Raw genomic sequence first — 61,265 nt, 5'->3', positions numbered from 1 at the left:
GAATCCGTAATCTCCCGGTCGCATGGCAGCAACTTTACCGGTTGTTGTATGTATGAAGCTTATATTCCATCATGCTTGAGTCATGTTGCATTTTCCCTCTTGTTAAATTATTGAGATTTTGATGCCTTTAGTACTAAGGTTTTGCTCTTTCATTAAAATTTTACTTCAACTTTTTGACTTGAACTTTCTATCTTTTTTTCTTATTTGAAGATTTCCATGTGACATCATGTGAATAAGTTGATAAGAGAATAATTGCAGTTGGTACTTGGCTGGTGGGATTTGATTCAAAAGAAATATTGGTTGCTTTGGTTGAAGCTTTCAAGGATTTGTTTTTTTTAAGTTTTCCACCCAATGTCTGGTATCCGCATCGAAGCTCCAACTAATTCATATCTCGCACCACAGAGTCAATTCTGAGGTGATGCTCCTAACATGATTTTTCCATACCCAAGACTCAAACTCGAAATTTATGGTTAGGGGTGGAGCCAAAGGCGGAGCCACATTATGGCTAGGGGGTTCATCTGAACCTCTTTCAGCGAAATTTTTTACTAATTATACATGATTATCTTTTCGTATGCTTACTTCTTTTGATTTTTAACTTCCTTAGTGAAAATTCTAGCTCCGCCAGTGGGTGGAGCATTCCCACAAAGTTTCAAGAAATTTGTTTCCTTCCATCAAAATAAATTGGTAGAGTGAAATATAGTAAAAGTAGAAGGCCAAGAACTTTCAAAGAAAATGAGGTGATTGGGATCTCACTCTTTCTCAATATATCAATTTTCTTTTAAAAATAAAGTCAATGGGATTGAAACATGCATGTATATATTAGTAGACATTTGATTCTATAATTTTTTGGATTGTTTATGTAGCTGATACTCTCCCTCCGCACTTATTTTAGTTGGGCATATTTTATTTTACACAATGATTAAGAAATCATAAATTGAATGATGGATTCTACTATTAATCCTTTATCCATTTTAATAATATTCATTGGACATAGAAATGAACATTGAAATTGTAATTGTTCGCATTTAATGTATACTATTAATCGTAGCCCGTAGGGGTAAAATAGAAAAAAAAAAATTTATTCTATCCCGATTTAGTAAATGATCAACTAATATGGGACATTTATTTTTAATAAAATGACAACTAAAATGAAATGGAGGGAGGAAACTGTAAGGCTTTGATTGGAAACAAGTTATTCCGGAATTATTGTTATTTCGGGATTGTCATTCCAACTTTAATATAGGATAAAAATCATATTATATTTCTAGGATAACTACTTATGGAATAAAATATCCTATAATTTTATTTCAATCAAACATAAAATAAACTAATTCTAAAATTCATTCAGAAACTAATTATTCCTTATTACTTCTACCAAACAAGCCCTTAGTGTGATACATCACTTAGAAAACTAGATGGGGCAGAATATAGTGTCTTCATAATTTTTGGATATTAACAATAGTGATCAGCCAAAAGACTTGATCACCAACTTATCATTTTACAACAAATAAGAATTTTGGTTTAACCAAGTCTCTTACAATTTATCCCTAATTTTTTTTTAAATTTCAACAGTTTTAACCAAATACATAGTTGCTTCTTCATCAAATCACTTATAACACCTAAAAGTACTTTTCAATTGTTGATGCTTCTTTATGTGTTGGATACTGCTATTTTGTCATGGATTTTAAAGTTAAAGCTTGAAACCTAAAAAATAGAATTTTTGAAGTTGTCTTTGGACACGCATTTTATTAAAAAAAAAAATTAAAGTTCTATAAGTGAAAGTTCCAAAAACTTTGAGAAGTTGAAAATATGTGAAGATCAGATTTTCTAAATCTAATCAAATTTCATGACCAAATAAATATTTAAAGATAATTTTTCAAAATTGATGGCTAACACTAGCTTAAATACTCTTCTTTTTCTTTTACCTTTTCTAGAGTCTTTGTTATGTTGTATTATACAACAACTTTAATTTAAAGGGAAAAGAAAAGCACAAGAAAAGTCTTGAAAGGCATAAAAATTGAAATAAAGCATTTCTTTTCCAAAAGTTTTGTAACAAAAGCTAAATCAATAACCCATCATCTTGTAGTGCAAGTAAAGCATAATGTAAAAGGCCAAATGTCATTTTTTTAAATAGAGAAAATATTTTAAAAAGAGCCAATGAAATGGACATAGACACACCCCTCACGACCATCTAATGATAAAAGTCAAGTGTGCATTATGAGTTGGATCCTCTTTTGGTGTCGGGTATTCACATTAATGGAGCTTTTGGTCAACCCGTATCGCCTATTATAGGGCTTATTCTGGGGATGCGGCTCCCCACATGAGTTTCTTTATATTTAGAGCTCGAACTCGAGATATCTGATCAAGGGTGAAACAATCTCACTAGCCTACTGGACCACAACCAATGTTGATATGAGTTTTTTTATTATTTATCACCCGGTTCAGTATACGCATTGGAGTCCCGACTAATTCGAATCGCGTATTGCAGGGTCCATTCTGGGGTTAGCACTCCCAATAGAATTTTCTCCATACCCAAAACTCGAACCCAAGACCTCTAATAAAGGGTGAAGCAGTCCCACTACTACGTACTCCACAACCCATGTTGATATGAGTTGGATCCCACAAATTAAAACCCAACTCCAATAAAAATCTTGCCTTTGTCAAACATTCTCTTCACATTTAAGAAACAATGAGTATATATTTAGCTTGCTTGCTTCTTTAAATTCCTCGAACCATAAGAGGTGTGGAAGAACAAAAGAAGCATTTCTTGTAGCAACATATTGCATAGAGGGTCACTTAAATTGTTGGTAAGAATCACTATTATATATTGCAAAGTTATCTAAGTCCACAATCACATGTTATTTATTCTTTTTCGTTCAGTTTTACCTGTCACCTTTTGCTTAACGAGAGTCAGAACTTTGACCAGGATTTTAAAATGCATTTATTCATGCAGTTTATAGTATTTTTTGTATAGTTGATTCAGTTTAACTCTGATTATTAGTCAAACTGACTTTCGTGAAATGAAACGTGACAATTAAAAGTGAACGGAGAATTCATTATCACGTCGTTCTTGAAATCCTTCGATTTCTATCTTATCTAATGTTTTGGTTTATGATTTCTTATTTTTAAGGATATATGGGGAGTTTTGACAAGCAAATGATCAAGGATAGAGCACAAGAGTTGAAGATCTTTTTCAAAAAGGGAGTGAAGATTGTGGGAGATTCTTGCAAGAAGGGTTGGTACAAGGTCAAGAACATGAGGAATTAAAAGTTTTAAAAATTGATTTATTGTTTTTTTTATAAAAAAAACATGGTGTAGATTTCTTAGTTCTTTTCATTTTCTTTGAGGGGTTTTGAGCATTGAAGAGAAGCAATTTGATTTTATGTCACTAGGTATAATTTGCAACTTGGTTCTTGAAAAGTTAGAAATGTAAAGAGTATTTGGTATTTTTCCAAGGTACAATTCAACAAATTTTGTTTTGAAGTCACATCAACATGTGTTGTCGTGTGATGAATGAGATCCCATCATTCGTAATCAGAAGTTTGGATTCGAGCCCTTGAAAATAAAAAAAAAAAAAAAACCTTGTAAGGAGCTGATATTCAACAAATTTTGTTTTGAACTCACATCAACATGAGTTGTCGTGTGATGGATGAGATCCCACCATCCGTAGCCAGAAGTTCGGATTCGAGCCGTTGAAAATGAAAAAAAAATAAATCTTATAATGAGCTGATCCATTCTAAAAAATGAGCGTTGCAATATGTAAATTTGAATTTAGTAACCCGATACAAATATCGAACACCAACTAAAAAACCAACAAAAAAAAATCTGATTACCTTGTTTCTCTATTTATTGTGATGGATTCTGGGATGATTTTTCAATTTAAATGTTAAACTGGATTTTAGTTTTTTGACATTTGGTGTTTGGTGAATTATTTGTCCATAAACAAAATAAAAAGAAGATGGGGGTACTTCTTGTTCTCCTCATCGTAATTTGACTCAATATGAAATTTTAAACAAGAAATAACACATTTAACATTTATAATTTTACATACAACATAAAATTTGTATGATTATAAGTCTTCTAAAATTAATGATACTACAGTTGCACTAATTTGATAATTTTTACTTAGATCTTATATATGTAAAATTTATTAAATATCGAATTGTAAATTCAATTATTAAAATAAGCTGTATTTTTGATAAAAATTCAAAATTCATAAATTTAAAAATTTAAATTTACCAATTCCCACAATTTATGTGTTTTGAATTAGCATATAATGTGATGAAAATCGAGAAACTTGTTATAAGTGGTATAGAATTATCTTTTGCAATATTTGTGGTAAAGTATTACTTACTTAATATTGTTGGTAACTTACTTAATATTGTTGGTATCGTGTGTATAATGCAGAAATAGATAAAATATTTGGAACTCATAAATTATTTGTGTGTTCTTAAGAAATTATAATTCCCTCATTGTTACTTGTAAAAGACTTTGAGTTCCTTTCAAAATAAACAGAAAAATGTATTTCTAATAGCCGCAATGTAAACTACACAGGGTGAACTGAAGGATAAAACTAGTAAAGTGTTTTCACTTAAAACTTTGAAGTTTCAAAAATTTTAATAGCAAACTGTTAGTGTAATATAGAACAATTACAATAATTACAGTTGAAATAAAAAAATGAACAAAAAATAAGAAAATAATATAATCTTCTTCTTGGCTGAGGCGTGGATATCTCGCTTTCTTAAGGAGATTTAAGCTCAATACGGCATAATCTACACCTATCCAGCAGTATATATCGTGACTTGTCTCCTCCAGGATACAACAACCCATCAACGGTGTACAACTCAAACAACTCCGGATTAGTTGAAGAGTCCAAAATTTCACCATAAGAACACCTTCATTCAACATATATTTATTCTCTTTTGTATAGTGAATAGAGTTAAAGACTTAGAATATTTTCTCTGTCTCAACTCACTCTTTCACTACTACACACTATAATCTTTTTCACACTTATCATATTTCCTTGTACATGTAATAACATGCAAGACCACCTTTATTTATAGGTGAAATATTCATCCTTGTGTTGAATAGGAAAAATAAAGAGGGGTGGTAAAGAGGAAAGATCAATAGTCTTTAGGTTACAAGAAATTAATGACACTAATAGCTATGAGAGTTACAACAAAATAATGAGAGAAGTTACAAATTACTAAAAGCCACATTCTACCGCCATTAACAATTAGAGTAATGTGGGTAGATAAATAGTCTTGTTGTTACATATTTTACATGCAACTAATAATCATGGAGTTGCAACAACTAATGGACATATGAGTTACAACACATAATGTAGTAGATTATGGACAAATAAAGTGTTAGAAGTTAAAAGAGTTATCAAAATATAATGACACCACTTTCTCCACTTTATGTCCATAAATTATCATGCAAATTAAAATTATAATATTAAAATGCATAATAACACCAACATAAACTTTATGATTTCAACTTCACTTGATATAATAATGAATATTCTGAAATACATTTAAAAAAATAATCTAAAAACTAATAATAATAATAATAATAATAATAAAAAAAGCTATCTAATTTTTGTTGTTTTTCAGCGTTTTCGGGTACAAGAATCTGTAATTTGAAACAATAACTTCAACACTAGTTCAATTTTAAAACAAGAACACTATGAAGTACAACAACACCCTCAACACAAGATCAAGTGATCTTTCTAAGAAGTGTGTTTTATTTTTCAGAAATTAAGATGAAACAAAAATGTAAAGTCAAGTCCCCCGACTTCACGGAGAATCCTTAAGAAATAATTTCTCTCACTGTACCCGAGGTTTTGGAATCTTCCTCCAGAATAAAAAGGCTTTCAATTCAACTATAGTGGTACTTCAAATAATTGAATTCGTCAAACTCACTCAACAATTTAATTGATCACAAGGAATGTTTTGAAGATAAGAAGATTTTATATTTCAGAAAATTTTTCATACATAAACTTATGGATAAATGCAGGTTTATATAGCCATCAAGTGTCCCTTTCGAAATGTGGCAATGGTTTATTCGAAAAGGTGTATCCTTTGGAAGAGTCATGTCTTTTCGTTCGAAACATTGTGGCTTTTTCTGAACAGACACAACTATCTGAACAGTCACTCCTTTTTCAAAACAATATGTCTTTTCATAAAAGGTTGTGTCCCTCCATTTTTCATTCACACCAATTGAACCTAATAATCTTCTACATGAATGGGGAATGACTATTCTTTGTAAAATTTTATGGACAAATATGCGATCATCAAGCAAAGACTAATTGCATCTAGATAAGTGGATTTTCCTTTGAACTTTCTGTAGTGAACATACATCGGATGCACTCAGTCAATTGGTAGATTTGATAACTTTGAACCATCGAGCTTTAATATACACCTAGACAACACATGTCATACAACCAGCCTTTTACCGTTTATGGTTCTCGCGGTTTTATTCTTTTCAGTCATGAACACGTCCCGATTTCATGAGAGCTTAGAGAATAGGCCTTTACTAACATTCTCCTTGAAGCGGCTTCCACTTCGCCCTCACATAGGTGATTCCTAAACGCTTAATCCTATAGATTTAAACTATTTGGTCAAATCTACCAAATTTAGATAATCATTAAAAGACTTTTTACCTTAAGTCTTATCCTTGTTTACTAAACATTGTCTATATCATGAGAATGGGTTGGTATTTTGACAATATTGAACCTGTCAGACATAACTTTGTTTGATCTCCTTGAACCTAGCTCTTGGGATCTCCAGTCTGCTAGGTAGAGTTACCGTTATGCTGACTTGTCCTAGGCCTTAAACCCATTTCCTTGGATGTTCTCTCAACTCCTTATCTAGATAGGCCTTTTATAAGTGGATCCAACACATTATCCTTTGACTTCACATAGTTAACAGTTAATTTCACTAGAGAGAAATTCTCTAACGGTATTATGTCTCTATCTTATGTGACGAGATTTATCATTGTACATCATGCTCTCTGCCCTACCTATCGTTGCTTGGCTATCACAATGTATACATACTGGTGCCACTGGTCTGGGCCAATAAGGAATATCTTCTAAGAAATTCCGAAGCCATTCTGCTTCTTCACTGGCTTTATCTAATGTGATAAATTCAGATTCCATTGTAGAGTGAGCAATACAAGTCTGTTTGGATGGTTTCCAAAAGACAGCTCCTCCACCGATAGTAAATACATATCCACTCATGGATTTTACTTTGTTTGATCCGGTGATCTAATTTGCATCACTATATCCTTCAAGTACCGTGGGATATTTATTATAATGCAAAGCATAGTCTTGAGTGTATTTAAGATACCCCAAAACTCTTTTCATTGTCATCCAATGAGTTTTATTAGGATTACTCGTGTACCGGCTCAACTTACTTATAACGCATGCTATGTCTGGTCGTGTACAGTTCATTATATAAATTAACAATTCCAATACTCTTGCGTACTCCAATTGTAAGTCACTTTCACCTTCATTCTTTCAAAGTGCAAAGCTCGCATCCAATGGAGTCTTGGCAATGCCAAACTCCATATACTTGAATTTTTCAAGTACCTTTTTGATGTAATGAGACTGTGACAATGCCAACCCTTGTGGAGTTCTGTGGATTCTTATCCCTTAGCTCACATCCACAATTCCAAGGTCTTTCATATCGAACTTGCTTTCGAGCATTCATTTCGTTGCATTTATGTTCGAAATGTCTCTACTGATGATCAACATATCATCTACATATAAACACACAATGACGGTGATTTGGAGTGTTTTTAATATAAACACATTTATCACATTTATTAATTTTGAATCCATTTGCCAACATAGTTTGTTCAAACTTTGCATGTGATTGCTTAAGTGCTTGTTTTAGTTCATAAAGTGACTTAACAAGTTTACACACTTTATTTTCTTTTCCTGAAATCACAAAACCCTCAAGTTGTTCTATATAAATTTCTTTCTCCAATTCTCCATTTAGGAATGTGATTTTCACATTTATTTGATGGATTTCAAGACCATATACTATCGCCAAGGAAATTAACATTCGAATCGATGTTATCCTTATTACCGGTGAGTATGTATCAAAGTAATCAAGGTCTTCTTTTTGTTTGAAGCCCTTTACTATAAGTCTTGCCTTGTATTTGTCAGTAGTACCATCCACTTTTATTTTCCTTTTAAAGATCCATTTAGATCCTAAAAGTTTGTTTCCTGGAGAAAGATCAACCAACTCCCATGTATGGTTGCTTAAAATTGAATTAATCTCACTATTGACTGCCTCTTTCCAAAAAAATGAGTCCGAAGACGCCATTACTTTGTAACGCCCCGAATCTGGTACCTGGAACGCTACATGGTGCCCATGACCCTGAAGGACCACAAGCTAACCCATGACTAATATCTGTAAACTGAGCACTGAATAATAGTAATACTACCGTAAATGCGAAAACATGAACTGAAAGGCCATAAGGTTCAATACTAGTACATAACTGAAAAATATGGTATAACAATACCAAAATAACTGAGATAATTGTCTAAATATACTGTAGTCTGAAAGACTCTAAACTGTCTGAATAAGGAGTTGATAGGACTGAATACTGAGTTCTGACTACTAAGTCTACTGATATTGACATCTAAGTCACTGATGAGTGAGAAACTGATACTGTATTGCTGAATACTGAGGGACTGATACTATGTTACTAATACATGGACAACTGTGTCAGAAAATCATAAAGCACCTTTGGGCAGCAGCTACTTCTGATTATGAAAAACTGGTCTGATTGACTGTATCTGACAGTCCTAAAGCTGAATGCTAATAACATAAGTTCTGATAACATGAATGACTGTATCTGACAGTCCTGAACCTTATAGAACTAGTTGAGTTCCGTACTGTATCTGAGTAACTGAATCTGAGATCAATCATATCTAGCGGGTAATCTCTACATCTGATGATACTGATACTGATTGACCATAGTTGAGATCATTCATGTTTGGTGGGTGATCCCGGGGTCTATTTATAATAATAAGGATTGACTGTGTCTTACAGTCCTAAATCTATACTACTGAGCTGAATTGACTGTATCTGAAAGTCTTAATTCTGTAACTAAAACTGTGGGATGTATTTATCTAATCGACATGCCCCATACTAAGCTAACTGGGGTCCAACCTATAACCCCAGTTGGAAGGGTGTCAGTACCGCGCCACTGGTAAAGACAACTGCTGTGGAGTTAGTCATAATCTAGCGGGTGACCCCTAGGATCAGTCCTATACATTTAAATATGCTAACGGGTGATCCCTGAGTATGTTAGTCCTATCTAACGGGTGACATCTCATACCAATGCTGGCTACGTAGTTCTGGAACTTAGGGATTTCTTAAAGGGATCTCATTCCTATCTCGTGGGTGAATCCTCATCCCTAGGCTCGCTCAGTGCTGAATCCTACTCCCATCTAAAAGACACTGAACTAATTAACTGAACTGAGCTGATTCTAATGGTATTGTTTAGCGGAGCGAAACTGAATTTACTGAGATCCGTTGACTGACGGAATGTACTAAGTTCTGATGACTGACTGAGAGTACTGAAGTGTAACACCCCGTATTCAAGTACATATATTGGCGTATTCAAGTACGTGTATTGGTCTTATTTATATGGAGTTAATTTTTTTATTTTATCTATACCGAAATTTGCCCGTCGATGGTTCCATGCGAAGGTTATTGAATAAGCTTTCCAACGATATAAAGATTTTCAAAAACGGATAGATTTCGAATATAATCGAGCACGTTCGAAACTATAAAACGGTGGTCGGGATATTGGGAATAGTAAATGTGCAGGAAAATTTCCTGCACACAAACTACTGAGGCCAGCCAATTTTTTTGGGTCAACTTTGAACGATCATAACTCCCTTAATATAATGAACTGGGAGAGCTGCGACCTATGTAAAGAAAGATATTTGAGTCTTCTTTCCAATGCAATTGGTTTCATCTAAATTCAACGTCTGAGTAAGGAGTTATACTCGTTTTACTTCAGCCTCTCAAAACAGATTTTTAGGGTCAACTTCAAACGACCATAACTCCTTGTACAGGACGAACTGGGTGGCCTACTTTATATAAAATGAAATTCCTTTGAATTATATTTCCAACGATACCAATTTCACCCAAATCCGATATCAGAGCAAGGAGTTATGGTCGATCTACTTTAGCTTATCAAAACAGTCCACCAAAGGACAGATTTGACATTATTTAAATTTTAAAGGCACTTTGGTCATTCCCTATGATATTATGGACGGGAATATGTGTGTATATATATATATATATATATATGAGTTCAAAAACTCATTTTCATTATCAATCATTGAGAAAGAACAAACCCTAGCCAAATTTGACCTTTAAATTACTTTTGATTCAACCGTAGAAATTCCAAAGTAATCCGATAACTGCGTTTGTCATCTCGAGAGCTTCGAATGGCACCTATTATTTGTGCAAACAGGATTGCATAATCAAGAGGTGAATTCTAAGGTATGAATACTGTTTGCCTTTGTTCTCTTCCATATGTATATGTGTGATAGAGGATTATATGTATTGGTTGTTATTGAAAAGTGATGGAAATAGGGTTATGGACTATTTTGCATGGTTAGGTTGTATTGAATTGTGGAAGGTGGATATGGTAATTGAGTTATGGAAGGTGGATATGGTGATATACTATTGAATTGATGATTATTTATGTCTATGGCTCAATTTGGTTTAATGGATTGGTTGGAAGGATATATGAATCCAAACTTGATATTGGAGGATATTGTATGAATATGCATGGCATGTGAATGTAATTGGAGTATAAGAGGGTTAAAGTGACACCCTTTATGGTGTAATTAAGGCTTACTACTTAAGCACTAGTTTGGTGAATTCAAATAATTGAATTGTGACATTTGGTCGTTAATACTAGATTGCTATATATGTTCATTGTAGATAAGTAATCCGAAAAGACGAGAAGTCCATTTGGGACTAGTATTGAAGGTTGCCAGTCAGGTATGTAAAGCATACGCTATACCATATCTTTGGCATGAAAGTGAACAATTGTTCTATTAAGAAAGTTTCCAAAGTTATTCAGTAACATGTGATCCATAATGATTTTGTATGATGTCCTACATTACCAATAAACTTATTTCCACCCTACAAGATGTCAAGACATTCCAATACTTACTTGTTTTCCAAATCTTACATATTTATTGCACTAATGAATGTCAGAAGGTATCCGGTTACTCGAACAAGATCCATGTGCTATTAATGACTCCAAAACGTTTCATTAATATACCAATAAGTTCCTACTTCATTGTTATGGCATTGATGACTCCAAAACACCTTATTGATGTGCCAATGAGTTCTTACTTCATTGTTATTGCATTGATGGTCTATTTATATGTCTCTTATTGATGTATCATTGTTTCAAAGTATCAAAAGTGTGGTGGCGACCGAAATAATAATCTCAAAGATTAATTGAACTAAGTGATGGAAGTTCTCTCTTATCAGGTGGTATTCCAAGGGCATAAGCCTATCATGGGTCGATCCCTATTTATATATTTATGGGAGGTATCCCAGGGGCATAAGCCTAGCATGGGTCGATCCCAGTTGATATGTACTGGAGGCAGCCTAATGGTCACAGTACAGTACAGTAATGATTACAAAGATGATAAGAACGAAGGTAAAGTGATTGAATAAATATAATGTACAGGTTGTCACAAGTTCTAGTAAGTGTGGTCCACTCCTATTATGATTTATTCACTTGTTTCTGGTTTCTATTGAGCTCCTATATCATATGCGATTATCTACAGCTTTACATACTCAGTACATATTTCGTACTGATGTCCCCCACGGGGGACCTGCATTTCATGCTGCAGGCACAGGTACCTCAGCTCATATACCGCACAAGTAGGAGCCAAGATACCCAGCTGCTTTTGGTGAGCTCCAGTTTGCTTCGGGGCTTTCCATGTCATATCCAGTCACTTTTGGTATTGTATAGAAGTTAGTTATATGGTGGGGTGTGTCCCGACCTTAGTTAAACTCTGTGTATTGTCTAGATGCTTTGTAGACCTAATGTACAGTCAAGGTGGTATTTTGTTAATAGACGTGATGGCTCCAACGACCAAGTATTGTATATACATATATATGTGTGGTCGAGCTTATACAGGTGATTATTTTCTTTTATATGCGACATGATGTTGTTCGAATTTCGGGTTGTCATAGAGGTATGCATGGGAAGTATAAAGTTATGAGCTGGTTCTTCCGAGCCTCCTCGGTTACGGGTGCCAGTCCACCACAATAGGATTTGAGGCATGACATAAAGTTACTGAGATTGACTAGGAATACTGAGGTTGCTGAGATTACTGAGTACTGAGATCATTGAGATTACTGAACTACTGAGATTACTAAGATTTATGAGATTTCTGGGTTTTCCTGAGTCACATGACTGACTAAGTTCTATGGATCATAGCTTGACTGAGAGTATCTTGAAAACATGACATGGCTCTAGGCACACAGCTAAATTGTCAATTATAAGTACCCCGGGACTCGATGGAAAGAAACTAACATAGCATGACTTACATGAACACATGACTAACAACACAATTCATAATTCATATGTTGAAACACTCCATCAAACATGTGGTATGCATAAACTTGTATAAACATGGGGATTTCATAATATCATGCTAGTTGAACACTTTTCCTTCGTATAGGTATTTAATCAAACACATGGTAGGCATAATATATGTAGACAACATTATACAACAATCAAACATCATGATTCATATCTAATTTCATCATCCAAGGGTTTTAATCCTAGGTTTACATGAATCTACATCTTTACTAGTCAATTCCATATGAAATTTATCACCAAACATGGACTAAAACTCAATTGGCCATTATCAAAATGAGCAACACACACCCAACATGGAATTCATACAAAAATTCATACACTTGAATTTGAAAAGAGATTCTTGGACTTCATGGACGAAAGAAGTCCATGAATGAACACTATACATACCTGGGATGTGATTTCTTGAGGATTGATGGTGAAACCTTCTTGAATTTGAATCCCCAATAGAAACCGTAGCTTTTTCTTGAGAGAAACTAGTATATTTTGGGTGAAGAATGACTAAATCACATGTTATTGGGTATATGTAGGGGTGGAAAATTGACCCTTTTAACCCTGGACGCGTCTTTAATTTCTAAGAAAATTTCCCAATTTTCATCCTTGGTGCGACGCGCCACTATCACGCCTAGTCACTGGAAAGTGACAAATGAGAAATTGCACGGTGGCACGACGCGGAGCTATTGCGTTGCCACCTTGTCTGCGACCTAAAAGTTTGACGCAATGTGCCACTATCGTGGAACAACACTGAAAATGGACAATTGCCATCTGAGCTATCTCCCGACGCGCTGAAGGCTCAGGTGATACATTGTCTCACTAAAAAGGCTCTAACTCTTCACCTGAGTGCCGGATTTCGGAAAATTTGGTAACTATGGAAAGCTTATTCGATTCCCCACATGATAAAAAGTGAAAATATTGAAAATACCATGTGTAAAAAAGTGTATTCATATTTCAAAAAGAGATTCTAACATTCTTGGGAAACTTTCAAACTAGGAAAAGTACGGGGTAGTACACGCTTCCTTAAATGTTTAAGGCTCATTTTCTAAGAGAAATGTTACAAAATCCGATCCAAACGAAGTTTACGTGTACCCCGTCTTTGATTCTCATCATTATGTACATCCTCACTTAGTTCATCTCGAGGTCATTTAGACCCTCCACTAGACTGTTCATGTCTAGTTTTATATGGGTAAATGCTTTCAAAGAATTCAGTATTATCTGACTCAATTATCGTATTTTCATTAATATCTGGATGTTCGGATTTATAAACTAAAAACCAACATGCTTTACTACTTTTAGCATATCCTATGAAGCAGTCTACGGTCTTAGGTCCTATCTTAACCCTTTCTGGCATTGAAACTTGGACCTTTGCTAGACACCCCCCACACTTTTAAATATTTCAAGTTGGGTTTCCTTCCTTTCTATTTTTCATAAGGAATATATTGTGTCTTACTATGGGGAACTCTATTGAGTATACGGTTGGCTGTAAGGATAGCCTCCCCCACAAGTTTTGCGGTAAACCTGAACTTATAAGTAAGACATTCGTCATTTTCTTCAAAGTACGGTTTTTTCTTTTCGCAATTCCATTAGATTGAGGTAAATACGAGGCCATAGTTTGATGGACAATTCCATTCTCTACACATATTTTGGTGAAGGGAGATTTATATTCTTCGCTCCTATCACTTCTTATAGTTTTGATCTTTTTCTCTAACTAATTTTCAACTTCAGTTTTGTATTTTCTAAACGCATTTATTACTTCATCCTTACTATTTAGCAAGTAGACATAACAATATCTAGTGCAATCATTAATAAAAGTTATGAAATATTTTTTTCCACCACGTGATGGTGTTGACTTCATATCACAAATGTCATTGTGGATTAAGTACAGGGGAATGAAATTTATTTCAATGGACTTATACGGATATTTAGCATACTTTGATTCCACACAAGTTTGACACTTTGATTTATTGCACTCAAAGTTTGGCAAAACTTCTAAGTTAATTAGTTTTTGTAGTGTTTTGTAATTAACATGGCCTAGTCGTTCATGCCACAAATTGGTAGACTCAAGAAAGTAAGAAGAACTTGAACTTTTATTTATTTCAACATTCATTACATTCATTTTGAATAGTCCCTGATTGAGGTAGCATTTTCCTACATACACTTCTCCTTTACTTAGTATAATTTTTTCGGAAACAAATACACATTTGAATACGTTCTTGTCTAAAAGTGAAACAGAAATCAAGTTTTTTCGTAATTTAGGAACATACAAGACATTGTTAAGTGTCAACACTTTGCCAGAAGTCATGTTTAAGCACATTTTTCCTGTTTCTTCCGCTTTTGCAGTAGCAGAGTTTGCCATGTAGATCTTTTCTTCTACTTGAGCCGAAGCGAACGTCAAAAACAACTCCTTGTTAGCACAAACATGACGGGTAGCACCAGAATCCATCCACCATTAGCGAGAATTTCCTACCAAGTTGCATTCGGAAAGCATAACACATAGATCATCCATTTCTTAGACTCAACCAGATTTTCTTGGTCCTTTTTCCTCCCTTTCTTCAGGGCACGACAATCCATATACTTGTGGCCAATCTTGCCATAGTTGAAGCACTTTTCCTTGAATTTCTTCTTAGGTTGATTGCTTTTATTTTCAACTTTCTTTCGCTGTTTAAAGTTGTTTTGGTTATCTTCTACAATGTTTGCTCCACTCATTGCAGAATTGTCTCTTGACCTTCTTTTCACACTCTTATTATCTTCTTCAATGCATAGTTGTACAATCAGATCTTTGACTGACATCTCCTTACGTTTGTCTTTCAAATAGTTTTTGAAGTCTTTCCACATAGGTGGTAGCTTCTCTATTATTGCTGCTACTTGAAACGCTTCATTCACAATTAAACCTAAAATAAAGTTCATGTGAATACTAAGAACATTTTTAAATTTTTCAACAACGATATTTGTCAAAATCATATCTTCCGCTAGGAGTTCATGGATGATCACTTGTAGTTCTTGCACTTGGAAAACAACAGACTTGTTGTCTATCATTTTGTACTCCAGGAATCTTGCAACAAAGAACTTTTTAGTTCCGTCGTCCTTCGTCTCGTACTTCCGTTCTAGCGCTCCCCATAACTCTTTTGCAGTCTTGGTTCTGCTATACACATTGTAAAGGTCATCTTGGAGACCACTCAAGATATAATTCCTGCAAAGGAAATCTGAGTATTTCCAAGCCTCCACAATCATGAAGCGTTCTTTTTCAGAGGTTCCCTCGGGCACCTCCGGAGCTTCCTCAATTGTGAACCTTTGAAGACAGAGAGTTGTAAGGTAGAAGAACATTTTCTGCTATCATTTCTTGAAGTCAATACCTGCAAACTTTTTGGGTTTCTCCATCGGTGTCATAGCTTGCGGAACATTAGTACGACTCATCGTGGCAATACTAGTTGCCGCCATAATAGTTCCAGCATCATGCATTTGACTATCAGCCGTCATTTTCCTATCACAACAAGACAGAACCTTTAGTATGCCAAAATACTACTAATAAAATTGCAGCAACTTTAAACACCTCTTATTTCTAGTTTAACGATGAAGTTTTTATGACTTTCAATCGTTAACCGAGTGATCGTTAACTTGTGATGAAGATTTCATGTCTTCAAATCACTAGTTAAGTTCAAATGGAGTAGAAAGCTAAAAGCTTTAATCTCCAGAAATCAAGCAATACAGATTCCGAAAAAAAAAAAAACTTTAGTGAAAAGAAAATTTCACCAAATTTTTTTTCAAAAAATTATTCCTTAAGATTGTTGTTTTTTAACGTTTTCGGGTACAAGAATCTGTAATTTGACACAATAACTTCAACACTAGTTCAAGTTTAAAACAAGAACACTATGAAGTACAACAACACCCTCAACACAAGATCAAAGTAATTTTTCTAAGAAGTGTGTTTTATTTTTTCTATAAATTAAGATGAAACAGAAATGTAAAGCCAAGTCCCTCGACTTCACGGAGTGTCCTTAAGAAATAATTTTCCTCATTGTACCCGAGGTTTTGGAATCTTCCTCCCAGGATAAAATGACTTTCAATCCAACTATAGTGGTACCTTAAATAATTGGATTTGTCGAATTCACTCAATGATTTGATTGATCACAAGGAATGTTTTGAAGACAAGAAGAGTTTGTATTTCACAAAAATTTTCATTCATAAATCTGTGGATAAATGCAGGTTTATATAGTCATCAAGTGCCCCTTCCGAAAGGTGACAATGGTCCATACGAAAAGGTATATCCTTAGGAAGAGTCATGTCTTTTCATTCGAAACATTGTGGCTTTTTTTGAACAGACACAACTATCTGAACAGTCACTCCCTTTTCAAAACAATATGTCTTTTCATAAAAGGTTATGTTCCTCCATTTTCCATTCACACCAATTGAACCCAACAATTTTTACCAGAAATATTTTAGAACTTAGAATTAAATAACTCAAATTTTATATTAATAAATAAAGTTTTAACAACAATATCAAGTTAATGCATTTCAATCAAATGGCTAACAATCTTATTCACTAAAATTAATTCTTACTTTTATTAATACTCATATTAATATGTGAAGTTATCTAATAAGTAAGAATAATAATTTTGTATGTATGTTTATTTATGTAAGATCTCTTATTAAAATTTGGTTTTACGCCACTAATTTTATTGAGACGCCTTTGAAATTACGTAACTTAATTTGATGAACTCAAATTGTAGAGAAAAAAACACCTACTTTATTTTTGAAAAAACAAAAACAGAAATGAGAAGCTTGTAGATTTCAGCATACTCAATTTCTAAAATTTGAGTCAAGAACATTAAATTTATAGACAATGAACAGGTAAGATAGAACGGTGAAAAATAATTAATTTTTCTTAATTTCACTTTTATACCTTAAATCCCAATAAATATAACTATTCTTCGAGAAATCTTAATTAACTTAGTTCAAGATCGTTTTCAGAAGGAAATTTAGAAGTTTAATTACAGTAACTTTTGTGCATATTTTATATAGACACTAAAAAGATTTATTAATTATTTATAAATATTTAATTGTGAGTTAACTGTAAATCATTTATCCGTCTCTATTTTCAACATAGTCTACTAAGAATAAGTGAATCGAACTTAAAATTTTCCCATTTTGCTATCATATATAAAAGTACTTGAAATTTTACTTCTTCGAGAGCCATAAAAATTTCATTTTTTAGATGCTTGAGCAAATTAAAGTTTGAAGATTTCCTTGAAAACCTGCAACCATGTGTTAAGAAACACATGAAATTTAACTAAAAACATTAGAAACTAATCTAATTCTAAAAATCTCATTAAACACCAAAAATAACAACAAAAAAAATTATGTTAAAGAACTTCACCAAACTCTAAAAAAAAAATGTATGTTAAAGAACTGCACCAAACTCTAACTCTAAAGTTAGACAAAACATAGCAAGAATTATAAAAATTGCAGTTTCAAATATGAACAACAACTAAAGCGATAACATATCCGACGTAATTTTATAAGTTAGGTATAAAGAGAATTATATGTACGTATAGACCTTATCTCTCCCTTTGTGGAATAGACAAGTTAATTTTGATAAACTCTCAAATCAACCAAAATTTAATCAGAATAAAATTAAAGAAATAATAACAACAAGATAGCAAGATACACCGAACAAATGAAAGTAAGTGGAGGACTTGTGCCGCACACCACGAGTGAATGTATGTCTTTTATAATTCCAAAAAAGAAAATAACTTTGTAAAAAATTTATTGTGTATCAATTTTCAGATCTCTAATCTGTAAAATATTGATCTCTTGCAGAAAAAATGAAAATAAAACACAAATTTATAAGAAACTATAAAATTAATTACAAAGATAAAAGGAGTGAAATGTCAATAATTAATTAGGTTCTATGCACCGATCGCAAAAAACTACTTACACAATTAAATTATCTAGAAGATAATTATATATAATCATACTTAATAACAATGATCAATAATCTAAAATAAAAACACAACCTTATAACAAGTTAAATTATACTAATAATATAAATAACTTAGCATGCTATATCGATATATGAATAAAAACAACATGTTTCATTCGCTTTTGTTTGTTACTATTTCACTTTTTGAGGTCAAACAACATGCTTCGTTCATTTTTATTTGTCACTGTCTCATTTTTTAAGGTCAAACAACGTGAGCTTTGACGAACATTTTAAAATATATTTTTTCATCATATTAATATGTGAAGGATTGCAATTTATGACATTTTTAATGTAGTTTTAGACAATCAAATTTTAAATTTAAACTGTTAAATTATACATCTTAACATGCCGGTCAAAGTTCACACAGTTTGATCTTGAAAAGCGAAGCAGTGACATATCAAAACGGACGACGGAAGTAAATATTGACCCCTATCACAAAATTATTGTGGCTAGTCTTCTTCATTAACTAGGAAAATCTCCATAATTCACTTCGGGTCTGTTTTGTACGAAAACATAATATTTTTTATGGATATATAATGTTTTCCTACAAATATTTTTTTGAAAAATAAGTTGATTTTTTATTTATTTTTCTAGTGTATGATAGCAAACAAAAATATATTATGTCAATATCACTTAAATATAATCTAGCAAAACACTATAGATGTGAAAGGGTGCGTGGAGCGGGGCCTCAGAGGTAGCGAGAATCCAATGGTCAAGGGATAGGGGTTGGGTGGGTGGAAAGGATATAATAACATAGAATATCACTTACAGAATTCGATTTATGTACTCCCAATCAAATATAGGAAAGTAAGAAATTTTCCTCCTACCAAACACTCATTTTGACGTTTCAACTAATATGAATTCTCATCGTATAAAATCTATTTAAAGTGTAAGCTATGCTTAGACTTTACATTTATATTAAAATATTGTTTAATTTATATGGATATTTAGTTCGGACCTAATTCGTTAATTCAATTATTGTTAAGATCATTATAAGAATTCTCTGAAATGCATAACAGACTGAAAAAATCTTCACTTATTTGTTTAATTTCTTATCAAATCAAAGTAACTCATGTCAATTGAGACGAATAAAATAAAATTTTTATATTCTTTAAGTTTGAATTAAATCTCTAGTAATTAAAAATATTTGAATATCATATCAATCACATCATAGTTGGTGGTGATCTTTTATTATTGGTAGTAATATCTTAATATTATACTCAAGGAGAAGATTATAAAGCTAATATCAAATTCAGCCAGTTGGCAATTAGCTTACATTTGAAATTATTAGACAAAATACATATTTAAAGATGACAAAAGAAAAAATTAATCATTAAATTATTTCCCATGCTTATCTTAAAAAAATAAAAATGGGTAGATGCGAAGAATCTTCTTTCCAATACCAAAATCAACTGCACATTACATTTTAATTTTATATCAACTACTAACAATCCTGACCGTTCATCATCCCCATCACATATTTTATCATTATCAAACTTAATAAATTCATACGTTATATGATTTATTTGTTAAGATTATTTCAATCATATTATTTCTCTTTCCGAGCTGTTTTGATCTTTTTTTATCGAGTAGATGAGGTAAATTTATATCTATATCTATATTCTATAATCTATATTTATAATTTATATCTATAATATATTAAAAGTGTGAAGATTCTTAGTGATTTGAACTTTTTGCCCTTCATTAAAATACCCACAATAGACAAAATCGTCATTTGCTGTATTATATAAATTTTCCTATTTAAATAATACTAGTTTAGGACACGTGTGTTGCACGTGAGTTTTACATTTATTAAAAAAATGTATAAAAAGGATTATAAGAATTAACTATGTGTAATATCAATTGACGTTGAGGAAAAAATATATCAATTAAATATTTTAACAACACACTAATTTTGCCGCTAAATCAGTATCATAATGTCAATATTTTTGCATAATTTATTTTTGTAAAAGAATTATTATACTGTCAAAATATGTCTAATATTGTTTACACCCGAATTGTGTAATCACAAAACTGGCCTAATCTGGTACTCAGTCGACCATAAACCAACACCAATTTAGTCATACAACTCTCAAAAGGTTTGTCAAGTTGATTGATGAATCCCTAAGATCTCATGTTGAACAAAACTTACATCTTGAACAATTCATCCTTACATATCATGATGAAAAATTGGCTTCTCATATCAACAGGTGAATTAAGTTGGTGGTTAAAACTTAACGTTGAAGCGCTGAAAATAAAAAACTAAATTGATAATACACAAAATCAATTAGAACCGACCGATGATGAGCACCTCCTCTACTTGCCCGGCATTATCTTTAGACCCGGCCTCTCCCTCGTCCTCAAGATCATGCTCATTCCTAACTTGATGATTAGTATCGTCATGTCCATCTCTAGCATGATGTTATCCTCCTCCTACATCAACTGCAAGGACTCGAGTTATTGACATTTGTATTTTAATGTCTTCTTTATCTTCTTCATCATTGATTAGTATCTTCATCAAAATCTGAATGTTTTTCAAGTTCTCCCTTGGTCGACTTTGAAGCTTAGCTTGATCCTTTCTCGTAAAAGCACAAATTACAATTAGTAATCCTGATGTTCTGCCAAATAAATAACAACGTGAATGATTATTTCAAGAGTCACAACACATAATGTCAACTGCAATCCATAGCCTAAGGAACATGGAATTCATGTTTGCCTAGTTTCTTTAATAAACTTATAAAAGTGAACTCTTTCAACCTAGCAACTCGATAAACTTAAAAATATAGGAAATTATCCTTTTTCCAAATTAATTTAAGAATAAAGGATAAAAATTAATGACAACTTTTTACAAATATATTTCATGTCTTTGTTTTTTTAATTTTTTTTGTTACTTCAAATTTGTATTTTAATCAATTTGACTCATAGTGTTTTACTATAGTCAATTTTGTTTTATTTATGGTATTTCTTTTCTGCCAACACGCTTTGAAAAATTAACTTAAAATTTATTTTCTAATAAGAATTTCTTGTAAAATAATTGAATTTTACTTTTTGGTTAATTAGTTAATTCAAAGAGCGTATAATGTTTGCTTTCAACATTAAAAGAAATATTCTTAAAATTAGCTCATTCAAATGTTGAATATTTAACTATGTAGCTGTAATTTTATCGAATAAGACTTTCAAAATTGAAAGAAATATTCTTATCATTAACTCATTTAAATATTAAAATATTTAACCGTAGTTGTAATTTTATCGTTTAAGAAACTAAGAATTCTATTTTCAAAAGATACCTAAAAATTGATTCAATGTTTCATATTTAAAATGTTATATTTGTATATAATTTTTTTACTCTTTTCAACCACATCTCTTTTTTTTTTTTCTACACTAAATTTTGTATCTTCAAAAATCATGAGAGATTGTACCCTCTCTCTCTCTCACGCATGCCACATTTAATTAAAAGATAACTATGATCAATATTATGTGTTTGTTAAGAGCATATGCAAACTTCAAGAGACAAATAATAAGTATTATCTACGTTCCTTGTCAATTTATTTATTACTGTCTTTTTTAGTATTTTCACCCTTCCCCAACTCCTATAATTGCTCAATATTTTTCTGTCTTAATCTATGTATTTTTTTTCAATTATACAAGTATTATTATTATTATTATTATTATTATTATTATTATTAAAAAAGGAGCATGAAGAATTCAATATATTAATACAAAATAAAGCTACTCTTAGTTTATTTTCTCGTACTATGCGTCATGTACATACCTTCCTATTATATGTTTATTTCCAATCCTGACACATGAAGTAAATGGTTAAAGTTCCCCATATTCTTAACAAATTAATAAGAGTCTCACTCAAACATCCAACATTTGAAATATAAGAAGTTACGCTTTGAAGTAGCAATTACACAAATTGCACTTCTTTTCCCTCGGTATCGCCTTCTTTACATCTTCACTACTCTTTCTAGAGATGACCTGAAAATCTCAATAGATGCATAAATAAGCTATGCATGGGCATTTCTCTGGATTCAACTTCTACTTCATTGTTTATGCTTATTTGTCGAAGATAACATTTGAATCATAAATACCACTATAATGTACATTTATTGAAAAAAAATAACATGTGAATTATATCATATAATTGACTGCATACAAAGCATCTTAGTGATTTTTCAACAAATTATATAATTCCTCCGTTTCTTCTTAGTTGGTCCTTTTTTTAAAAAAATATTTATTTCAATGTAATTGCTTTCTGATTCTATGAAAAAGTAGAATTATGTTGAAAATGTTCTCTTAAAAATATAGATTCTTCTAATTATTATGTCTAATTGTAATTACATCCTTCACTTTTTGGCCGTGATCACGAATATATTTTGTGTGCATTGTGTAATAGTTTGTGTGCTACAGGAAAGCCTCCTTGTGTGTGCTACTTCCTATTTTTTTTAAGAGGCATTTAACTTTTCACATACAACTCTTACCATATATTTTCCTCCTGTAATAAAAAAACTCAAACAAAAAAAGAAAAGAAAAATGTGTAAAAGTTATAGAAAAACTTATTATATATTTTGGAGTTAGACTTTCTATATATTTAGGAGCTTACGAAAATAACTTATATATTTTAGAATTTTATAGGGGAAGAAAAAGAAAAAGAAAAGGTAAGAGAACAAAAGCTCCCACACAGGAGTTTTGACTTTCCACATATTTAGGATTAGGAGTGCATCAAAAAATACAAAACTTTTACTCGTACGTTTTTATAACAAAAAAAAGTTATTTTTTAAATATTTAATTTAATTAAAATAATTAAGGAAAAAAGTTGGACCAAAAAACACAAAAAATTATATTGTACGTTTTTGTGCCAAAAAAATATTTTTAAAAATATTTAGTTTACTTAAAATAATAAAGAAAATAAAAGTAAAAAGAAGATGTCCTAGTTTAACAAAAAAAGGTCTTACCATATATTTAAGAGTCTTGATCCCATATAATCTAGATAATATTATAAATCAAATTAAGTAATAATTGAAAAAAATGTGAAAAGACAATTTTGTCTAAAGAAGAGTTTTTTAATGAAGGACAAAAAGTTCAAATAATATTTCTAAGCCCCTTCGCACTTTTAATATTATATATATAGAGAGAGAGATTATAGATATAGATATAGATATAGATTATAGATATAGATAAACATACAAATTTGAGTAAAAAAGGAAAACCAAATACGTCTTGAAAAAAGGAAAAAAACAAAACCTTAAAAGACTTCCATGCTAATTTTTAAATTACATAAAAGGAAAGAATACAAATTTAATGTTAAAAAGGACATAAAAAAACGTATAATAATTTGAAGTGAAAAAGGACACCAGCCATATTATTCCTATATTAATAAATAATTTATAGAAGAAAAATAAAATTTATCATATTTGGATAATTAATTTCTTTTTTGGTAGGAAAAATTTTAAACTTTTACAAATTGAGAATTCTTTCTTTATGCAATATTATATCCACAATGTAGCTCTCAAATAAGTTTTTTCTTTGTTATTGTCACTCAAGATTTTTTTATTAACTTTCACACGATGTCATGTTGTATAGATCCATCAATATGCTTACAATTTGAGTTCAATCATGTTCTAAGGGTACATGAAGTGATTGGACTTATTAGATGACGTCGTTCGCGTGAACATCAATGTGGTTCTTTTTGAAATTCAGAACAAGAGACCTTTGTGTAGCTTTAACCAAATTTACTGTACAACTAAATTCACAATGTAATCCTCGTACAAGTTTTTTCTTTGTTAGCGTCGCTCAAGATTTCTTTGTTATCTTTCGCACGAGGCACGACGCAACACTGTATAGATTCCATCAATATGCTCATAATTTGAGTTCAATGCAAGGGTACATCAGAGGTTTGACTTATTAAATGATGTCGTTCACATGAACATCGCTATAATTTTTTCTGGGATTCAAAACAAGAAATCATTGTGTAGCTCTAACTAAATTCACTTTACATTATTAAGTTATTGCTCGATTTGTAGAGGTAGACTATGCCGTATGTAAAATAAAAATAAAAATTCTCTAATCATCCATGTTAATATTATTCCTCTTTTTTTATTAGTTGAATGTGTAATTTTATAGATACTAGTATTTATAATCATATATTGATTATTGCATAATTTTCTTGTATATTTTTTAAACTACGTAATACAAAAATTATTTATTTGTCGCTATTATAAATTTTCACATATTTTTTAGATTTCTTAGCACACGATTCACTTTGTTTAGCAATCACATATTTAAAATGCAATTAGAATTAATCTTAAAAAGGATTTGCGAAGACATGGAAGAAGTTCAAACTCTTTAGGCCTTAAAATTTCGTTTTGGCTGATCAAGTCTTTTTTTTCCCAAAAGTTTAAATTTTCGAATTTTGTTAAAGAAAGAAACTAAACTAAAACTTTCATCTTTATAAGTTCACATAAATTTAACATAGGATAGGATAAGTTTCACGTGTATCATCATGAATCTTATGAACTAAGAAAACAATTACAAAAATTACAGTAAAGTTTGAGATACCATATTTATTTGTACCATTTAAATTGATATAACATTAATTAATACAAGATACACGTACACTAAACTAGTATATCTAAAAAGTATGGAGTGTCATAATAACCAGACGTCTCAATTGAAATTCTTATATTATATGTCTATATGAATATATTTTTAGAGAATAAAATCAATATTAATAACTGTGACATCCAAAATAACAATGTTTCTCAACGTGCTAGCATTAAGTTTCGGAAATTCCGTTATAGGAAATAACTTTGTTACCACTCTCAAATCCTTCCCAAATCCCGTTTTATAGGAAATAACTTCGTTGCCACTTTCAAATACTCCTCATGTCCATCTTTACTTATCCATTATTTTATTTTGAAATGTCCAATAATATTCCTCCAATTTATAAAATTAATGAATAATTTATCTATTTCTACCTATTTTATCCTTAACATTAAATATAATTCATTATCTAAGTAAATGATCGATATATACCTACTTTCCTCGAATCCCATTTTATGGGAAACAACTTCTCTATCATCAAAAAAGTAAAGTCTACATATACCTCTGCTCCCTAGACCCATATTGGGAAAATTTCAGAAATATCAACTCTGTAGTACTATGAATTCGTGTTTTTAAATTATGAATCTATTAAAAATAATTTCTCTATTTCTAAAGTAAAAATAAGGTCGATATATATATATATATATATATATATATCTACCATTTTCAAATCCCATTTTATGAAAAATAAACTTCGTTGCCACCATAATAAAGGTAAAATCCGCATACACCTACCCTTTCCAAATAAGTAGTACTCCCTCCGTTTCATAATAAATGAATTGTTGGATTTTGCCACACAGATTAAGGAAAAAACATTAAAAACATAAATTTAACATAACTTTTTATTTTTACCCCCCAAAAAAAAAGTTGACTTTGATATACATCTTTTCAAAAGTTATTTGTTATCAAATCATAAGGGTGAATTTGAAAAAAAAATTTCAATGATTCACTTATTTTGAAATACCAATAAATACCTCAACAATTCACTTATTTCGAAACAGAGGGAGTATCATTTTGTTAAGCTATTGTATCACATCAATGTAATAGCGGGAACATAATTTAATTGTACACCTAGGACTACACAATCACACCCCATTTTCATATTCTTTTTTTTTTTTAACCAAATAAATACAGATAATCACAAAAATTTAGTTAGCAAAAAATTTCTGTTTCACAATTTCCCTCCTCCTCCTCCTCCTCTCTCTGTAAAACCTTCCTTCGTTTCAATTTTCTCTCTCTACCTATACACACACACATATACATACACCTTTCCATTTCTGTATCTTCTGAATTCCAGTTGTTGTTACCGGTTTCCTTTTTCGTTTTTTTTTCTGTATTTTTTCGAAGTGTTTTTTTTGCGTGTGTTAATGGAGATGAAAATGGAGGAATCGTGTTTGTTTTCGTTGATTTCGATAATTGCTTCTGGAAGATTCGCCGCTAAAAATCGAATAACAGTTGCACGGTTTACGAAGATGAAACCTATAATACAAGGGACGCCTCGATGTTGTTGTAAGTTTAGGGTTTATTAAACGAAATTATTCTGTTAAGAGTTCGATTGAATTTTGTTTACGTTTTGTCTGTATTGTTGTTACTGTTACTGACTGAAGCTGAATTTGAAGAATTTGGTGTGGAATTTTCGAAAAGGAATTGGTAAATTTGTGATTGTAAGGTGTTGAATTTGGTACTTTTGGGGATTTTTTTGTTCGGAATTTGGAATTACCGAATTCTGAATTCCCTGTTTTATAATTCTGGAAAATTTATGTGGAGTTTAGTCAAGGTGTTGTGAAGTTGTTGAGTTTGGTACTTTGGGGAAATTGTTCTTTCGGAATTACTGAATTCTGAATTCACTGTTTGATAATTCTGCCAAATTCCTTGTTCGTTGTTGTATTACGTGCGATTCGAGAAAATTTAGTAGGTATTGGTGATTTTTGTGTTTATGTGGAAAACCTCAAAAATCTGGTTAGAGATCTGTTGGCTTTTGTTGTTTGGAGTACTTGAAGAGTTAGTGTGGAATTTCATTAAGGTGTTGTGAATTTCGTGATTTTGAAGGTGTTGAGTTTGTTATTTTGGGGAAATTTTTTGTTCAGAACTACCGAATTCTGAGTTCTCTGTTAGATAATTCTCCGAAATTCCTCGATCGATGTTGTATTACATGTGAAAATTCTCAAAATTTTAGTCGCATTTGGTGATTTCTGCGAGTACATGGACAATTTTGAGAATCTGGTCAGAGATCTGTTGGCTTTTGTTGTTCGAAGTATTTGATTTGAGAGGCTACTGTTTGAAAGATTTTAAGAGACTTGTGGTTCTCTGAGTTGGAAAGGGAAAATTGGTCAGTCGACGGATTGAATGGCGGGTAGGCAATTAGATTTCCCTAAGACGAGTGGTTGTAACTTGAAAGAGCAATTAGTGAGGAGAACTTTGCATAATGTGAGGTCTCAAGGGCACACATACATTGAGCTTAGAGAGGATGGGAAGAGATTAGTCTTTTTCTGCACGCTATGTCATTCTCCGTGTTATAGTGATTCTGTGCTGTTTAATCATTTGAAAGGCAGTCTCCATACCGAAATGGTTGCTGCTGCTAAAGCTACGTTGTTGAAAGCTAATCCTTGGCCCTTTAATGACGGTGTACTTTTCTTTGATGATCCGGAGGAAGATAAGCGTTCGCCTATTGTGAATGTTGGGCAAAGCAAGGTGGTTGACACTAGTCTTATAGATGAAAGTAGCCTTGCTATTGTTGAATATGATGAAAACTTGAGACGTAATGAGGATGAGTACTGCCCGATGGATGGTGAGTTTATTGGTGACGAGGAGAGTGATAACTTGGTTATTCCGGGTGTTTTGTGTAAAGATGAAGTATCTGATCTAGAAGTGAATCATATTGGTATTGGACAAATTGCTGTGCGGCTTTCCGTACTTGACATTGACTCGAAAAGAATTCGTAAAATATGGTGTGAATGGTTAGGAAAGAAGGATTCTGATGATACCGATGCTTCTATGGTTCCAGATCATGACTTTGCTGTTGTTACGTTTCCTTATAACTACAATTTGGGTAGGAAGGCGTTACTTGATGACAGATTTTTGCTCCCGTCCAGTCCTTATTCAGAATCTGAAGAAACTGGTTGTGCTGGAAAAAGAAAGAGGAAGTCATTTTCAGACCCGGAGGATATCAGTGAGTCTCTTAGTAATCACTATGATTCGTCCGGGGAAGAATCTCAATCAACGAATAGCTCAAATATGAAACTGATATTGGGCACACGTGATGATCAGCTAGTGAATTCAAGAATTATATCGAGCAAAACTATGAGGAGAGAGTTGAGGAAACAGCAGCGAGTAGCTTCTGAGAGAATGTGTGATATCTGCCAACAGAAAATGCTTCCTGGTAAGGATGTGGCGACTCTTCTGAGCAGGAAATCTGGAAAATTCGTGTGCAGCAGTAGAAATTTGACAGGGGTAAACACTGCTCTGTTTTGATATTTTTTCCATATAGTAATTGCTTGTTGTTATGTTCTGGACTTGTTTCTCCAGTTTTTAAACCTTACCAGAGATCCATTACCTAAATACTACGATTCATGCACTTACAGTTTCTTCGTCAATACAGGCCTTTCATGTATTTCACGTATCTTGCCTCATTCATTGGATACTTCTATGTGAATTGGAAACTTATGATAAACCCGTTGTCGAACCAAAAGTGGAAACAAAAGCAAAACGAAGATCTAAGAGGAAGACTCCAGCCAAACGCAGTGCCAAAGGGAAGAAAGATGAGATAAAAGCAGCGAAGAGGATATACTCGGTGTTCTGTCCAGAATGCCAGGGTACTGGTATAAACATTGAGGAGGGAGATGAGCTGGAGAAGCCTACTGTCTCGCTGTCTGAGGTTTGCAAACCACCTGCAATTTTCCGTTTTCCTCTTTCCACCTCAACTTTATCTTACCTCTTTGGTTCACCCACCCCCTTAAGTAAAAGGAAACAAACATAGATGTGTTTTTTACTTTGGTTATCTTTTCTATTATTACTGTCATTATTTTTGTTTCTTTCAATACTTTCATCGCAGCCTTTGTTTCTTGCATTTAAACAATGTTCTTGAGCTGAGGGTCTATCGGGAAGTAGGCCTCTCTACCCCACAAAGGGTAGGGGTAAGGTATGTGTATGTCCCACCCTCCCTAGACCCTTGGGATAGCTTTTGATCACCACACTAATGCTATTTAATTCATTTATGTTTTCTGTTTCTTCCATGACCTATTTCTTCTCAAGATTTACTAACAAAATACACTCCCTGTTCCTGCATTCGTAATGCAATTTGGGAAAAAGTGAGTTTATTTCTGGGTAGATATCCTCAGATATGCTAGTGATCTCTAATATATCAAGATGTCCTTTTATGAGAGTCCCTCTGCTGGCGTGTTGTACCAGCTAATGTGGGTGGGGCCCAGAGAGTCATTTAGACGTGCACCGTCATGGTGCCATATTATACTCACGTGAGTGCAGCGTTGTGACTATCAATGGATGTGACTGGAGTTATTACTTGTTAGCTTATGTCTTTAGCTTGATTTTCAGATGTTCAGGTACAAAATTAAACTCAGTGATGCACGTAAAGCATGGATGAAGAATCCTGAGGTGTTGCACAACTGCTCAACAGGCTTCGATTTACCCCCTGAGCATGATGATCTTTTCCAGGTTGGAATATTAGAGCTTATGTCTATATACTAGAAGGGGGACGATCTTCACGGATATCTTACTATGCTTTTTCTTTTTGCTCTTTTGCAGGAATATGTTTCACCACTCAAATTGCTGCACTTTTATCGCGCTAATGTTTCGAGCTGAACCTATATTTCCGACTAGTCACATTAACGAGCATTCTCAACTGTGAATGATGCTTTACAACCGTGATGTGTAGAACTTGCACTTTCCGTTGATATTAACCTTTTGTAAATGGCTGTCTCTGATGAAACTATTAGTTGCTAAAGTAGTGTGTACAGACTTTAGAGATGAATATGTAATATGAGTAGACATGATTTTTCGATCTGGACATACTTTTGCTAAAGATGCATATAACATTGCTTCCCAGGTCCGAAACAGCGTAGTTTCTTTTTGTTAGAGAAGTTTAGATCTTTCTGTGAATCCCTGTATATAACAGGGTTGAGAAATACTTCTCTAGGCTTGAGACTATATCAAATGTGGAACTATGGAAATGTGCAGAGCTCTTTGAATACTGTCCACATCTTTATTCCTTCGGGGAAGTGTATATGCAGACTTTACCCCGGCCTTGTGAAGTACCAAGGCTGTTTCACTTGAGGCTATTTCACTAAACTCAGTACCTCGCTCCCTGTTCTTAAGTTAAAGTTGTACAGAGTATTTTACTTTTCAATGACCATCCAAATATCTTCGGTCCATTTTTCTGCTATAAGCAAAGTTTCACTGCATTAGGTCGCAACAAACATGTTAAATTGCACTGACAGTACTAAAAACGTTACACTGTGAGCGTACATATATTAAATTCAAAAAGGTAAAGGAACAGCCCACTGATAGTTTCCACGTAGAAAAGACATTCAACATTTCACCACCTTCTTATGTAAGTTTCTTGATGAAGATTAGCTACTAATTTGCTTATGCTTTGACAAACAAAGTTTTGAAGTTTTCCTCTCTTTTATATCGAACACTATAATACTACCTTAATCTTACAAATCGGATACGTAGTATAATGAAAAAAGTTGTCAAAACAAGAGGAGACATGCCACTACACAACAGAAGAGGAAAAAATAAATTCTGCCTAGTGATTTATCAGCATGTAACAGTTGCCTTCTCATTCTCAAACTGTTTCTGCCTGCTAGATTATATGATCTTGGATTGGTATACATCGTAGGTGATGAGTTCCCAAAAACTCGTGCATAAACCATTTCCCCGATCATGGGATGTAACATATGATATGATCGAGGGTTCTGCTGGGATGGATGTGAATCGACAGTTTCTACTAGTGTGTGATCCCCACGTCTTGACCTTAGACGCCTTCGTGGTATGATCATACCTTTACATGGAACATCATATTCAGATGGTTTTGTTGATTTTGTATTATCTTGGTCAGGGCCATAGAGTGGAATCAACGTATTGTATGAAACTTCAGCTTTGCAAACAGGACATTGTGGGTGCTGATGATAACTCCGGAGTTGAATCCACTTGTAGATGCAACGCCAGCAATAGAGGTGACCGCAAAATGTAACCACCGGATCATGAACAAGATCCAAGCATATGTTACAATCGAAACCTCTAGGTACATTCTCTTCACTCTCCTCATCAAACGTATTCCATTTCTCTAAGGGAGTAGTACTACTACCATGCTCGTCAAAGGCAGTTTCTGCTATTTGCTCTTCGAAATGAAGTTCTAAGGCCATATCGTTCTTCTTGATTTGATTTTCTTGAGCGATTGCGCCTGTAGAAACACATACCAAGAGGGAGAAATGAAAAGTTAGAGGTGGAGGCAGGATTTGAAATCGATGGATTTTGAACCTATGACTGAACTCTTAGTTCATTTTTAGTTATAGGGTTCCCAATCATATCTCTATACATATCTATACATACTAATAGTTTCGTAATACAAATAAGGGTCTAAGCAAAAACTATTGAATTCTTTCGAACCTTACTTAATGCTACAGTAGCTCCGCCCTCGACTAACAACAATGACATATTCCCACAAAGTGAGGTCTAGGAAGGGCAAGTGTATGCAGTTCATACCACTACCTCAGATGAAGTAGATAGGCTGTTTCCGATTAATTCCGGCTCAGGACAGACAACAGTATAATCACAAAAGAACATAAAATAAACAACAAAATAGGATAACACAAAAGAGCGGAGCCAACCCTTTGGTAGGGGTTCATCCGAACCCCCTTCGACGCAACAATATACCATTTATACATGATTAAAATTATTTTTATGTATCTATAGAAGGTGTTGGACCCCCTTTGACTAGATATGCTTCAAATATTGAACCCTTTTAATTGAAATCCTGACTTCGCCTCTAAATTAACACACCGATAGATAATAAAAGAAAGGTAATTCTGATTAGTCTATATTGCACATCTAAAGTACAGTTCAGATATTATGATCAAGGATATTGTCCTATTGTGATCAAACTTTGAAACTACAGAAGGTGGTGGAGGCAACAAAGTTTAGCCATTCTTAGGTAAAACAAATCACATCAATTGCCATATACTTAGCCTTTTGTTTCAATGTCTTTTCTAAACAACAACAATAACAACATACCCGATGCATTCACACAAAGTGAGGTTAGGGAGGATAGAATCTATGCAGTCCGTACCTCTACCTCAGAGTTGAGGTAAAAAGGCTATTTTTGATACACCCCTGGCTCAAGCTAAAGACAGATTAGAAAAAGACAAAACATAATACAAGAAACAACATATTATACAAAAACAAGATTACCATAAAATAATGTTATAATCGATCTACCAGAAACAACAGAAACAAGATTACCATAAAATAATGCTATAATCGATCTACCAGAAACAACAGGTATCACCAAAGCTCAAGGAACAAGGAATTACAAGCATAACACTACAACTATTAGTATGGACAACACGACAAAAGCACTCCTACCTACTTCAAAAAAACAAGAAAGAAAGGCACATACCTTGATATAAATTTGTATCAAGAATGACGGATAAAACTATAAGAATATCCAATCAAGAAACTTTGTCTTTGTTATGTAGATTGATATATAAAAGTAAAATGTTTTGAAAGTCGAATGGATCAGCTTGTTTTGGTGTGGCTCTGTATATATAGAGAGAGGAAAATTTTCAGCATTTAATAAAACTGATCATATTTGATGGTTAGAGAGGCGGATACAAGATTTCAAACATGTGGTTCCCAATAAATAAATAAAATTGAAAAAAATTAAATGGAGAAAAAAAGAACCGGATTCAAGATTTCAAATATAAAAAAAAATTAAATAGAGAAAAAAAGTACCGGATCCAAGATTTCAAATATGTGGGTTCTCAATAAATAAATAAAGCTGAAAAAAACTAAATGGAGAAAATGGATCCAAGATTTATAACATTGGGTTCCCAATAAATAAATAAAGCTGAAAAAATTAAATGGAGCAAAAAAGAACCTTGATTAAATGGAGAAAGAAAGATATCCACAGGGGTTCGAACTCACAACCTGTAACATCTCAAGTGTGTCGCTCCAACCACTAAGCTATCCCAATACTTTATTATGAGTTCCTATCTGTTAATATTTAAATCTCTGTTAAATTTTTCTAATGTAATTATAAGTTTTACGGTAGCGGATGGAGTTCCCGAAAACCCCACCCGCTACCATAGATCCGCCCCTATTGATGGTCAACTTTTTGTGGATGGAATAATACTACAGTGCTATCGATATACGTTGTAATGAAATGGTTCAAAATTTTCCGTTCAAGGTCTTGTATTTGAATTCCTAAAAGCGAATAATGTTGGGAGTGTTACGACGACAAGAAAATGGATTTAGTCTATGAATTTAAATTTAGTTGGATCTCAATCGAGCGTGAAAATTAAAGTTAAATAAATGAGTAATATGTGTAACAACTTCAACATTTATGGTTAAAGGCAATTATCAAGAACAATATTTAATTAGTGGAGTGTTATTTAGTTTTTGTCATCTTTATTTCACAAGTCTATATATAGGCAGTTTTTTTTAAATCTTTAGCACACATTCTTTGACTATATAATAATATACTATTTTTTAATAATAATTAGAATAAGGAAGCCATAATTTTCAAGTGCTCTATTTAAAAAAATAATTATAATCGAAGAGGTTGTTATATTAAATCTTCAATTGTCAACAAAGAAAAGTCAAACAATGATGACCAAATATGGCCAACCCTAACAGCCAATCACTTTTCCTCTCACAATTGTTTATTATTCTGTGACTTTCATTTTTATGATATGATTTGAAGTATGAAAATTTAGTTACTTGATTTTTGTATAAATTTAGACGCAGAATTTTCAACCTTCTTTTAAATAAAAAAAAAATTATATTTAAAAATCATAATATAATAAATATAGGTGTTATAATAATTAATAATTTAAAATATTAAATTTTTTTTAAAAGAATTAGTTCTACCTCCATTCACTTCTACTCATGATTCATTTTGCACTTTATGATAGAAGTGCGTTTTGCCAATCCTATGCATATATTGTCCGTTCTGGACTTAGACTTTACGCTAAGTCACATCAAGTCTCAAAAATACGCATATCACGTGAACCCGAATTATGTCTTATAAACTTGGGCAAATTAATTGAGTAGAGGTGATAATTTTAAGATTAGTATTAATGACACTAATTTTAAAACCCTCAAGTTTTATTATTTACACAAAGATTCCTACCCCATATTTACACAAATTAAAGATCCCTGCAGCAGTTGCTGCAGCAACTTCGATAATTGTTGTAACACAACAGCTAATAGTAGTTATTGCAGCAATTACCGTAGTTGCTGAAGCAACTCTCGTAATTATTGAACCAACTCTCGTAGTTGGTGAAACAACTCTCGTAGTTGCTGAACCAACTCTCGTAGTTACTGAAGGCTGAAGCAACTCTCATAGTTGCCGAAACAACTCTCGTAGTTGTTAAATTTGCTAAATTATTTCTTCATTGATTTTTAAAAGAAATAAAAAAATTTCTTCTCAAACTTTTCAATTTCTTTTTTTTTTTTATAAAAAGAGTCCATGAAAATTAAAAAAGGAAGAACGAAATAAAAAGAGAAAGAAAAAGAAGAAGAGAAGATGGAAGAAGAGAAAAATCTACGAAAAAAATAAGAAGAAGATAAGGAGAAAGAAAAAGAAGAAGAAAGATTGAAAGATAACAAAAGGGGGAAAACTCTAAAATTTGAAATTTGAAGTTGAAGAATTTTTTAATTCAAAGACTTTTTTGTTACCTCTCACTTACTTTTCTCTATAAACCTCTCTACCTTTTATAAATCTCTCTACCTTCTTTTCTGATTCTAATATGGGATTCACCTAAGATGTCACGTGCACCACATATTTAGAATCTTGCTGGCCTACAAGCCTGCTAATCTTTTGCTTGAACCACCCTCCGTCATAGTCTTTCCTTGCAATGAACCGAAAGGTGGGAGGTAAGACTCGGTCTCAAGGTTGAGTTTCTTGTCACTAGAACTAGTCAATCCAACTGCACGAGTGAAAGCGAAAGTCAAGGTTACATGCAACCAGGTGTAACATGTCAAAGGTCACCAACAATGGCGGAGACAGGATATTCACTAAGGGGTTCATAAGTGAACATACGAGCTGTCCGAAGGGGGTTCAACATTCAGTATATACACATAAAAAATAATTTTAACCATGCATCTATAACATAATTTTTCGTTGAAGGGGGTTCCCCTCGGCAAAGGGTAGCTCCGCCCATGTCACCGAGTCGTTATAAAGGGGAATAGATTATTTTGCACATCCAACAACCGAAAGAGTTTGCAGAGAAGGGTTGAGTGCGTAATAGCAGATTCGTAGGTCAATAAATCGTTGGATGAACTACATTATTCATATTTCTACAAAGTACACAGAATTATGTAGCAGAATAAGTCTTCACAACAAGATAAGACATATCACTACACAACAGAAGAGAAAAAAATATAATCTGCCAAGTGATTTATCAGCATGTAATTGTTGCCTTCTCATTCTCAAACTACTACTGCCTGCCACATGATATGAGTTTCCAGAAAGCCGTGCATAAGACGCTTCACCAATCAATGGATGTAACACATTTGTTGTCGTGCCACCAATGTTGAGCATTGGCGCGGCCATGTAGCTGGCTGCATTTGGCTGTTGCGGATTACCTCGATGGTGAAGTTGCAGATCAGTAGTGTGACTAGCAGATCTTAGACTTGGAGGCCTTTGTGGTATGACTATCCCACTATTTGAAACTTCATCTTCAGATGTTTTTGTAGCTTGGCCGCGGCCATAGAGTGGAACCAAGGCTCTTTGTGAAATTTCGGCATTGCAAACAGGACATTGTGGGTGCCGTTGATCTGGATTTTCAGCGGAGATGCTATGTAAGTGAATCCACTTGTAGATGCAAGGCCAACAATACAGGTGACCGCAAAAGGTAACCACCGGATCATGCGCAAGATCAAGACAAATGTTACACTCAAAACCACCGGATAAATAGCCTTCACGATTATCAGCAAACATCCTCGACTTCTCTAAGGAGTACTACCTTCTGCTATTTGCTCTTGGAAATGAAGATCTAAGGCCATATCATGCTTCTTGATTTCAAGCGCCCGTAGAAACATATGACATGAAGGACAGGGATTTAGATTACAGGATCTAACACAATGGATAAAACGAGTTGAATTATAACATATGCTTTTTACCACCTATTCTATCAGAAGAACATTAAGCTAGACGCGCGTAAAAGTTGCTACAAGCTTATAAAAGAAACTAATCAGTGAGAACCTAAGCTCATGGAACTCAAATACTATTCAAAGGGGGAAGGCCAAAGGACCAATACTATATTGAATATATCAAGATGTACCAACTACATCAAAAGGCTGTGAGGTCAATAAAAAGGCATACATAATATATAAACAGATATTCAAACTGGGTCTCAACTAACAAGTAAGCGTTCCAGCTTTGAGAGTGCATATCTAGACACCTCAACTCAACTTGCTCTCAACTGACAATAGAACACTTCAACTCGTCCACACTGTGCCTCGCGGACATCCAATTTTGACGTGGTACATAAATTTTGGAGGTGTCTAGATGATTATTTCATAAAATGGAGTGTTCAACTAACATAGTGGAGACGAGTTGAGGTGTTTAATTGTGCATACTCAAAGTTAGAGTACGTACTTGTCAGCTATGACCAAGAAGCTAAATATATAATGTGTAATAATACACTCTTAATGGAGTGAAGCATTTCGGCGAAAATTGTATCGGCTTTAGCTGAAAACAGACAATATCCCACTATGTTAAAACTAAGTTTGAACTGTTTTAGCCCAACAATAACAAGATCTATGTTGCTCAGAATCTTTAAAACATGAATACGGCAACATTTTTAGAGAATCCGCGCAACATGGAACAAGATTAACATTAAATTTTTATCAGATCTATAGCTGTTAAAATCAACAAAATACTCCCATCCTTCAGCAGAAATCTTCAGATTCTATTTTTACCAAAAACTGTTGTACTTCAGGCACAGTAGAAACCTATGTTGCTCGGACTTTTCAAAAATGATTCCGTACCTGATACGGAACAAACAAGGGAGCACGAAATCACACCCCAAAACAGTCCACAAATCACAACAAATCGTGGATCAAATGGGGACCTCTCTCGGATTCACTATCTAGAACAAGAAAGAAAAGAATACAAGGTGTTAATACACCAAAACAGCCAGCCAACAACAAGTTTAGCAACACAAGATGAAGCTCCACAATATTACAATCGCAACAAGAACAAACGGGTTACATTAACAACACAAAAAGTCGAAACTAAAACAAGATACAAGATAGGTAGTTAGACAAGTGTTAATGTAGTCTTAACAACCCAAGAGCATATTCCACTCTTGGACCTTTAAAACTTCACACAACAAACACCTAACTCTTAAATTGACACAAGAGAGACGTCCACCACCCAAGCACCAACTATTAAGCAAAATGCAACACACAAGAGAATCCACCCTTATGTTATGCCCTAGTTTCAATTGGACTCTCTCTCACTCTAAGAGAAGTATTCTTCAATAATAATGATCAACTAAAGAAATAAACCCTACAATGTTCTATTTATACTACCTTACAATAATAAACAAAATGACAAAAGGGTCCTTTAGTGACTAGCCTTCAAAAATACTCAAAAGTGTCATGATCATGATCATATTGTTGGTTTTTTTAAAGAAAGATGGGGCAGCAAAAACGGGGTTAAAATGACTCTCAAAGGATTGAATAACTTTCAATAACATTCAATAGTATTCAATGATTTTATTAAGCATTGAGGGGCTTTAAATAGCCAACATAAAATAAAAATCTGCATAATTTGAAATTTTAAACAACCTAAAATATCTCCACAATTAAACAAACTAACAAATATTTAAAATTCGAAGTCATCCTAATCTAAACAACTTGTTTTGCTAAAAATTAGTGCAGTAACTTAAAGCAATTTCCAACACTCCTCCTTGCTTTAGTTACTGCGATTTAAAAAAGGCGCTCCTCCTCAATTTCTGCTTCCGCAAATTGTGCTTGAGGATTGTTTTTAAGCTTGCACACTTTTGTAACATGACCTGCTTGTTTGCAATTTCCACATATTGCATCAGGTCTCCATCAACAAAAATTCTCCAAGTGTGTTTTCTTTTTGCAGTGTCTGCAAGGAGGATAATTACCTTTTCCTTTTTTGTTTTGTGCATAAAAGGTGCTCTTGTGCTTGAAGAGCACTTATTAGTTCTTCCACAGAGATAGTAGAGAGATCTTTAGACTCCTCCAGAGATGAAATTTTAGACTCGAATCTCTCCGGAATTGTCACAAGAATTTTTTTTACTATTCTGTCATCTTTGAAATCCTCACCAAGTAACTTGATTTTACTGACAAACAAAGAAAACTTTTCAGAATACTTAGCAATAGTTTCATCCTCTTGCATTCTAAGAGATTCAAAAACCCTTTTCAAATTCAAAATTTGTATTTGTCTAACTCGGTGACTTCTTTGATATTTTTTTTTTAGTTTTTCCCAAGCTTCATTTGCTGTCTCACAAGCAATGATTTTAGAAAAAATCAAATCCGCAACTAAATTTTGAATTACAGTTTTCGCTTTGAATTTTTTGAGCTTTTCATCTGAATGAGATTTAATTTGAGCAACAGTAGGATTTTCAAGGAGTGATTTTAATGGTGTATCATCCGCTATAACTTCCCACAAATCATAGGCTTGAAGATATAATTTCATTTTCACTGACCAAATTTGGTAGTTTTCAACAGTGAAAATTTTTGAGGCATTCAATGAGAGACTGCTGCTTGACATTTTTTTGGTCGAAAATAGCCCTACGCTTTGAAAATAAGCACGGGTTGAAAATGATAGCCCTGACGGGTTAAAATGGGTAGCCCTCACGGGTTAAAAAGGTAACCCTTACGGATTAAAAAGATAGCTCTTGCGGGTTAAAAATGGTATGGTAGCGCTTTGGAAGAACACACAGATTCCATAAGATCAATGAGGCTCTTGATACCACTGTTGTTGTTTTTTAAAGAAAGATGGGGCAGCGAAAACGGGGTTAAAATGGCTCTCAAAGAATTGAATAACTTTCAATAACATTCAATAGTATTCAATGATTTTATTAAGCATTGAGGGGCTTTAAATAGCCAACATAAAACAAAAAATCTGCATAATTTGAAATTTAAAACAACCTAAAATATTTCAACAACTAAACAAACTAACAAATATTTAAATTTCAAAGTCATCCTAATCTAAACAACTTATTTTGCTAAAAACTAATGCAGTAACTTAAAGCAATTTCCAACACATACTTGTATCAGTACCCGTGTTGGATTCTTAAAAAATACACTATTTTTGGAGAATCCGATATGCACCCATTGACATTTTTGAAGATTCCGAGCATTGGATTCTTCAGAATACACGACTTTTGAAGAATCCGAATGCACCCGTCCACATTTCTGAAGAGTCCAAGCATCGGATTCTTCAAAAATACACTAGTTTCGTAGAATCCAACACTCACCGGTCGATATTTTTGAAGAATCCGAGCAACATACCTACTAGAAACTCTAGAACATAAAGCTATGAATTCTTGAATCTTTTTCTTGATAAGGGAAGGGAAAAATAAAAGAAAAAGTCAACTTTTCCTCTAAACTTTTCCAATACCAACTGAACGCTTTTAAAAAATGATGCCGTATCCGTGTCAGACTCTTCAAGAATACAGTAACTTTTGAAGAATTCGACATGCACACATCGACATTTTTAAAAAGTCTGAGCAACACAGCTCAAACTTTGCCTCAGAAACTTTTTAAACACAAACTGAACTACAAAATGATCTAATCTTTTCAATCTAATACTCCATTAAGTGAATCAGAAATATTTACACAAAGTAGAAAAAGAGAGAAAATACCTCAACTGGATACAAGCATCAGAATATCCCAATCAAACTACCACACTAATATAATGTTGCTTGATATAAAGCCCCCCTAAAGAATGGAGGGGGGCCTTAAAAAATAATATAGTAGCAAAAGTGAATGGTGTGCTAATGAGTGTGTGACCCTTTGATAGTAATATATAGGTCCATTTGGCCATGTTTCAAACATGATTACAGCAAGCTACGCTGCTCAGATTCTCCAAAAATATTATCGAATTCATGTCGGATCCTTCAAAAATACACTATTTTTGAGGAATTCGACATGCATCTTATGATTTTTTTGAAGAGTTCGAACAACATAGAAAGCAAGTACTGTGACTCTCCATCTTTATTTATCTATATTTGACTCATTTTACAATAGATTAATTATAAATCATCTAGCTGTAGAGAAATGAATAACACAATAACAAAGATAAAATAGACACAAAATAGTAAATGATCTCTTAATTTTTTAAATTGGTTGAGTAATGTTGGACAACTATTATTAGTATTTAGGACAATTAAAGATAGATAGGGGGAGCATTGTATAATTGTAAAGGTAAAAATGAGATAGAGTAGATAATAAAAGATTATAATCCAGAAGGTGAATGGTATGGTCACGAGTGTGACATTGTAACAGTATATATAGGCTTGTTTGACCATGATAAAAGCAAGGTCACAGGTTGGAACCGTAATAATATATATAGGCGTAAAGGCGGATTTAGGATTCAGAGTTTCGGAGTATCAAGTAAACTCATCGATTAAATTAATCGGAGACTCTATATCTTAGATGCGAGCAAACTTTTGGCCAAGGGGCTCATTCGAACCTCGATGAAAAACTATACTATTTATATACGATTAAAATAATTATTTTTTTTTATATATAATCGATATTGAACCCTCTTCAACTAGTTCTTATATTTACTTCTTTTGATTTTAAAACCTCTTAGACTTTGGTTACTTCAATTTTTTACTTATTCTAAAAGAGAAAACAAAAAAATCTTTAAAAGTTAATCCCTCCGTCCCATTTTATGTGTCGTCATTTGACCGGGCACGGAGCTTAAGAAATAAGGAAAGATTTGGTAAAGTTTATCAAATTACCCTTTATAAAAAAATGTGTCAATATCTTTTTTTTAATTAAGTGGGACCAATAAGGGTAAAAAGATAATTGTGTCTTTAAAAAGTTGCCAAATAAGGAAAGGCTATACTTTTTTTGGGACGGATTAAAAAGGAAATGATGACACATAATTTGGGACGGAGATAATAGAAAGGATTGGGGACATTGAGAAAACTGCAAAGTGATGAGGCTGGGACAATGACTAAGAAAGAAATTTTATGGACTGGAGAACGAGATAATAAGCAAGAAGATGAACAAAACTTAGGGTTCTTTTATACTTTCTACTCTTAACATTTTTTTTTTTTAATTCTTCTTCCTTCTGAAATTGCACAAGGTTGAAAGTTTGAGGCATGTGTTTTATTGATGTTTATTCTATTTCTTTAACACTGTTCTTCCTCTTATTTTTAAACAGTTAATCATTGGGGAATATAATTGAAGTTGTCTGACTTGACTAGTGCATATATTCTGAATTTCCCAAAGAGAAAAATTTATAGAAAGTATGATTTTTTGAAATATTGTCCCATGATTTGTTAATTATGAAATTAACATCGTCCGATTAGTGGATCAGAATTCATACATGCTTTTGATAGTAAATATTAAAAAGAGAAACTTATTTATTTTATATTAAACAAATACTAATTAAAAAGAAATAAAAGAAAAGGAACATAACTGAACTTAAAACTAATAAAAATTACGTTTCAGAATTCATATATGCTTTTGATAGTAAATATTAAAAAGAGAAACTTGTTTATTTTATACTAAACAAATACTAATTAAAAAGAAATAAAAGAAAAGGAATATAACTGAACTTAAAACTAATAAAAATTACATTGCCAGCAGGTATCGGACCCGAGCACCTTATGCAAACTAAGTGACCCTCACCACAAACAGCTTATGTTGATTGAGTGGCAAGTTTACTATTTATATATATGATGTATATATACTCCTATATATATAGAGTTTCCGTCGAAGTTTGCAGGTGACATGGCACTCATGAAGCATTTTGAATAGAGGAAAATATTTTTAAATTTTTTTGTTCAATTTTTCATGTTCGATTAGTCAAAAAAAAATAATATTTTATGTAAAAAGAAGAAAATGAAGTCTAATATAAATGTATAACAAAGAAAAATAAGTTTCACGAGTAGAATTTCACTCTAGTATTGGATTACAAAGCCCACTTTCGGAGATAGGCCCAGCCCAACTACAGAAGATCCACCTTGATAGACTACCATTATTTCTTGCATAGCCAAGTGTAATTTTATTTTGCTTATTAGCCACTTTTATTACTTGGCCAATTTTCAGTTTTAGGAATAAGAGTTGATAGACTGATTTGTATGGTCTTTGAATTTCATTTTTCAACTATTAATTCTAACTATTGATCATTTGGATTTTTCAATTCATAAAAGTAGGAGTAAAGGATTTAGTATCCTTGAATTATGACCAAATTTGTTACGACAAACTCTAATATTACAAGAATCTTATTACCCCTGAACTCAATTTTAGATTTTTTTTGTCACCCTTTTTAGCTAATATGGTACCTTTTTAGCTGACGTGATAGTTTTGACGCGAGTCTTATTTTTATGTAATAAAGGTATTGTATCATCACAAAAGGATGATAAAAATACGTTAAAATTAAGTTTGGAGGGTAATAAGACCAATATAAAGTTGGAGCATGTCGTAGCAACTTTGGTCATAATTTGCGAGGGTACTGAATGTTTATGTCTAGAAGTAGATCTTCAACTTATGACTGAAGATATTTCCAAAGCTCACACTAAAAATAGAAAGTGAGTTCCAAAATATAAAGAATAAATGTATTGTTTCCATTCTGAACTATAAACAAAATTACTAAGACACACGCCAACTTAAACGGAGACCTATGACCCCCTGGACTAATTAAAACCGTATTTTTTACAACCTTAAGTGCCTACGCGGCACATACACGTGTCTGCGTGAACCTTCTGTATGTTGATTCACGCAGTCAGCCATTTTAAAATAAATAACCCAAGTTTGATGTTTTGCCAAGAAATAACCAGTCGGCTATTTTATTTCCACATTATAATCCTTTACTAATTTGGGTCATTTTGGCCCATATAATTCAGATATAGTTTATATATCATATTGATACAGTCCATATACAATACTGATACAGTTTTCAACTTGACCATTTGGCCCTTTTCTAAAAATATTTTAGTTTTTTTTTGCTACAAATTTTTTAACTGAAAAATATTCTCTTTTTTTTTTTTGTTATTTAGAAATAACAATTAAATATAATTGTATAAAAACGGTTAATTATTATATAGAATATGTATCTATATAGTATATATGTATAGAAATTCTATAGTTCTATCAAAAATGTCAATGTATAAAATATACATAAAAAAATGTATAAAAATTATATAATTATTGTATAAAATGTGTAAAAAAAAAATTGTACAATTTTTATATAAATTGTGTATCAAAACTTTATAATTTTTATACAGAATATTTATATGTATAGAAATTGTGTACATATGTATAGAAACTGTATAGAACAAACCAACAAATTAAATGGCTAGAAAATGAAATTGAGTGGCCATTTATATGTATAGAAATTGTGTACATATGTATAGAAACTGTATAGAACAAACCAACAAATTAAAAGGGCTAGAAAATGAAATTGAGTGGCCATTTGTGTCCTTTTCCCTTTAATTTACTATGTTCGAAATCTATTAACATATTTGTATTTATTTACTAACTGTTTTAACATGTTAAAAGTTTAATATTTGGGCCTAACTCAACCCCAAACACTTACTCGTATGAAGATAATTGTTCAAGTCCATATAATGTGATCACTTGCTCATCCTTTTCCGATGTGCACTATTAACATTTAGAGCATTCAACTTCTTAAAAGCTGTTTTCTTGATGAAGATTATGAATAATTTTGCTCAATTCTGCAATTAAAACATCTTGCATTTTCATGTGTAAGTGGAATGCACCAAAATGGACAAAAATTTAGAAGTCCATTGCATCTTTTGGTTGTTACTGTCACACCTTATGTGAAACTCTTTTGTGTACTAGCCAGAATACAGATGCAAAAAGCTTCAAGGACATGTTACATTGCGCGAAGCTCGTATATTCATCATCTAACAAAGTAATCATATATACAAGTTTACACAGAATGTAGCATGAAAAAGTGATCAAAACAAGAGAAGACATGCCAATACACAACATAAGAAGAAAAAATATATCCTCCCAAGTGATGTATCAGTATGTAATAGCTGTCTTCTCATCCGCGAACTAGTGTTGCCTGCAAGATTATATGAGTTTGGATATGCATTTCCATAAACCATTTCACCAATTAAGGGGTGTAACACATTCGCTGTCGTGCCACTAAGGCTGAGCACGGGCGAGGCCATGTGACCGGCTGAATGTGGCTGATGTACATCACTTTGATGGTGAGGTTGATGCGATGAAAGTGAATTGGTAGTTGCCATCAGCGTGTGATTCCTACAACTTGGCCTTGGAGGTCTTTGTGGTATGACCATGCCTTTACTTGGAACATCATCTTCAGATGGTTTTGTAGCTTGGCCACGGCCATAGAGTGGAATCAACGTTTTCTGTGAGACTTCAGCCTTGCAAACGGGACATTGTGGCTGTTGATGATGTGACTTTTCTGAGGAGATACTCGAGAACTTAATCCACTTATAGATGCAAGGCCAGCAATAGAGGTGACCGCAAAAGGTAACAACAGGATCACACACAACATCCAGGCATATGTTACAGTCGAAACCTCCAGAGAGATTGTCTTCTTCGCGTTCATCATCAACTGTCTCCCATTTCTTCAAAGGAGTAACACGCTCGTCAAAGACAGTCGCTGCTATTTGCTCTTGGAAATAAAGATCTAAGGCCATATCCTATTTCTTGATGTAGTTTTCTTGATTTCTAACGCCTGTCGAAACAAATGCCAAGAGGGAAAAAGATTACAATCCAGGATCTTAACTAGATATAACTAGTATGGAATTTGCAAACTTTAAAGTAATATTACAAGTTAATTCATCAGACTGTCGCTCAATTAAAAACTTTTATCGCAGAAAGTCGCTCAATTACTGCTATTTCATCTACAAAGTCACTCAATCAAAGGAGGCCTTGCACTATATGTTTGCATAGCTAAAATGTACCAAAATGGCATTAATTCTGCAAATCATAATACTAACAGAAGCTCTGTTGTCATCCATCAAATCTCAAAATATGTGTCGCGGACGCGCATTTTCATGGCAAGATTTGGTGGTTCTACCAGGAAGAACTCAGCTTAACAGGATCTAATAAGATGTGATTGAAATCTATAAGCCCTGCCATCATATTTGATTTACTAGTAAGATATGATTAAGTAAATTTTTCAACTTAGCTTAAAACAACAATTTTTCACTTAGCTTAAAAACAACAAAATACTCCCAAGTCCCATCCTTCTACCTCAATGGTTTCTATGGTCAGTACAGGCGGATCCAGAATTTGTACTCATGGGGTTCGGAAAAGAATTGCCCCGAATAGTAGTTGATCAGCAGACACCGAGAATCAAACTTGGAACGCGGGGGGGCTATATCATGGTACAAGTAGCATGGCCAGAAACACTAAGCTACCTCTCATCTTTGGTTCAGGGGATTCAAAAAGTAATATATATATATGCTACGGAGTAATATATTTTTTGCTGAGAGGGTTCTGGTGAAACTCTGACACCCACCTAGGTCCGCCCCGGGTTATGTTTCAATACATTTCAACAGCTTAAGAATCTAGAAAGTTCCACACCCACAATCAGTCACATTATAAACTCCAAGAAAGCTAAAAGCAAAAACCACAAAACAGTAAAAAAAAAAAAAAAAAAAAAAAAGATTTTGAGCCTAACTCAAACTCAAAAACTAGCTCACGATTGAAAAAAAAATGTCCAATCCCACCCGATATAGGTATCCACATTGAAGCCAACTGATCCAAATTCGCGTCGAGAAATCCAACTACGGAAGGCAAATGCGCTGCCTATCAAAGTTGACTCCATATAGAGAACTCGAACCCAAACTCAAAATCTTTAATTAAGAATGGAATAATTACGACTCCACCACAACTTTTAATGATAATCTTTTCAATCTAATACATGAATAAAAGCCCAAAACTTCTCAAACGCCACTAAATCACAAAATCTCTAATCTTCTTTTTATTTTCTATCAAATACATAAGTTAAACCAAGAACATAGACACAAAGAAGTAAATAAAAAAATATTACCTGAATATATATTTTTGTATCAAGAATGTCCTTTTAACTAGTGATTTTCAGAATTTCCAATCAAAACAAAGAAAACTATTGATGTTTTGTTGAGTGAGTTAGAAAAGCAAAAGTGAAATAGAATGAAGTAGTTTTGGTGGGGTGACTTAATATATATATATAGGAAAATTTATTTAGCGCGTCTAAGATATAGTAGTCTTTTTTTTTTTCTTTTTGTTTTTTTTATGTTATACACCTTCGTTTCATAATAAATGAATTATTCGATTATTTTTAATGTTTCAAAATAAGTAAATCGTTGAAATATTTTTTTAAATTTACCTTTGATAATTTAATAACTAAGGGGCCTATCAACTGAAAAAGAATGACATAAATATGATTTTATACTTTGAAAAAGGATTAAAATAAAAAATTATATTAAATTTATGTATTTAATTTATTTTTTTAATTTATGTGTTAAAATTTAATAATTTATTTATTATGAGCCGGAAGAAGGATATAGTAAACTAGGTACCAATTTTTACTTGTCAACATTTTCTGGATAAAAAGGACTTTGTTGGCCTACGTGGCAATGACGCATGATGCATATTACGTGTCTTTTGTGTTTTCTTTTCTCCTTTTTTTTGTTTGGATTTGAATTTTTCCACTTTCTGTTGCTCTATTTTGGCTTTTAACTACATATAGATAAATAATATAATCATAATATAATGACAAAAAATATATTGTTCACTCCTCATTGGGATAGGATAGGATAGAATCAAATAAACTCGATCTAATATATTTAGTGTAGTTTCACGAGATAAGATTTTAACGAGGATAATATATATGTAAAATTTATTCGGATCTTAGAAAGGTCGAAGGGCCATTATTGAAAAAATCATGATTAAGATAGAGCATATCGAAAAACATACGTAAAAAAAGAAAAAATATAATAAGTACTTGTCACAAACTAAAAATTTAGGTCATAATGAGACCTTCCCAAATCCAGCCTTGATAGGCAAGTAGATACTCCATATAGAAAGAAAATCGAAGAAGAAGAAAGCTAGATAAATATAAGACTTCTAGAAAGAAGTCGGAGATCATAATGACGAAAATATTCAAAGAAATACATCAACCCCTAAAATCCGATGTCATACGTGTGAAGAGCATCTAGTAAAATACGAAAAATCTGAAATACATAAATTTATCTCTAAAAATAAATGAAGATAAAATAAGATAGGAGGAGGTTTGAAATCTACCCTGAATGGTGGAGCTCACTAGTACCTCAAAATTTGACTCTCACTGCATAAACTCAGCCACCGCAGGCTCGTACAGGAATCTACATAGAAAGAACACAGAAGTAGGAGCGAGTATGGCCTACTTGTACTCAGTAGATATCATAGGTTGACTGAGCAAAGTAAAAAACTAAACAAGTAAAATATATTATGAGCACATCCACTTTCATACAGAAAAGTTTTCAAATGATAGCTCACACTGTCTCCACCAACAATTCTACAATAAAACATCTTTAAAGGCTATTAAAAGACAGAATCAATTTTAAAATAAAGTCAAATCAACCTTCAATTCGAAGAAATATCAATTTAAAGCTCATCGAATACCCCTCCCCCCTCCCTCATAAAATCATTTAGAATTCAAGTTTTTAAGGCTATTTAAAAGATAGAATCAATAAAAATTTATGTGAATAGAAGTTTAGGGATTATCTAAGCACAAATGGTGAATAAAATCCTTTCAAATCGCCTTTTTCGAAGCTCTCGAGTCCAAAAATAATGAAAAAACTGCGAAGATGAAATTTTATATTGTTCGAATGAATAGTACCTCACAATTGTGGTTCCCCTCCTCTTGAACGCGCGAGTCAATATTGACTGACATTAAGTCGATCATCATGATCGCGAGAGGAGGGCCTCGCGACCGTGATGGTCAAACCTGATCTAGTCTATCAAATTATCCATCGCGATTGAGGTACCCCATCACGCGATCGCAATGAACAAAATTGTTGAGTCTCGCAATCACAATGATGATACTTGATTGCACCAAAAACTGCATCAACAGTTCTGTAACTTACAGAAATTGTCCCGATTGGACCCTCGAAATTCGTTCGGAAATTCATGGAGATAAATCAAGTATGCGACTAGGCTATTTTTGATGTTTTGGACTCAAGAATCATCATATTTACGAAAAAAAGTTGTTTAAAATAATTTAGCCACCGAAACTTCTTCGGGATTATTTTGGCTAGTTTTCATCAAAAGGGTCGAAATTTAAAATAAAAGTCCAAACCCAAACTAGATATGCTCCTAACCCAAAATCGACATTCTGAATCTAATGAAATTATCAAAATCACTATCTGATACTCAAAACATAAAATGTTGACCAAAGTCAAAATTCATGGCTTTAAAAGCTTCTAAAAATCTCAAACTCCCCAATTAACTCCTGAACATATCGAAAATCATGTCAACCAATCCCATAACTCAAAATTAATATATAGCAACTATGGAAAAGAAACAAACGATCAAAACACATAAAAAGGTGAAATTCACAACTACGATTATTACAATACTACTATAAAAAATATCACACAACATACAAAAAATGAAAACAATAATAGAATCATGCGATAATCAAGACACACAATACATTGGTAGCCAAATAAATTAGAGGATAAAAACTACGTGAAAATTGTTTATATTATTGATGATGAATCTAGGATTTCTAAAAAGTCGGTTCACTCCCCGCCCCCCCCCACCCCCTCCCTCAAAAAAAAATAAATGAAATCAATGTACACAGTGAAAATTGATCCCTAAACCTTTAGGTAAATAACTCAACCTCTAACCAAGTGCAACATTTCATCTTTTCATAGCATGAGAGGCAACGAATAATACTATACTAATTTTAGAAATTATATACATAAAATACTTAATTTTTTTTAGAGAGATCACGAATATACGTGCCCAAAATCTACCTTTAAATTTGCCTCTGGTACTAAGGGAGAATCAGTTACAGGGTGTCAAACCAAACCTAACCTACAAAAACAATTACTTGATACTTATTGCTGATGAAAGGTGATGAATATCTCATGAAATTAGTCGAGGTGTACGAAAGCTGACTCCGACATCATAATTATAAAAAAAAAAAAAAAAAAAAAAAGCTAACTACTAACATTTTATTATAATATGTGACCTTCAAACCCACCTATGTATGACTATGTTCTCAATAAACTAAGGGGCCGTTTAGTGCGAGGTACTAAGACAAATTATCCCGAGATTAATAATAGTCCTGGGATAAGTTATACCACATATTTGGTGGTATAAGTTATCTCACCTTAATTTATCCTTGGATAAATTATAAAATGACAAAAATACCCCCAAATCCATTACAAACACATTTCTCCAATCTTTTTCATCATTTCTAATTATTATTTTTGAAATTGAAAAAAGATTATTATTGATATCTACTTGATTATCTAAAATGCGTAATTATGACAAATTAAAAAGACTAAAATATCTTATTTTGGAATGACGGAAATATATGACTAAGAAAAATTAACCTCTTATTAATTGAACTTTGCATTTTTTTTCATCCCATTGTTTGTGAATTTTATAAACTTATACGTTATTTTCTTATATAAAGGATCAAAATGCAAAATTAACAAATTAAAAATTAAAATATGTTAGATTCATGCATAATAATGATCAAAACTAGGTACTATAATTTTTTATATATCCAACAAAATGTAGGTACTATAATTTTTTAAGCATAGAAAAATGAAATTCAACATCAACTTTTTCCTTCCAAGTGTTATTTTTGTTAATTGATAACACAAAAAATTCTTACTAAGTAATGAAAAGATTAATTAAAGTAAGTAGATTTTATAATAATAATTACCATTCACTAGTAATCTGTAAAATATTTTAGCAACTACAAAGGCGTTGCCTAGTTTTAATACACATTATCGTTTCACAATCGACTCTATTGTTCAATTACATGTTTTAAATTAAATAGTTTTTTAATCACTTGAAAATTGATATTGTATATATCAATTAAAATGAATTTTAATATTCTATATTATATGAGTAATATGTGTTTAAATGAAGTGACATAAACAACAAATCTTCTTTTACTTTAACAAACTTAAGTTGAAAGTTTTTATTTCAAATTAAATAAGATGTAGTAAGATTTTTTTTTTTAAACACACATGGCATAATCATGGCCCATGAGAAGACACATGTAAAAAAATTAAAGCTAAATAAGATGAAAGTTTTATTTTTAAAATACACACGATATAATCATGAAAATGCACACACACAAAAATTAAGCTAAATAAGATGAAAATTTTATTTTTAAGAATAAATATTTAAAACTCGAAAAGAAATATATATATATAAATAAAAAAGAAGTTAAATAAGATGAGGGTATTTTGGTAATCAATTACTTTATTCTTAGAAATTATAACATGCATATTACTTTGAAAACAACAAACCAAACACTCAATAAAAAATAATCTCAGCATAACTAATCCCAGAATAACTTATCCTATCATAATTTATTCCAGTATAACTAATCCCAACATAACTACATTCCCAACCAAACGACACTAAATATGTACCATATCATGTTTCCCTAATTACCTTTCTCGAATATTTTTTTAATCTACCACTATTCCTCTTCAAAGATATCCCTTAGTTTCAATGAATTGTTGGAGCAATTTTAGTGTTTCAAAATAAGTTAATGGTTCACAATTCAAGGTAAATGTTGAAATTTTTTCCCAAATCTACCCTCTATTAAATGTGCATTGAGAGTGATGTATCATGTGTCTTTACTTTTTGAAGAGGGTAAAAATAAAAAAACATGATAAATTTATATTTTATTTTTTTCTTTATATATATATATATCAAAATTCAATAATTAACTTATTATGAAACGGAGGGAGTATTATTATTATCCACCTCTCGCGTCTCCTCACCTCATTCTGTCCTTATCATCAAGATCAAAGTAGTACCTTTGATTTAAAAATAATCTCTGATAGAAATATAAGGCAAAAATGCATATATACCTTTGTGATGGAGCTCTTTTCAAATTCTGTATGTGACGAAAGTTTTAATGGATCGAACTGTTTTTTTTTAAAAATTAAAAATTTAGGGCTTTATTTATTCACAAACCTTTTAGTTTGTGGGACCCTTCTTTTCATTTTCACATCACACTCAATAGATCTAATGGTCTATTTGACATTTCTTGATTGTTAGCAGACATGTTCTGACTCTCTAAACAGTACTATTTTAAATTAATTAATTACTAATTAAAATAAACGAGTATTGTACTTGCACTTGTAATTACTTTCTTGGTTTCGACTGCTATATACTAAGATCAGTAATTAAATTGCAATTTCAAAACTGTGTTCTAGAAAATCTGTGTTCCTAGAGGGTTCCAATATTCTAGATGGCAGCTTCATTTAAAAAATTCTTTGTTCTAGTGGAATAAAGAGACTACTTTTCGTAGATCCTTAATTTAGTTATTCAATAAAAAGGTGCGATAAGAAAAAATATGACAATAAAATATCAAGATGCAAAATATAATACAACAACAACAAATTCAGTATATTTTCACTAGTGGGGTCTGGGGAGGGTAGAATGAACGCAGTCCATACCACTATCTTTAAAAAGTAGAGAAGTTATTTCCGATAAGATGCAAAATATAATGAATCACAAATAGTAAAAACACATTAAAAAAGGAAGAAGAAGAAATTGTACGTGATTACGAAATACTACTACTAATAAGGAGAAGGGGGAATGGGCCGAGCCCCCAGCCACTCTCACCTGACCAACAACTACACTCGGCTATCGACGATCATTCTAACTTAATCTTCGACATTCATATCTTCCTATCTAGAGTTATGTAAGTTGAAGTTGTGTCGTATCCTGCCTAATTTCTCTTGCACCGCTTATTTTTTGGTCTACCTCTAGCTCTCGTAACCCCTGCTACAATCAACATCTCATACCTCCTAACCTCTTTCCATGTCTGAACCATCTCAGTCTCACTTTCCTCGTTGTCGTGTCTGCCACATAGGCCCCATATAACTTCATTTCCTAATGAAACCTCTCTTAGTGTGTCCACATATTCATTTGAAGATCTTCATCTTCGCTACATTTATATTCTGGGCTTGGCGTTCTTGACTAACCAAAACCCTATCATCAATAGTGTTGAACTTATCCTTAAGCCTTAACAACACATTCTTATTGCATAGTATCTCAAATGCGAGCCTCTATTTCACCTATTCTGCTTTAATACGATATATCCAACTACCTCAAGCCTAACCCACACAGGACACTGAGACATGCTCGATTAACTTTCAACCTTCTACTCTAATCAATAATCTTTAAATCTTTTTACCTAGAATCATATCCTCAATGAACTGAAACTACGTATCTAATCATCTCTCTTCAATATCTTTTTAACCTACTTTTATCTCTCCCCGAACTTACAATCGCTAAGCTCTGACATCTCCTCACTATGCCTTGAATATCAAGATTGAAGCCATACCTTGATCTTTCAGCCAGAGGCGGACTAGGTTCAAAATCGTGGCGCTAAGTCATTCGTTAAACCCAACGTGTATAATTTTACAAGAAATATACAAAAATTGGTATAAGATGGAAAAAAACACCCATTAAATCAACAGGATAGCTAGGTTCTTTAATGTTCAGCCGGAATCTTAAAACTTTGGATGTTAATATATTTATTTGAACCTCCCAAATATCTCTGATCCCTAAATTCTGAATCCGTCACTGCCTTCGGCTAAGGCCTTATCCACCCTGGCAATTAGCATATAATATTAAAGTCAAGTTAATTAGTCTTTATCTAATAATTTAGGGCTTTCCTTGTTCACCAATCTTTTGTTTTATGGGACCCTAACCTTTCTTTTAATTTTCACATTGGTTGGTGTAATGGTCTATTTGAATCGTTCGGAGACATAATCTGACTCTATAATAAACAATAGTACTGTATTGTTTATTGATTAAACGAGTATTGTACTTTACACTTGTAAGCTTTCTTGGTTTGACTAATTAATACCTTGATTAGTAATTACGCGCCTGAAATTAGTTAATTAATTAAATTGCAATTTCAAAACTATGTTCTAGAAAATCTGTGTTCCTAGTGGCTTCCAATATTTAAGAAGGTGGCTTAAGAATTTACAGTCCCTTGATTCAGTACTTCTGTTTTTTGGTTTTTCATTCGGTGTCCGGTATTTATATTGGAACCCGACTAATCTGGATTCGCGCCATATAGGACCTCATTCGGGGAAAAGCGCTCCCTAACAGAGCTTTCTCCATACCCAGGATCGAACTTTCGACCTCTAATTAAGGGTGGAGCAGTCTCATCCACTGCACCACAACACATGTTGGTGATTCAGTACTTCTATTGAAATAGATGTCCAATAATATTTATTCAGTTTAAAAAATAAATCGATAATTTACCTATTTATGCTTATTTTACTTTTGATATTAGCTATGGTTCATTATTCAATGCATTTTCAAAAGATTAAATTTACTACATTCAAAAAGATATACTCTCTTCATTCGTTTTTACTTGTCATTAATTTTCTAATTGAATTTATACTTTTACTTGTCATTTTTTAACTAATCAAGAAAAATAAACATTGTTTTTCTTATTTTTACCCCTCCCCAACCCCATCCCACCCCCAGTAGACTATCGTCTTCTTCAACCCCACCCCGGTAAAAAACTGATCCCTCTTCATTCTTTTCTCTATTTTCTGCAAGAAGCTGAACTTTGAAAAAAAAAACTGGTTCACCCCCCCCCCCCCCCCCCCTTCCATTTTTTCTCCATTTATTGATGCGGGTGTTCAAGTTTGAAATTTATGAAGAAAAGTTATTCATATGAAAATTAAAAAAATAATTATAAGTTTGAAATGTCTTGTATGATATTTTTAAGTTGTTGGATTAATTTTATGTCTTCAGTATCAAATATATATATATATTGAAATGTCTTGTATCATGTTTTTAAGTTGTTGGATTAATTTTATGTTTTCAGTATTACAAAATTTTTTGCCTGTCGATCTCTCTCTATATACATATATACTGCATCAATTTTCAGACACTAGATTCTTGATTATGAGTTTCAAGATTGGAAATTGATAAGTTAAAGAAGAGATTTTTGTCCCAAAGGTCAGAACTTTAACTTGGCATGCTACTGTATCTGTTTGAAAAACCAGATTCTTGATTAGGCTGAGTTGGAAATTGATGAGTTAAAGATGGGATATTTGGCTTCTCAAATACTGTTCCAAAGGTCAAAATTTTAACTTGGTATCCTCTACAATCAGATTCTTGATTTGTGTTTTGGGCTGACTTATAGTGGGATCAAGAAGACAGAGAGGAAGAATATTTATTGAGTTATAAAAATTAGAGAGTTGGATCAAAATAGTGTCGTATTAGGGTCAATTCCAATAAATGAGTTTGTCAGATTTTTCATGTTCAAAATGGTGAAAACGCATAGACATAAAGCACCTTTAGTGTGCAATTTTCACGTTAAAAAATAAACGGACGTTAAATATATTTACACTGAAGGTTCTCTACTTTCACGAGTCTTCAGTGAATCTTTTACATTTTAAGAAAAGGCTCATTGATGGTCATGAGCCTTCTATGAATTTTACATTTTTGAAGAAAGACTCATTTCCTTTAATGCACCTACAACATAAATTTTATTATCTCGAAATCTGAAAAGACTGTCATCGTCTGAATTGATGGGACAAGAGAAGATCATTTTTTCACACACTAAAGACTCATCGTTACAATGCACCTTCAGTCAAACTACAAAAACACCTTTGAGAGTTTTCTCCAAAAAATAATTTTTTATCTTCACTTCATCTTAACTTTACAAAATCTCTATCTTTACCCGAGGTCCACCTTCTTCATCTCAATAAAATATATTTATACTGAAGGTGTTCTACTCTCACGAGTTTTCAGTAAATTTTTTACATTTTAAAGAAAGACTCATTAATCGTCATGAGCCTTCTGTTAAATTTACTGTTCAACAGTAAATTTACCGTCACTCTTACTATTACACGTAGAAATGATGGTTTACATTCTAGCCCGGAATGCAGGTTGTTACAGAGGGCTTATGTTAGCTTCTATAAAAGTCATCTTATTTTCACATTTGTTACAGAGGGCTCATGTTAGCTTCTATAAGAGTTAGATTCTTGAACAGTAAATTTCACAGAAAGCTCATGACGATTAATGAGCCTTTCTTTAAAATGTAAAAAATTTATTGAAGACTCGTGAGAGCAGAGTACCTTCAGTGTAAATATATTATATTGAGATGAAGAAGGAGAACCTCGCGTAAAGATAGAAATTTTGTAAAGTTGAGATGAAGTGAAGATAAAGAATTATTTTTTGGAGAAAATTCTCAAAGGTGTTTTTGCAATTTGACTGAAGGTGCATTGTAAAGATGAGTCTTTAGTGTGTGAACAAAATGATCTTCTCTTGTCCCATCAATTTAGACGATGACAGTCTTTTCAGATTTCGAGATAATAAAATTTATGTTGAAGGTGCATTGAAGGAAATGAGTTTTTCTTCAAAAATATAAAATTCACTGAAGGCTCATGACCATCAATGAGTCTTTCCTTAAAATGTACAAGATTCATTGAAGACTCGTGAAAGTAGAGCATCTTCAGTGTAAATATATTTAACGTCTGTCTATTTTTTTAATGTGAAAATTACACACTGAAGGTGCTCTATGTCCATGCGTTTTCACCATTTTGGTCATGAAAAATCTAACAAACCCATTTATTGAAATTGACCCTAATTTAACACTATTTTGATCCAACTCTCTAAAAATTGATCTCTTTATAGATTTTAAAATGTTTTTAAATCTAAGTGTGAAGAAGATGATATCAACAATGGGGTGAAGAAAATGATAACATGGGCGTGGGGGTGGGGGTGGGGGGTTGTAACAACTACGAGGAGGGTGGGGGGTTGAAGACAAGGAAGACGGAAATGTAAAGATGACGAATGACTTGGAAGGGGGAAAGGGGGGGGGGTGCTTTTTCTTTTCTTAAAAAAAAAAGAAATTAGGATAATTAAAAATTATATTAATAAAATAATTTAATATAATTTTTTTAATTAAAAAATGTATCATATTATTTTTTTCTACTATTCACGCCCAACTTTTTGCCAAATCACCATTTTTTATCTGATAGGTAGTAATTTCAGCAGTTGAGGTGTCTGATAGGTACAAGCCGTAGTTGGAGGGTCTAAGTGAATTTTTGGGATAACTTTAAATGTCTGTCGATGACTTAATCTTTTATATTTTATCTTTTGCACGAGACACACGGAGCCTATCGGCTCATTTGTCTTGCGACGGTCTGTAGCTCCTTGCTTCGTCCATCATAAGGGGCTGTTGGTCCCATCACTCTATAAAAATTTTAATGCATTGAACTGCTCTGACAGAATTGCAAGATAAGGCTGCATACAGTATACCCTTGTGGCGTAGACCTTTTTCCGAATTCTATGCATAGCAAAAATTTTAGTACACCAAACTATCTTCTTTTAATTTTCATCCAGAGAGAGTGTTAGTGTTGCATTTTACTCTCCCGTTTCATTTTAGTTGACCCTCTTTTTAAAAATATTTATTTCAATTTAGTTGTCTCATTAATGAAATCAAGAAGATTTTAATATGTTCTTCTAATAATATCCTTATCTTTAAATGACTAAACAAGTTGTATATATTCAAATTTATATTTTTAAAGTATAATTAATAAAATTAATTTGATAAAATAGATCCCTAATATATTTTTTTTAATGAATATGCTAAGTTTATCGAAGTCAACTATTATGAAACGGAGGTAGTCCTTGACGAGTCCTCAGTTAATAGTCATTTAAGTCAAGATTGTTAGGAGAAAATAAATATAGACATTAAATTTGCTGTTTTAGACTTGAAAATGAGAGCACAATAGAATGTTCTAGCCTTGTTCTAGAAAAGAGAATATAATTCTTAGAGGAATGGTGTACATTATTCCTACCCTAATTTGTCATAAATGATCGAAAGCCACCTTGCTTTTATTAAAGGAGAAATAATATAAATCTATCATAGTTTCAAGTTTAATCCCAGAAATTTTTCATATTTTACATAATTATAAAAAAAAATTAATTTTAAATTTATCGATGTACATAATTAGCTTTTAATATATTTTTTCTGTGTAAAGATATATAATTAGTTCATAATATATTTTTTTATTTTTAATCTGTCGAAATATATAATTAACTCTCGATCCATTCAATAAAAATACATAATTAATCGAGATTTCTGTAATTACTAAATATAATAAATTAAGACGTATATTTGTACATTATTCAACTTTGCTTCTCGAAGACGCAATATGATTTGTCATATGTCCATTATGAAATATCCCTTTTTTTAATATATTGATTTGATTTTGATTTGATATAATTATTAAATTTTATATTTTTAAATTAAAGATATATAAAATAATAAATGTATTAAAATATTTTTTTATTCATAAAAAATTGAGATTAAAAATTCTCAGAAAAGGGATGAGACGTTATTTTTTAAACGGATCAGAGTAAAAATAAAAAAAAGTAAAACAAATGAATTGAAATGGAAAGAATACTGTGCTAAGGGTCATTAGGGATTAGATGGGTTATCTCAATTTGAATTTAGAAATAAAATTATTCCATAATTAGATATATTAGTTAAAACTTATTATTAAAATAATTATAATATTGTGAATAACTTATCCTATTTAGAAGGCAGAATAAGTTATCAGTATTTTATCCCAGAGTATATATAGTGGGTAGAGTTATTCAGTATGGTGATAGGGAACCTTGCAAGTAGGACAGAAACCAAGTAATATTCAGTATTTTCTTTTTGAAATTAATAATATTAAATATATTAATAAAAGTTTGATGGAAATAAAAGTTAAAATGAAAAAGAGAAGAAAAATTGGATGCTAAGGTGGCATGCCACATGACAATCACCTCACTTAAAATGTCACGCCACATGATTCTTAACTTGCAATGATGAAAAAATGTTAAAATGAGGGGGTATATTTGATAACTTTAATGATGGTAGGGGTATATTTAATCTTATAATTTGACTAAGGGTAAACATGACCAATTAATCAAAGTAGAGGTGTATTTTTGATCATTTTTTCCTAAAAAAAAAAGGAAAAAGTTTCAAAAATAGCAATAGTTATTACAAAATTCACCTTTTATAGTCATACTTTACAATATTATCATTTATAATTGATGTATTCGATTTACATCTATTTTATTCGCTTTTACTCAATAGTCTGTATTCATATAAAACATAAATACATTAATCACATTTTCTACTTTATATATTTTTTTATTTTCAAAAAATATGACTGCATCGAATACAAGTCATAGATAATGATGGAAATATCATAACCGCGCATTGTATTTATATTTATCATCATTTTTTTATTTTTTCTTTTCTCTTTTTTGATTCTTTTTTACTTTTTGATTTTTTTCCTATTTTCGTTTTTTTTTTAATTCTTTCTTTCATTTTTTGTATTTTTTCATATTTTTTCTTTTTATTTCTATTATATATATATATATATATATATATATATCTCTATCTTCTATTTTTTTTTTCTTTTGAAGATGATCCTAACTAGGAAAGTGTGGAAGTCGCGGATAAGGGTAGAAGGCTAGCGGGGGAGGGTGTCGGTTGTAGCAAGCCACCAGGAGAGATCTTGTGTAGCCGGCTTAGTAACCTTAGGTCTGTGTCTATAAGTGTCTATGGCGGCGAATATTTGTTACTTATACTTGGGGGTCCCTTTCATATTTTCTCAGTTGCTATCTGCTTACTTCGTGTTGCCGTATCTCTCGTATTTCCGTATTGCTTTGATTTACTTTTTAGTATTCCTTACGCCTTTTCTGTTATGTATTTCATCTCCTTGCCGCTTATTCTTTATCTTGAGCCGGGAGTCTATCGTAAATAACCTCTCTACTTCTTCAGAGTTAGCGGTATGGACTGCGTACATCTTATCCTCCCGAGACCCTACTTTGTGGGAACACACTGAGTTTGTTGTTGTTGTTGTTGTTTCTTTTTTTGGTAAGTAAATATTTTATTGAGATGGCCAAAAGTCCCTCCAACCTTTGCCCCAAATCACAACTACACACTTATACTTTGCGGGGGTCCTATGACCTCCTGAACTATTTTAAAGTGGAATTATTACCCCCTTCCCCCGAAAATTGACAACCAGTCATTTGAAATATGGTGTGATGCACGCGCCAACAATCTTTTTACACTTGTTTTTTTAATTTAAAATAATTTATTTATTTATTTATTCTCCATTTTTATCACTTTTCATCATATTTTCACCATTACTTTTTTCATCATTACTTTTCATCTTTTTTCCTTTTCAAACTTAAACAGTTTTTCGATGAACTTGAATTGGAAAATAATGGACAATACCGAATTAGAAATTTTCAATGATTTTGAAGTCAGAAATAATAAACAACACCGAATTTGAAATTTTCGACAATCTTGAAATGGGAAACAATGAACAATATCATTATTAAATTTTCGACGATCTTAAATCCAGAAACAATGAACAATACCAATTTCAAAATTGTCAACGACCTTGAAGCCGAAAATAATGAACAATACCGAATTTAAAATTTTTGATGACCTTAAAGTCGGACACAATAGAGAAATTTTAAAATTTTCGATGACCTTGAAGTCGGAAACAATAGGCAATACTCATTTTAAAATTTATGACAACCTTGAAGTCGGAAATAATGGACAATATCGATTTTGAAAATTCTGGTGATCATAAAGTCGGAAATAATAAACGATATCGAATTTAAAATTTCCGACAATCTTAAAGTGGAAAATAATGAACAATATCAATTATTAAATTTTTGATGATATTAAATTCGAAAACAACGAACAATATCAATTTCAAATTTTTCGACGACCTTAAAGCCGAAAATAATGAACAATACCAAATTAAAAATTTTTGATGACCTTAAAGTTGGAAACAATAGAGAATTTTAAATTTTTCGACAACCTTGAAGTCAGAAACAATGGATAATACTCATTTTAAAATTTACAACGACCTTAAAATCGAAATAATGGACAATATTGATTTTAAAATTTTCGACGACCTTGAAGTTGAAAATAATGAATAATACCCATTTTGAAATTTTCGACGAACTTGAAGTCGGAACCAATCAATTTTGTGCTTGGAGATGAGGAAGATGATAAATTAATTTTGGATGTCATTGATGAGTTCTTAAAGTTTTTTGTTTGTGAGAAAGAAGAAGAAGGAGAAGAAGAAGAAGGGGAAGGAGAAGAAGAAGAAGAAGAAGAAAGAGGAGAAGGAGGAGCAGAAGAAGGGAAAAGAGAAGGAGAAGGAGAATAAGAAGGAGAAAGAGAAGAAGAAAAAGAAGAAGAATGAAGAGAAGAAGAAGAAGACAAAGAAGAAGATGGAGGAAAAGGAGAAGAAGAATGAGGAGCAGGATAAGAAGGAAGAGCAAGAGAAGAAGAAGGGGAGGAGGAGAAGGAGAA

The 61,265-nt window shown here is 32.3% G+C and overlaps 3 protein-coding genes, 1 long non-coding RNA gene and 1 pseudogene across 6 annotated transcripts; 2 read left to right on the top strand and 3 right to left on the bottom strand.

Annotated features, from left to right (window-relative positions):
* The first annotated feature begins 2,173 nt into the window (after positions 1-2,173).
* LOC107844830 lies at positions 2,174-3,487 on the top strand. Its single transcript, XR_001666591.2, has 2 exons — positions 2,174-2,807; positions 3,131-3,487. It is a non-coding gene; the product is annotated as an uncharacterized LOC107844830 (long non-coding RNA).
* Positions 3,488-26,383: 22,896 nt separating this feature from the next.
* LOC107845332 lies at positions 26,384-30,307 on the top strand. Its single transcript, XM_016689597.2, has 4 exons — positions 26,384-28,696; positions 28,845-29,120; positions 29,798-29,917; positions 30,008-30,307. Exons 1-4 carry the CDS (start codon positions 27,593-27,595, stop codon positions 30,062-30,064), a joined length of 1,557 nt encoding a protein of 518 aa, XP_016545083.1. The 5' UTR covers positions 26,384-27,592; the 3' UTR covers positions 30,065-30,307.
* A 476-nt stretch (positions 30,308-30,783) lies between these two features.
* Positions 30,784-33,435, bottom strand: LOC107845333 (E3 ubiquitin-protein ligase RMA1H1-like). 2 transcript variants are annotated; one of them, XM_016689598.2, is made up of 2 exons: positions 32,883-33,435; positions 30,784-31,667 (listed from the first exon to the last, which is right to left on the bottom strand). In XM_016689598.2, exon 2 carries the CDS (start codon positions 31,627-31,629, stop codon positions 30,955-30,957), a length of 675 nt encoding a protein of 224 aa, XP_016545084.2. In that variant the 5' UTR covers positions 31,630-31,667; positions 32,883-33,435; the 3' UTR covers positions 30,784-30,954. The 2 variants fall into 2 exon arrangements, with proteins under 2 accessions (XP_016545084.2, XP_047254437.1); XM_047398481.1 differs by lacking the exon at positions 32,883-33,435 and adding an exon at positions 32,498-32,876.
* A 2,286-nt stretch (positions 33,436-35,721) lies between these two features.
* Positions 35,722-40,658, bottom strand: LOC107845750 (annotated as a pseudogene).
* Positions 40,659-44,551: 3,893 nt separating this feature from the next.
* Positions 44,552-46,883, bottom strand: LOC107845722 (E3 ubiquitin-protein ligase RMA1H1-like). Of its 2 annotated transcripts, none has more exons than XM_016690191.2 (2): positions 46,707-46,883; positions 44,552-45,383 (listed from the first exon to the last, which is right to left on the bottom strand). In XM_016690191.2, the coding sequence occupies exon 2, from the start codon at positions 45,343-45,345 to the stop codon at positions 44,632-44,634; it is 714 nt and encodes a 237-aa protein (XP_016545677.1). In that variant the 5' UTR covers positions 45,346-45,383; positions 46,707-46,883; the 3' UTR covers positions 44,552-44,631. The 2 variants fall into 2 exon arrangements, with proteins under 2 accessions (XP_016545677.1, XP_047254436.1); XM_047398480.1 differs by lacking the exon at positions 46,707-46,883 and adding an exon at positions 45,905-46,688.
* Between the last annotated feature and the right edge of the window lie 14,382 nt (positions 46,884-61,265).

Source organism: Capsicum annuum, chromosome 10 (genome assembly GCF_002878395.1).
Source record: "Capsicum annuum cultivar UCD-10X-F1 chromosome 10, UCD10Xv1.1, whole genome shotgun sequence".
Classification (NCBI taxonomy): Eukaryota; Viridiplantae; Streptophyta; class Magnoliopsida; order Solanales; family Solanaceae; genus Capsicum; species Capsicum annuum.
Note: the sequence above shows the minus strand (reverse complement) of the source record. Positions and strands in the feature narration are given on the sequence as shown.

Coding starts and splice junctions, on each gene's coding strand:
- LOC107845332 (XM_016689597.2), top strand. CDS start 27,593: ATGGCGGGTAGGCAATTAGATTTCCCTAAGACGAGTGGTTGTAACTTG. Junction 28,697..28,844: donor GCAGTAGAAATTTGACAGGG/GTAAACACTGCT, acceptor TCGTCAATACAG/GCCTTTCATGTATTTCACGT. Junction 29,121..29,797: donor CTACTGTCTCGCTGTCTGAG/GTTTGCAAACCA, acceptor CTTGATTTTCAG/ATGTTCAGGTACAAAATTAA.
- LOC107845722 (XM_016690191.2), bottom strand. CDS start 45,345: ATGGCCTTAGATCTTTATTTCCAAGAGCAAATAGCAGCGACTGTCTTT.
- LOC107845333 (XM_016689598.2), bottom strand. CDS start 31,629: ATGGCCTTAGAACTTCATTTCGAAGAGCAAATAGCAGAAACTGCCTTT.